Source organism: Drosophila nasuta, chromosome 2L (genome assembly GCF_023558535.2).
Source record: "Drosophila nasuta strain 15112-1781.00 chromosome 2L, ASM2355853v1, whole genome shotgun sequence".
Classification (NCBI taxonomy): domain Eukaryota; kingdom Metazoa; phylum Arthropoda; class Insecta; order Diptera; family Drosophilidae; genus Drosophila; species Drosophila nasuta.
In genome coordinates, this window is record NC_083455.1 from 5,586,007 (window position 1) to 5,658,095 (window position 72,089).

A 72,089-nucleotide genomic window follows, 5' to 3' on the forward strand; every position below is an offset into this window, starting at 1 on the left:
AATGAAGTTATGTACATTCATACATCAGCACATCTAATGAAATTAAAACGTGATTGAATTTTTAATAAAAAAAAACAAAAACAAAATAAATTACCATTTACACATTCATAATAACAAAGGAGAAAATGAATATTCCACTTCGTCATTTCATTATTTACTTCATCGCTTTAACTGCTTTAAGAGGAAATTTTGTATGGTCAAAGAACACAAAAATTGAAAACTATGGGTATGTAGAAAACAATCATACAGATATTTACAATTGGACGCAAGCAATATCGTAACATGCCTGCAATATCATAATTATTGTTTTAACATAATCATATATCATATAATCATATAATCACATTCAAACCCAGCTAGTTACATATAAATACATGTTTCATTACAAAAGTGGGAGCCCCAAATATGTAATGTAAACCAATTAATTAAGACTGGTGGACTGGGAACACGTTGACAGCAGTTGACGCTAGATGGCGCCAGCTTTGACTACGGTCCACTAATGCATTTAATATTAGACTTAAATGATTTGTATTAATTCATTTTAGAATACAACAATCCACTGGAATCTGTCAACTATATAATGGAACGATTTGTCGCGAATATCTGGCAAATTGCTCTGTGTTTATAGCACCAAATGTTACAATGAATGACTTAGAGGAGCGACTTAAAGCGGCCCATGGCGTAATAAAAGAATCAAAGTGAGTATTTCAAAATTGAAAAATATAAAAAAAAAAATGTATTTAATCTATTATTTTCAGAGACATGAATTCCAACTGCCGAAAATATGCGCTGCCGAGTTTATGCTTGAGTTCGCTGCCAATTTGTAGAACTCCTGAGCGAACCAATTTGTTGTATTTCGCCAATTTGGCTGTTTATACAAATCTGTACACGGGAAATGACACAAGAAAAAAGCGATTCGTTTCCAGAGATCACAAGAGTACTAATTTTTTTCTTAAAAAGAAATCAATCTTCTACGATGATGTCTTCAGCAAGGATGTGTCCAGCAAATACCCACCGACAAAAGAATCAGAGAATTTAAAACGCATTTGTCGCGAAGAATGCGAACTATTGGAAAATGAGTTATGCCAAAAGGAATATGCAATAGCAAAACGGCATCCAGTAATTGGCATGGTTGGAGTTGAAGAGTGCCAAAAACTGCCACAACACAAAGATTGCTCCTCCCTGGGCATAACTATTGAAGTGGACGAAACCGATGATTGCTATTGGCAAGATGGCTCAAGGTATAGAGGCATTCAAAATGTCAGCGTCTCAGGAAAAGCATGCTTACGCTGGTCCTGGTTGATGAAGGAAATTTCCGACTTTCCAGAACTTATAGGACATAACTATTGCAGGTATGGAACGTTTGTATATAAGGGATTTACTAGATATGTATGTTATTTAAATATCCATTCATTTCACAGAAATCCAGGAAGTTCTCAAAATTCGCCTTGGTGCTTTGTTGATGACAAATCATTAGATCGCATCATAGAGCCTTGTCAAGTTCAAAAATGTGCCATAAAACTGTGGTTAAGCACAGCATCAATAATATTACTGATTGTTGTACTTATTGTTGCTACCTACTTTATCATAACTTGCAAAAGAAAAAATTCAGATGGAATGAAAAATATACAAAATGTAAGTACTAAACTAACTTGGAAGTACTACGATCTAATAATTACTTTCTTGCGTGATAGATTAACACACCGAATGCCGGAAATAATATATATGGAAATTCGCAGTTAAACTCAAATCAAGATATGGGAAGAATTCCTTTGAATAGTTCCATGGAACACGTGGGAATGCCATCCAAAAGCATGGAGAAGAGTTCACTGCTGAGAATACCACACTTCACATTACAAGATGTTGAATTTTTCGAAGAGTTAGGCGAGGGAGCATTCGGTAAGTATTTTCTAGTATTTACACAGGTGTACATTAGTCGAATACATAATATATACATATATATTTTTTTTAGGAAAAGTATACAAAGGACAACTGAAGCAAGCTAATAAGAAAATCGTAAATGTTGCAATTAAGGCTTTGAAAGAAAATGCATCGGTTAAAACGCAACAGGACTTTAGACGTGAGATTGAATTAATATCGGACCTCAAGCATCAAAATATTGTGTGCATATTAGGCGTCATATTAAATAAGGAACCTTACTGCATGCTTTTTGAGTACATGGCAAACGGGGACTTGCATGAGTTCTTAATCTCAAATTCGCCAATGGAAAAGAAACAATTATTGCAATTGGAGTTCCTACAAATTGCGATGCAGATTAGTGAAGGCATGGAGTATTTATCGGGCCATCATTATGTTCATCGTGATTTGGCAGCTCGAAACTGTTTGGTCAACGAGGGATTAGTTGTGAAAATATCCGATTTTGGATTGTCCCGCGACATTTACAGTTCCGACTACTATAGGTATTTATAGAATGTGATAAAAATAACTAAGTGAGAATCTATATTATAAAATTGTTCATCATTTGTGTAGAGTACAATCAAAATCCTTGCTTCCTGTTCGTTGGATGCCATCCGAGTCGATTTTGTATGGAAAATTTACAACAGAAAGTGACATCTGGTCGTTTGGAGTCGTTCTTTGGGAAATCTATAGTTATGGCATGCAGGTAACATACATATCTATTTTTTATACCCGATACGCATAGCGTAGAAGGGTATTATAACTTTGTGGTTGCAGGAAATGTATGTAACAGGCAGAACTGGTCATTTCCTATCCCATAAAATAATTATATTCTTGATCAGCATCAACAGCCGAGACGATATAGCCATGTTTGTCTGTTCGTCAGTCCGTCTGAGTCCGTCCGTATGAGCACCTATATCTCAGAGACTGTAAGATTATAATAATATATTTATTTTGTTTGCACGCAGATCAAGTGTGTTTAAAATTTTTGCCACGCCCACTTTCACCCCCGGAAACCGATAACGTTTGAATAACAAGCGTAATTTTGATGCTAGATTTTTTGTTCATACAATAATAATTATAGTACTATACTCATGATTCCAACAAATTTGGTTGCGATCACATTTTATATGCTATTTGAGAAATTCTTTTGTATGGGGCCACTTACTACGGGTCTTGGTTGTTTTGGCTAACGATCTGATATGTTTAAAATACCAAATATAGTCTTCGGTATATTTTAAGAATAATATCGCACTGTTTTGCTCTTATGGTAGCGGTTATCTCACAGTCGAGATCACTCGACTTTTTATAAGAACAAGAATATCTGTAACGTAAACTTTTGCATTTTACAGCCTTACAGTGGCTACAGCAATCCAGAAGTCATCCATTTAATACGATCAAGACAATTACTCTCATGTCCGGAGAATTGTCCGACTGCAGTGTATTCACTAATGATTGAATGCTGGCATGAACAGGCCGTGAAACGTCCAACGTTTGCTGACATTTCTCATCGATTGAGAACTTGGTATGAGGGCCACATCAAAATTGACAACAATAAAGCATAAATTTAGAAACTGCCATATGAGGAATTAAGAAAAAACATATATTGAATAACTGGTCTGAGTTTTTACCTTATCGAATAACAAATAGTATCTTAAGTGTACCATAAAGACTTTAACAAAACGAAATAAAATGTGCATTTATAACTGGTTTTATTTTTAACATTATTTGGCAACTGCCACATTTGAAATTTTTTCTTTTCCACTAATTGCATATCTAGATTAAATAACATCAAGAAATATTGTAATTATATCTTCCGTTTTGAATGACGTAGTGTTGTATTGTACTCAAAATAATAATCGATCTTGACCTACACATGCATGTAAATATTTACAGTACGTCACTTGAATATTATACACAAATTCTAATGAATACCTAACTCATAGAACAAAATAAAACAAAACTTTTTTAACACAATTTTCATAAAATATCTCTCATTGGGGCTTAAATTTTTGGGTGAAAGAGAGAAAAATAAAGAACGTATATTTCATATAGTCTTTATGTTTCGCGGGGGCAGCGAATAATTCGCGGCGGCAGCGAATAAATCGCGTCGGCAGCGAATAAATCGCGGGGGCAGCGAATAAATCGGATTAATCGCGGGGCAGCGATCAGATAAATATTGTAGAATCTTTTTAATAAAGACTTTTTTATGGCAATAAACGTTTACTGCAATCGGATCTTAGTTGCTTTGGCAAATGAAAGAAGCCTTTGCCAGAAAATATTTGTTAACATCTTTGTAGTAATATAGTAGATTTATATAATATTATATTATTTTGTATGAATGAGCCGATCTTTCTTGATAAAACCAAATAAAATTCTTTTGTTAACTCGTAAAATTATATCAATTGATCTAATTTTAAAATAATATATTGTCTGTATTAAAGCTGAATCTAAAAATATTTCAATATTTAGATAAAAGCATTCGTATACATTAATGTACATACTGCATGCGTGCTTCGCTTAAGCGTACAATTTTTAATAGCTCAAATGTCCTGCCAAATGTCCTGTTTGGCGACTTTATGGCTCCGCAGCATAATACATAATTGTAAATCAGACCCTTTGCCAGAGCAAAATAAAATGAATATGAAGAGATGCGGCACAAAGTGGGGCAGATACTAACATAAATGTGCCTTTCTATGGCGGAAATGGTCAACAAACCTTAACGGATAATTGGTTGCAATTCAGGAAAAGACTTGAAGCACAAAATGTCATAATCAGAAAAATAGCGAATTATGATGATATAAGGCACAGCAAGTGGAACAACACAGTTGCAGTTCATTAGCCTGCCACGCCCACATGTGAGTGAAGTTGTATTCCACACACTCACACACACATAGACAGATATAGCAGCGTGCTTTGTTGGCCGTCAGATTCTTGGCAAGCGTCGAAAGTCTGCGCTAAAAATAATTCAAATTATGCAGACTACTGGAGACCATAAAGTCATTAGCATCGTAGGCCAACAAGGATAAGCATGAGAAAGACCAAGGATAACTAGGAAACTGTCTTTAGTTCGGCGACTCAAATGTAGAACAAAATGCCAGTCATGATATCATCAAGATTTATCGCTAAACTTCGTTTAAATGAGGCAAGCCAACATTAAATTGTTCTTTATAATTGTGCAAACCAGCAAACAAAATTTTATTGAACGGTTTTCAAAAATTTGGTTGACTGAGAGATTGGATAAGTCAAAGATAATAATCTCCAATATGAAAATATTTTTTATAGTCTTTTTTAAAAATGCATACTTTTTAAAAAACAATTGGTATTCTGGAGTTTAGACCAAGTGCTGTAAGATACAGCAAGCAGTTGTTAATGGTAAGCAGTAAGTGAGGGGAAAGGTGTGGTGTCTGTGTACAGGAGAATTGTGGTGAATATAGCATGCGTAGGGGAAGGTCTGGTAACTATACTGGGAGGAAATTCTATTTAACGCAAGCAGTGCAGATAATGAAAAATTACGAAAACATGGTAACCAAATTAAAAAAAAACTACATAATTTAATTTCAATTAGAAAACTAACTTTGCGGACATTAGTTTCCATTTGCTTATAATCATTTCTTTTCCTCTTAGCAATTTGACGTTATAACTAAGGCACAGGCAACATATTCATAAAGTAAACTTTCCAATAAGTGTCTTCAAGTAACCTTCTTCTAATTATTTTTTCCTCCTATTTCTAATTATTTTTTATTAATGATTGAGTTCATTAAGTCGCTATATTATTATCAGAAAACTAGTTCAATAAAATATGTATAAGAAAAATAAAAATTAAAGCTTTAAAAATAGAAAAATAAACATTAAAGCCTTACGAATAATTCTACTACTTAATGTTAACCAAATAATAGAAGAAAGTTTCTTAGTGATTTCATTTAAAATTTAACGGATCGAATTCAGAAGCGATGTTAATCAGCTGCATTGCATTCACCATACGAATTTCACCACTCTCATGACTCTTTCACTTGTTGCCCCTTTAAGCAGTTGACACAGTTCATAAATCGACACACACACATAAACTCTCTCTCTCTCTCCCCATTTGCCGTGTGTGCTCGTTTGCTGCGTTTGGTTGAATAAAAGCCGACAGCAGCTTCGTGTCGAATTTCGTGCTTAAAGCCGAAGGCAGTGGATCATTCGGTTGGTGTTCGCAATGAAAAATCTGTGCAAGGGATTCGATGCGACACGACGAGACGCGATGCGATGCGACGCGACGCAACTCGTCTGAGTTGTCGCGAGTTCTTGGTTCAGTTTTCATTGCGTTGCCTTTGCGTGAGGACTGCTTTGCTCTTTGACTTCCTTGCAAATTTTGTGTCGTGCGTAAAAAATAGAAAACAAAAACAAGCCAACGAAACTGCAGCAGCAACAATTAAGAGAATTGAACCTTCCGTTGCAGCTGTTTGCAGTGTGCGATGTCTCCTCTCAGTGTGTGAGTGTGTCTGAGTGCTTGTGCATATTCTGCAAGTCGTGTGCAGAATTATGTGTTTTTGACACTGCTCCTTAGAAACAAACTAAAGGAGCACCATCTCTCTAGCACCAACGAGAACGAGCACAATCAGGAGCAGACGTAAAAACAGTTTGTGGAGCAGGACCAAAAGCAAAGCACAGCAAAGCAAAAAACAAACCGGCGATCGACCTAACGGCACATTTTGTTTTTGCTGCCATCATAAATTGCCGTGTCCTCCACTACTGTTGTGACGACGGTGACTGCGTGTGTGTGTGTAACGCTGTTGCTTCATAACTTTGTGCAGTGTGCGTGTTTCGTCTGTGTGTGAGTGTGTGTGCTTCGCTGCATGTGAGTGACGTGCAGTCACGTGTTCTAAGGTGATTTTAACGAGTTCCGTGATACGCGAAATGAGATAAGAAATAACAACAACAAAAAAGGAATACGTAGCAACGTTAACGTTACGGCAAAAGCCACAAGAAAACGAAACAAAGGCAAAACAAAAACCGCAAGCAATACAAAACCAAAAAATAAAAAGCACTCAGTGCTCGTTGGCCGTTTGTCTGCTTTGAGTGCATTTGTTGCACAAAGGATCTGAGCATAAATCATCCATAAATTTGATTTAAATTGTTTGCCAAATTGTGCAAAGCAGCCAAAAGAATACAAAAATCTACATACAGAATGAAAAATAATATCAAATAATGCTCGCATAAATTCATGAGTAAAATGTGTGAAAACTTTTGCAATTCATAATACGTCGAAATATTTGGAATCTATAAAATAAAGCAAGCGTTCAAAAAAAGTGACTTTTACTTGCAATTATCATTAGTAAGTTACGAGTTGAAAATATTTTTTTTAGTTTAAGTACGGTTTACTCATTTAAGATTTTTATATAAAATGTTTTTATTTTCTGCCCACTAAATGAAAGATGAATGAATTATAATAATAATTACATATATTTGAGCTATCGGCGAACTTTAAAATTAGCCTTTGGTTTATTGCTAATTCCCAAGTGAATTTTTTAATTTAAAGATCTAGTTTAAACATAAACAACATGATATAGGTTTTTTATATACATTTTGAGTACATTTTTTATGGTAGCGGGAATATGGGAAAATATTTTAATGGTAAATAATATTTTAAGTAATTTATCTTGGAGTCGAGTCCAAGCGGATTTTAAAACAGTTCATGGATGCATATATTTTCTCTTTTATCCAGAGCAACCGCAAAACAGACGACATTTTGATCAATAGTTTCTTCAGGGTTCAATTATCTCATTGCTTATCGTTAAATACCTTTCAATCAGACATTTAGTCAATTTGCCCACATGTGGGCGGGACAGCAGAAGAATGAATGAGGCAAGGAAAATTCCTCTGGCAAACAAAACTTGTCAACTGCACAACATTTGCTCTCATGAACTGAGAACTGAGAAAGTTGAGGCATGTGGCACTCGCTCTCCATGAGTTGCTACGAGAGTATGCAACAATGTTTTGCTGGGTTTTTGCTTTGCCTTTGTCATGTGTCCCTTCACATTGCATGCAGTATTTTGTTGGTGCTTTTCATTTTTTCGTGTGCTGCTTTTGGCTGCTTGTATCATTGACGAAAAATGTCATATGCATGGTATAGTTTTTCTTTGAGAAAACTGCTGAGTCAGGCATAATTTGTTGTTGTTGTTCTAGTTGGTGTTTTTGCAGTGCACAATCAATATGTAGACAAGTTTCTGGGACACTTTTGATTGACTGATTGATATGTGCCATGATTTATTATTGCCAGGCAAAGGCCAAGAACCTTCAACAGCTTTAAGCAACAGCTTTTGCGGGGCAACTTCAATTTTTCGCATTTCGCATTGGATTAAACCAGACGTAATGCTATTTCATTCGTTTTCTCTCTCATTCTCTATGGCTTCTGCTATCGCTTTCGTTGCATTTTCTGCTGCTGGCCATAAAAATGGTAAAAGTTTTTGTGCGTTTTATGCGAAAATAAAGTAAATAATGAAAGCTATTTAGCACGGTCAAGGGGCGTATTAAGTTGTTCTCGGATTATCCTGGCCCAAAAACGAGTCTAAAAAACAACAACAACAACAACAGCAACAGCAACAATAAAAATGGGCAACTGGTGACAAGCGTTTAATGAGCTGTGAGCAGCAAAGAGGAGCTGCGTCCAACTCCGCAGCTGGCCAAGAATTTCAACAATTTTTTACTGCCACCTGCAAGGACATAGCATTCTTCTTCTTCTTCGTCTTCTTCTGCTCCGGTTCCGTTGGTACAATTTCTCTGGATGCTTTTATCTTTCACTTTTTGTGGGGTTAACGCGCCAAGCTTCGCTCGGCTGTGGTTTATGCCCAAGATTTTTCAAAAATGCGAGCAGTACTCGCAATTCTCGGCGGCAGCTTCGTTAATTAGCTTAAGGTGCGATGTTGTGGGAATTTTCCAGAATTATTGCAAAGCTTTCTTGCAATAATTTTTCTTATATTTTCTCCTGTCCTCTCTCTTTCTGTTTTCGTGTCTGCCTTGATAAAGTTTTGTAATTAATTTGCATTTAATTAAAACGAAATTTAATGCTGATAAAGCGATGCGAATTCGAGCAGAGGCTACTAAAGGTGCATTTTTTTGATGCTCAACTTTCCGAAGCAGCGCAAAAGTAAAAGAAAATCTTTAAAATTACGCACGAACAATTTCTAGTAGTTAGTTTTTTTTTTCAAATATGTTTAAAAGTTGTCGAAAATGTATAATTTTAACTTGGTATATTTTTTAGATTTAATAATAATTTATGTTTTATTATGAATAGTATATTTTCTATACTGAAAGTGCTTTACAGTAAAAGAAAATACCACAGAGTGCTAAATAGATTCAAAGTTTACATGTAAATATTTGCTTTTTCTCTAATAACTCACGTCACAAATATCATTTATCAATTTCACAATGAAAGAAGTTAAATTCTTTCAGTAGAATTTATATCTCATTTTTGCTCTTGCCCTCTGTGCTACATATTCAGTAAGAGTTCCATGTGCATGTGAGACAGAATTTGTTGTCCATTGGTTTTGTGGCATTTCACAAATATCCCAATTAGAAAATATGTAAAGGAAAATACAAGTTCGGCCTTCACAGACACTTTGCAGGCAGTAAAGAACGCTAAATCAAAATGTTGGCCGAGTGTTATTAAACCGCTTTAGCATTGAGAGCAAACAAGGTCTTGCACAGACACAGACACACACAACTACATATTTGAGAAGAAGCAACTTGTGAAAATTGGTAAACAATTTATGTGGTCAAATAAAATTGCTGCAGAGTAGAGAAAAAAGGACGATAAGGAAGTAGCCGCAACAGAAGCAAATTTATGGATGCTCCCAAGTAGCAAAGGGTGCAGCTCCGATTTCTGCCCCTTCAAGTGTGCAATACAATAACTGCATAGATGGAGTGCGAGTCAGAAGAAGCAGAAAGAGAAAGAGAGAGAGTAAGACAGCAAGGAGCGCAGCGTTCAAGGATATAAATTACATGCTTAGCTACTCGTGGTTCTCATATGCAAAAGTTCTTTTTTTTGCCATGCCTTGGTTGTTGCAGTCACTCGTCGTGCTGTTGTTGTTGCTGTAGAGATTATGAAATAAATTTTCACAGAATTTTTCGCAGACGACGGCGCTGCCAACCGCAGCTAACAATCCAGCAACAATTCTATGCTATGCTAGTTTCTAGGTAGACTTCTGTGTGCATTTTGCCACTCAACGATGCCTGGCGCACTTCTTCTTGTTGCTGTTGTTGTTGTTGCACTTGAGATGCGCCAGCGCCTGAAAATAGGCAACTCATATCGATGCACACAAGTGTGTGTGCTAGCTGCTGGTCACATAAACACATGCAGAAGAAAGAAACAACAAGAATTCGTTCGGTAAATTTACATATGAAAATATTTTTCAATCGCCCAAAGGGCTGCCTCTTGTTATATTTGCCCAAAGAACTTTTGATACGTGAACTTTCTGGCATCGAAAAAGTTCCTCCACATTTTGTTCTATTTATTTCATTTCTTTTCACTTTACAAATTCGTTAAGTTTAATTCTGCTCCGACGTAAGCTGCTCAGCAGCTCAGCGCTATTAAAGTTCATGGAATTTTATTCTAAACATTTGTTTAGAAAAAAAAAATATATATATATGCAGAGGAATGCACAAAAAATTAGTTAAATATGAAATTGAAATATTGCAAAATAAATACACTGGGTGGGATTTTAAAAGATTTGCATGAAGAATAATCAAAGCATTATAAAATGTTATATTAAAGTAGTATTATTTTTCAAAATTTATACATGAAAGTGTTGAATTATTAAGAAAACTATTATTTGCGGTATATAAAGTAAATAAATTATCAAGAATATGTTAAACAAGTGAAATGTAGAAGTATTATTATTGAATATTCATATAGATTATTATGATACCTTGAATGTACTTCAAGAAAAATAAGTTATCATTTTGATGATTCTATTATTCTGAAGCATTTAAATTATATTTTCACTATGTATGTAGTATATGAGCGATAACAGAATACAGTTCTATAAATAATTTAAACAAGTCCAACAAATTTGGACTGTAACCTCAACTTATCAGTTCATTCCTTACTACAGCATATTTTAGTTATAAAGAATTGTAAAAATGTTTTGAAAACGATTAAGATACATAGGTTAACATATATTTTATAGAAATTAATTGGAATATGTTGAATTTTCCGATGCCAAATAAGAAACTTTTTATATTTATATATTAATATTTAATTATTTTCATATCATAAATATTAAAAATTAGACATCAATATCAAAAAGGAAAGGGGAAGTCATTCTGTGACTATTTTAACTTATATTAAAGTTTTCGATAGATGAATTTGTATTTTTGATTGTTTGAATAGGAATATTTGAAAAGGGGTAATTACTGTACGCAAGTACATAATTTTTGTATTAAGTATTTCAATTGTTTGTATTATATAATTTGGGATCAAGTTAAAAATTGATTAAATCATTGTTTAGTATAAAATTGTTTGTTGTGCTGGAAAGTCATACGAGAAAAAGTAATGAATTGATTTGTTTTGAGCTTAAAATATGGAATTCTTCTTTAAATGTCAAAACTTAACGAAAATGTGAAGAGTTGCCTAAAAGTGATTTGAAAACCTTCTCAATAATAGTTAGTTAGTACATTTTGGACCAATAAAATGATTACAATCAATTGATAACAAAGCTTATCGCAATTGCTTTAAATTAGTGTAATTTTGCAACTGATTGTATATAGTATTTGTTTAAAGTCTAAAAAGAAGTGCAAAAACAGATTGCAAACATTTCCTAAGACGAACACTTTCGAAAATTGTAAGACAAGCGAAATCTCTTGAAATAGCCCAGTTCCAGTTCCAGTTTCAGTTGATGTTGCTGTTAATGGGAAATCCAACTCAAAGAATCGCTTTAAAAGCTGTTTTCACCATTCTTTTTGGTTTTTGTTGTGTGTTTTTTTGCCTTGTTTGACCGAAAACCAATTAAAAGGATGCTGCGCCTTTGCCCTCTGTGCAATTTTTGTTCCCTTTTCGACTGGGAATTGCTTTCATTGCCCCTTCCCCCCCTTAAACTTGTATGCACCCTTCACGTGGCGTGTCTCACTATGGCGGGGACTTTCTTGTGTCTGGTCTGGTCCGGGGCTGAACTGCAGTTTGCGGCTTATCGCATTTTGGCCAGACGTTGTTTTTGTTGTCTTACCCCATCGACCTCTTGGCTTTGAATGGGCTACCGAGCATAGAAGAAAGAGGGAGATAGAGAGAGAGAGAGAGAGATTGCGGGGTAGTTGCGCGCTGCGCTTAAGTTTGTCAATGCATAAATTAAAAAGTTTCTTTTAATCTTTCTTTTTGGATGCTGTTAATGAAGCTAAAGCAATTAAGAGAAGGCACTACAAACTTAATGGGCCAAATATTCTCAGCTCTGGATAGGCAGTTAGAAATAGACAGAGCAAGAGAGAGAGAGAGAGAGAGAGAGAGAGAGAGCGGTAGAGAGTGCATTCCATTTGTGGACAGCACATGAGGTTTTTAGCTTGTCTTTTCTATAATACGATTTGGGGCCCATAAAAGATTACAGCTTGTCAAGAATCACCCAAAGGATACGGTAGGGAACTTCTCCTACCCGAATGCTTCTCTCGTTTTTTCGACTGGGCTAAGGGGATTATTATAATCCGATTTCCAACTTTAAATGTGCCCAACATTTTGGAATATTTCTCATATGAACATTTGGATTTTTCTCTTTTTTTTGTGTTCTTTTTTTTTGTTTTGCACATTGTTGGCAACAGTTTGTGGTTCGTTCTATCTGTGGCTTTGTAATGGCCAAGTTTACACCCAAAATGGATGCGTAAGTGTATGTGTGTATGTGTGTGTTTGGAGGGGGTTGGAAAATCGCTGCAGTTTTCTTTATAGTTATTACTTTATAAAGCTTTCTTCTTGTTCGTTTTCTTTTTGATTACAAAATTGCTTTCAATATGTATTTTGCGGCTAACGGGTCTTGGCAACAATAACAAACTCGCTTTCGGCTCACCAGCTGTCCAGCTGTTGCCGACTCTACTCCTTGGTATCCAGGTAACTTCAACTGCAGCCTAACTTGAGTTACGTATTGCAGCAAAAGTTTGAACGCATTAAGCAACTCATTTTGTTGCTCTTCTTGTTGCTGTTGTTGTCGGCTCTTTATTGGTCTTTACACAAAGTTGAACTTGTAAAGGCTGTTGGATATTTTTGGTCGACTTGCTGGACTCAAGTTTCTGCTAATAATATCTGGTCATATTATAAATTAGTTATCATACTACGCTCAATAGTTAAACATTTGAAATATTACTCAATATTTATTTAAATTGCACTTAATTTGATTTAGATTTTTATGTATATAATAAGCTTATATTAGCGTAACCACAATGAATGTATGAACAAAGAGGCAGTTAAGATCAAGTATGACCAGATATTTAAACCTAAATACGGCCACGTTTGTTATGCTAATTATAAATATATAATATGGCTACATTTACAACACATTTTATAAAGTTATATAGTATAAAATTTAACCTAAAGTATGCCTTCTTTTCTTTTCACAGCATTCCATAATACAACTACAAACATGAGGTTTCTACACATTTTCTGTCAAACAGCATTCCTTCTTATATTTGTGGGTAAGTGTTATTTCCATCTCTCACTAGAAAAGTAAAAGATTTTCATCGGTTGTGTGTTTATATAGCTATCTCAAAGTTAAGCGAGAGGAAATTAAATCATACATGAAATCATCAATTCAATAAGACATATTAATGAAATGTTATGTCACACATAAATTGAAAATTAATCCAGTCAATAAACAGCAAAAATAGTCTGTAAAAAAATGGTTGCAAGCGAGAATTATGATCAAGCATAAAAACAATATTTATGCGCATTAATTGTAATCAATTTTATTCAGAACCAAAATGCTAATTAGCGATAATTAAACTTTATGTCATAGAATTGCCGTGCGATTAATATTTATTCGATTTGGCAAATGCAAATTTAAGGAAATACAAAAAAATTGAACTTTTAAAAACTTGATAAATAATGCAAAAATGATTTAAAATGATTGCTGTAAAAAGTCATAATGCGTAATAATTAAATTTAATCATATTTTGAATTACGCCTATTGAGGATTTGCAATTGTTGCTGCCATAAAAATCAATTCAACAATTTGTTGATTGTGTTTAATTGGTTGGCAGTGCGAAATAAATTATGGCCGCAAGTGGGAATCGAAATGTAAAGTTAGGAATTTAAGTGGAAACACGAGGACGAGTGTTGATTTAAGCCTGCTGACAAGTGTGTGCAAAACTTTTATTTTTTTCTGGCGTTTACAATTTTATCTTGAATGTTTTACACACGTTTTCAAGTTTTTTATTGCTTCTCGCTCGTCTTGCGGCTTTCAGCAGCCGTCGGAGGCTCATTTTATTTACCAGCGCACATAAATTTCAAAACCACACGCACAAACTCAAGCGAGGAGAGAGAGAGAGAGAGAGAGAGAGACGGTCGGGCGAACACACTGATAAATATTTGAGCAACACCCCCCACTGATTTATTCAATAAATCACAAGTTGCTGCCACACTCGCAGGTAACAGAGATTCACCTCTGAGCATGCGACGCAGATTTAAATTTTATCTGCATCTTACTCACACATCTATAATCGACTTCCATTGAGTTCCGACAGCCTCGTCTGTGCTCGCCAGGACACATGTCAATAAAGCAACTTACTCGCAGCCTGCGACAAGCTGCCTTGGCACTTAAATGCATTTAACTTGCAGGTTCTTCAGCTATATTAATATACATACAGATATACATATATGTACGTAGAAAGATATTTGGAACTGAAAGCGTTTCGTTGTTGTAGTTTTATTGGCAGATCGATTGAATTCAATATAAGCCCGAATGGCTGTATGTCTGTATATGGGAGCATTCGCTTACATATCTATCAGTCACTCTATCAGCAGAAACTTAAATGACAGTGAATACATCAAATGACTTTCAATCCTTTCGCGTGACTGAAATTTTCGACTCTTTGTCACTTGCGACAGCCTCATCTATGCCAGTCTTTGCATGTCTTTGTGTGTGTGGATGTGTGTGTGGCTGTAGTTGGTGTGAAGGTGTGACACATGCTGTTGTTCTTGTTAGCACATGACATCTGTGTGTGCATACCCGAGTGTGTGCGAGTGTCTCTGGTCTTGATAAATGCTAGCAACGTGCCTGGTCTAAGGTTTTTCTTTATTTTTTGCTATTTTTATTGTATGTGCCGGATTTATTTAGTGCTGCATACTTTTAGGGGCTTTTCTTGTAGGCCTTGACAAGTGGTTTCAACATACATAAGCCAAAGAAAACTTTAGAATGTCACTAGACTTAAGTCATGTTGAAGACAACAGATTAAAGACATGTTCCCAAAAAGCTGAGAATCATCTTGAAATTCCATCAACACTTATCGTCAACGTATAGAGGCCACTTTCAGTTCAATTTAAATCTGATTTGAATATTCATTTTTTTATACATATTTGCTGAGTCAACACACTTGATAAATATTATTCTATTGTTGTTTATTTAATATCCACAGAGAGTGTTTATTCGTAATGCGAGCTTTAATCAATTGTCTGCTAGATTTTATTCTCACCTTTTACCACTACGACCTGTGGGTACGCCTTTAAAGAGAGTCCCATAGTATGTCATTAATGGAAAGCAACTGCTGGGATAATTCACTGTCAAAGATAACTAAACAAAAGTGATGGATTTTTTTGGGGCGAAAAATCGATGAATTATCTACGACTCTCTTGCAATTTAATACACATTTAGAGAAACACTCGAAATCAAAGCACTTATCGCTTAATATAATGGACTACTCGTATGATATTATTTATGCATGGGTTAGGCACTAATTTCATTCGACTTGAAGCACAGGCAAATTGTAATTAAATGTCAATTTACAGGTCAAACAAAAAATATGAACACATTAAGACATTAACAATAGGGCGTAATACAATCCAGTCAAATGAAACAAAACCAGAAGTAAGGCATAAAAACCATTTTGCTTAATAATAAAAGAGAATGGGATATAAGAGAGAAATAAATGTGGGGGAATCTTAAGTTCCCAACGCAAAATTGGCAAGAGCGTCAAGGTTGCTTATTAAAATAAAATCAAGTATACGACCGATTTTCGACACTTGGCAGACTGTGAAAATCCAGAGGCCAGAGCACACTGCGACAGCGAGTCAAGCCCCAGACTAATTAGGGATTTTGTTTAGTTGTTTGTGGAAATCGGCGCAATGTTTACCATACCAAACAGGTGTTCACGTCGGTTCGTTTGGGGGCTCGATGGGGCCTTACGTGTGTGCGGTTGGGTTGGGGGCAAAGGGGACAATGCAAATACAAATTACGTTTTGTTGTGGTGCGTGCTGAAGATTTTTATCGGGCGTGTAAATTGTGCAGCTACCAGACGCTTTGCCTGACATCGCAGGCATGGCAAGGACAACCCAGCGCACAACACCAAAAACAACAACAACGACAACGGTTACTGTGAGTGCATTGGGTCTGCTCGATAATGGCAGGTTAATAAACGTTATGAAGCGACATTTGCACGCACACCCACACACATACGTTAACACAATGAGAGCCAGGACATTGCCCGGCTGCCATTTAGCTCAGCTAAATATTTGGTAGCATACTTTCAGGCGGCAATTCGAGAAACACGTGTCATACTTCATGCTCTCCCGCACTGCATAATTTTTAATGGCACGTCTTCTAATTGACTTAATTTACACAAATCCGTAGCAGACCCCAAATTTTCAAATTAACTTGCTTGGTATAATACATACTAGATGAATTTCTTATCATATTTTAGGAAAAACTACACGAAACTTTTCAAAAAATTCAATATTTGTACAATGCTAAAGTATTTAAATTATAAATATCAATTGAGTCTGATTTTCAATATACTATTCTAAAGAAAATTGGGTTAGTCGTTGATATATTCTTGATATTTTAGAAAAAAGAGTCCATAAAACATTTTCGATTTAAACGGACAAAAGATTCAAGATAAAAATACTTAAAACCTACCACAATATTTATTGACTTAATATTGTTAATTAGTTTTATTATTAAATATGCTTTTAGTCATAAAACAAATATTTGAGATAGCGATTTGCGTAATATAGCTTTCTTTGTAATATAGCTTTTTGGATAAAACTCAGGTAAGCGAAGCAATTTTCTGAGCGTTCCTTGGTACATTTGTATTCAGTTGACCGATCAGTAATTGCGTTTTTCAATTTATGCGGCATTTTGTCAAACAAACACATGATTTTCCGGTGCATGCCCGTAGACGATGGGCCCAGGCATGTGCAATGGCAAAGCTTTGGTGACTTTGATGCTTTCATCACGCACTATGAAACACAAAATGTGCATAGAAATTGTTTCCTGTTATTATGTAAATTTCGCTGTTAGTTCAACAACAGCTGTTGCGTTGATTTCACTTCAAAGTGGAGACTGCAAATATGCAATGAAAATGAAAACCGATTTTTGGTTTTTTTTTTTTGTTTTTTGCTGTACAGTTTACCCCTACTGACCTCAGCAGCAATTAAGCCGCTTAACCTCCATGGCCTAAAACCGAGTGTTTCCTTCATGCCCGTTCTGTTCTGCTGTTCTGTTCTGTTCTGCTTTCGCCCTTAACCCGCAGAAAAATTGATAAGCTTCTCCATCCACTTGACAAATGGAAAAATGGCTTCAAAACTTCCGGCTGTTATAGCTGCAGTTTGTCAGCGCTAAAGCTTCAATTTGTTTTTTGTTTTCATTTTTTAGCTTTTAGTTCTGTGCGAGATTTTCATGAATTTTATGTAACGATCTTAGTGCGCAAACCCAGCTCCCAACAGTCACACACAACTGTATTTACCCGGTGTTTTTTAGGGTGTCACACTTTACAAACAAAAAACGAAAAAACGAAAAAACTGCATCGAATTGCAAATTCAATAATAGTTGCTCACTGGTTGGATGTTATGATTTTACTCAACAGTCGAATTGCAATCCAAATCTTCTGCTTTTTCCATCCGGCTTCACACACACGCTTATTCTCACTCACACACACATACATAGAAAAGTGTTTTATTCATATTTCTCTGTTTACCATTGATTCGCCCGTTAGTTTTAAGTATGCCAAACGAATGCCAAGTCAAGTCAAGCGCCCCACCGTAGCTGTGACTTGCAACAAGAGGGTAGGCAACATGGTTGGAATATGTCTCGAGTGTGTTGCGGGGCAGGGGGGCGAAGAGTGCTGGCGCACTCAGTAATTGGTTCAATAATAAATACAACGATTGATTTTTTTTTCACTCACAGCTCTGACGATTGAGATTTAATTAAAGGCAAAGGTGTGTTGCAATCCCAAGAGGGTTGAGTTGGCATAAGAAATCACGGGGAAAGTGATAAGGAAAATGGCATTTAAGTGACGATTGAAGATTGGTGGTGACCCCTTTTACTGAGGTCGTTGCCTTTCTGTCGTTGATGATTGAGGTTGTTTGAGTTTGAAAGGGAATCAACTTAATGAAAAGTAAAATAGTAAACGTGTTTGTATTACTTAATTAATGTAAAATACAGGGAAAACAAGCCAAAGCAAGATATTTTGAAATTTACTTTCATAAATATATTTCTAAATTCATTTGTACTTTAATAATAACATTCATTGGTAGTAACTTTTTGTCTGCAGGAAATGTATGTTTTAAAGTATATATTCTCTTATGATTCCTGAAAATTTGCGGTGTGATAAAAGTTATCGAAGTTATTTGAGAAATGCTTTCAAATGGTAAAAAAACGCATACTGCAAAAGGGTCTTAAAAGAATTGGCTGAAAATTTAGTATATTTTGTACTCTAGTATTTTATATGTTAATTTGTTATTTAATAATAATATGGCACTGTTTTGCTCTTATTCCAAATTGGTAGCGTGTATCTTACATCTCCCTTTTTTTAATAAATCAGTTTAATCCAATTTAGACATAATTTCTGCTCACAATTATAAAATTATTTAACAAATTAATTATATTAATATATTTCAGTTTAAATAACTCTGTAATTGAATATAAACTTAATTGTTTAAGCGAATTAATTTGAATTAAACTAGTTTTGAAAATGCTGAATGAAAAAGTGCACCCCTCAGCTTGTATATTCAAAGGATATGCTATTGTGTAGAGCACTTCCTACAGTGTTACTAGTTGTGACTATTAATCATTATTAACAATTTACGTGCCAAACAAAACGTTGCATACACCTCATGCTGTAGAACATACAGACAGGATACTCACTAATAACAATATATATTAGCTTATACATGGACAGACAATAATGATTCCGGTTTCATGCTTCACATGCAATGTTTTTGCCAGGCATTTTGAAAGTTCTACGCATAAATGTGTGTGAGGAATTTAATAAAATGATTATGATAATGCAAACAATTTGTTAAAATAGTAATTAAAGTATAATTTATCTAAATAACACATTTATCTTCGGTATTGAAAGCATAATAACTTGAAATCGAGCATAAAATTAAAATTATTGTTATTTGAAAATTCTGTTTGCAATTAATGGCTATTAATGCAGTGTTGCAATAAGCTATTAAAGTGTATTACAAACTAATAAATAAAAAAATGAAACGACCTGAAAAGCATATTAACTCAAAGCCATATCACATCAAGCATTCATACACACTTGCTATAAATAAAAGCACTTAAAATTAAATGAAAATTGTGACGTGCACGAAAATGATTTCGTATTTTAAATGAAAATGTGAAATGAGGCTCTTATCATGTTACCAGCGTATCCACGCTGGCAACTTGCACTTCTATTGCATTTCATTTTCATTTTTATTATTCAATACAATTTTTGCTGTATGTTTACTTTGAGCGCATGTTTAATAAGTGTCAAAAGTTGAAATTTTAATTAAAGTGAATTAATCGAGACACTTTGTAGATACAATTTATAGTATTTAATTCTTTTATTAAATGACAATAAAAGTTAAATACGATTTAACATTGATTTTAATAATTTTTTATTTAAATGGTTTATATTTTAAAAGCATCTTTATGTGTGATTTATTTTGAAACAATTAAATGCAAATAATATAAGACATATTTTGATTAATATACTAAATATAGACTTAGGTATATTTTTAGTATTTTCCGGTATATTAATTTAGTATATTGTCAGAATACCGCACTGGTTTGATTTTATTCAAGAACGGTAGCGGGTATTTCACAGTCAATCATATTCAATTTTAGCTTTCTTTTTTGGTAAGCATTTTGTTTGATTAATCAGTCCGTTGATTCGACTTGATTGTTAATTAAAGATTTATAAATGATATTTTGAATGTTTCAGTTTTTATCGCAGTACTTTTTACGCCTTGTTATTTCTGGTATTAAATGTGTTGCAATTAAAAAAATCTGTTCTGTGATATCATCAGAATTATCACATATGGCTTGCTGATATTTGCAGATTTCGCAGCAAGCGAACTTAATTGAAGTATTTATATTTTTTTTTATATATATATGAAAGATTGCAGATGGAAACGAATAAACATTTATCCCGGAAAAATAAATGCAAAAGGAGCGCAATATTTAGCATTTGTACAGATGGGAAATGGTTAAAGTTGTTGGTAATTTTCACTTAAACTTTGTTTCGAAATCTTCAATTTAAAAAATTCTCTATATTAATCAAGTAATAAATTCTTTTCTTGCTCGTGCAACTAAATAAAACTTTGACGTCCCCTTCTGCAAAATAAAGTTTTTGTGCCAGGAAGAAATACTGCAGACACATTTCACATTTCTCTTTCGTTGTGTGACCTCAAAATGGAGAATGGAGAGAATGAGTCGAAGTTGCCAATAAACACGTTCGTATCGAAAGACAGTAATGGGTCAGACAGAGACTTTTGGGGTTTGGCATTGGCTTCGCCATTGATTGGCTGTGCAGGTAAAAGCAACGGCCAATGTGTGTTGGGACTCCTGCATAGATCAAATACGAGCAAAGTCTAGGTTCTCTCATCAAAATTAATTGTTTGAGGTATTGAAGGAAGTAAAACACTAATATTAATGTGAACTAATATAATATTAATATAATCTTTTCATCCATCAGTAATTATTCACTTAATCGACATGAGATTAATCGATTAAAAGTCCATTGGCTTTTGACATCGATTAGTAAACACTTATTGCTATCTGTTGTTTATTTATACTACTGTTGTGTATTTGTTGACTTGTTAGGCTTTAGTAATTGACAGATTGAGATCTTTAAGAACGACCATCACAATGCCCATTGAAGGCCAGTTGTTGAAAGCACAAGGAAAGTCAAACGCACAATTCATTGTGTAGACAGAAGTGCACACAAAACTCAATTTTCGACAACTTTTCCGCATTCTAAACACATTTTTCTAGCAACGTGGAAAACGTGGTCAACAACGTCGACAGCAACAACAACAGCAACACCAATTCGAATGGTGTTTAAGGCGACAATGTGGCAAGTGCTTGAGAACGAAATTAAGGCCAAGACGTCATGATAAAAACTTTTCGCGCCCCTCGTGCTCAACTTGGGTGTTGTTGTTTCTTTTTCTGTTTCTGTTGTTGCTGCCGCTGTTGAACTTGAGGCATGTTTGTTGGCAAACAAACGTAAGCCCCGCCCTTATCCACGCCCCCGCCTGAGTCGCTGCTCCAGAGCATTTGGCTCATTAAAATGCGAGGCGTTAAGTCCCGTTGGTTTGGCATCAGCAAAAGTTGGAGCCTGACCTGTTCACCCACACAGTCGCATCTTGAATGGCAGCCAAACAAATCTTATTTAATTTGGCTTTGGCGCTTTTCACGCGGCTGCTGCCAACAAGTTAACACACACACACACACACACACCCTAACACAGCCATACACATACAGATGCGCTGACACATACACATACATTAGAGGCAACTCGTTTAGCAGGTCGCAGCTGTTGCTTCAAGAATTTCAAGTGCATTTGAATGGCCTCATGGAATGGCGTCACTGCCTGTTTGCCAAAGTGTTAAATGTCAGGCCAGGACGTGAAAGGGCTATCCAGGATGCCAGGCTGCCAGGCTGCCAGGCTGGGGGGCAATTCACACAGCTGGGCCTTTGAATTTATGGAAGTTTCAGTGCGCATTTACATTTACTACATGCCATATTTATTATTTATGCGTAAGCACTAGCTTTCTATGGCCGACTGTCAACTGTCGCTGGTTTGCCAATAAAACTGAAATAACTGCCAACAAGACGCATTTCCGCCTCAACCTCGACCTGCTTGTCTGCCAGCTCTTCGCCGGAAGTGAGCGCGATACGATTTCCGGTTAATATTAGCCCTTTTCAATGGGCACGAGAATGGAAATGGGAATGGGATTGGGAATGGCAATAGCAATAGCTGTGCTTCCCTTTTTCAATATTTCATGCTCACTGCACTTTTCCCCACTTCAATTTTATTTATCCATCAACCAAACATAAAAAGGGCGCGGGGTATGGAAACGGGAGACACAGAAATTAATATGCGCACACGCGTTTGCAACTCGACGACATTTTATTTTATCACTTGTTGAAAAAGTCTAAATTGAATTTACGCCAAAAATTATGCAGCACATTTTTTTGCGGCCAACTTTTTTCTGCAAAGGGTCGAAACACGAGAGCACAACTCTGGCATATTAATTCCATTTAAACTGATTTCGCTGAGTGCTTCACGTGGATTTGCAGCCGTTGAGTTGAGTTGAGTTGAGTTGAGTCGAGTTGAGTTGAGTTGTCGGATCTGGGATCTGAGTTGTGGCCTATTGAGGTCTGAAGTGGATTGTTACATCAGTTTGTATGCCTTCAATTAATGCTCATGTTGTGCGTTGATTGATGGCGAAGTTTGGTTGGACGCGATGTTCACAGACAGCTGTCATTGGTTCAGTATAATATTTTACTAAAGCAGAGTAATTGTTGTTAATGCTGGCTTAAAGCCTATTATGAACACAGCTGAACACATGTTTCAAATTAATCGACTTGCTTTTGGTAAATATTAATTAATCACTGCTGGCGGTTTTTAGTCAAACTTTTTCACTTCAAGCAATAATTATTCGATTATTCAAATTTACTGATTTAATTGTGCTTTCATCTATTCTTGATAAAAATCACAATTCAAATTTATTGTGTCGTAACGAATATAATAATTGTTAAACTGTTAAGTACTTGTGTTGCCAAAGACGCCTTGTCTGCTTATTCGCCTGTCGTCTCAAGTTCTAGCTTAGTCCTTTCGCTTTGCCTTTTCCTTTTCTCCTTGCTTAGCTGGCTCCCATTTCGGTTAGCTGCGTGCCGCTAATGGTGCAAATTTCAAGCGCAATTGAAGCCAGTTTAAATGTCCAAAGCGCGCCTGTCTGGCATCCTTGTCAGGAGCCAAGCGAAAGACAAGCCGCAAAAAAGCGGACACCTTCACCATTCCGACCAACTTGAGGTTTCTCTCCGCTGTGCTGTGCTGTGCTGTGCTTTGCTTTGCCGTGGACTAGACGACAGGCAAGGACATTTTTCACGCCCATCTTGAGGCCAAGCAAAATAGAATGTGATGGGCAGAGCAGAGCAGAACAGAACAGAACAGAACAACGCGGAAGAGCAGGCCAAATTAAGTTGAAATTAGCAGCGTTTAAAGTATAATGAGCGTATAAATGATTAATTTGGTTTTTGGAAATTGATATAGGTAGCCGAGGTTGACAGTCAGGTAGGAGTCACTTAATTAACTGGGCTTTATTGGCTGATAGAATTAAGCTAATTGGTCGCTTGACGCGTCCCGAGTGACACCTGAACGCGACGTTATTTTTTTCCTCTGACCATTCTCTGTCCTTTATTCGCAGTTTGTATAATAAATGATGTCTTTGATCCGCTCGCATGTCTCTCAATGCGAACTCTATAATAATATTAACTGAAATTCCCCAATGTGAATTTGTTGACAATGCAAGCGACTCAAGATGGAGATGAATGAAAGTAATGTTTGCAGATTTATGCTTAGGTTCATACTTATAATAATGTGAGTCACAAGAGGCAAAGAGCCAGACGACAATCGAGCAGACAAAACTCATTTTCCTATCCTCTATTTACTCGATTGTCAAGACTGCCAGAGTCTGGAAAAGGATTTCCCCAAAGAACCAACACAAAGTTTCAATTACTTTAACTAATTTATTAATCTGGCTTAAAGACTTGGGGGCTTTTACAAATACTTGAAGCTCAAGCATTTTGTGTTTTGCAATTAAGAAATTGGGGCTTAATAGCCAAATTACAGCTTATGAATTCAAGTTTGAAATAGTTTTGCATTTTAGGAATTAACCAATTCTTAGCATACTTGGCGAAATGTTACGTTAAGCTTTTTTTGATGTAGGATCTTTAATTAATCCACACAACAAAACTGAGGAATTCATTGTGAAATGAGGTTTTCACATTCTAAAGGACAAATAAAAAAATATTTTTCCCTACTCCAATTTTAGTGATGACAACACTATCTCTCGGCACTGTCTGGACTTTATTAAGTTGCCTTTTAACAATTGCATTTTGCTTAGTTCTCGTTTATCTAACCAAGCAGACAATCACAATCCGAGCTCAGCTTTTGTTCTCTCACACAATTACCGCCATTAACATTTATGGTGTCGACCTCAAAAGTAGAAACCAACCAAATTGGGCAGCCGAGCTAAACAAGCTGGGAGGAAATTAAGTAGAAAATTGCAAAAATTAACAGCAGCCAGCAAAACAAAACAAGCAAAAGGAAAACCGCCAAAAAAAGCAGCAGAGAAAAAAAAAAAGAAAATGCACAAATTCCAGATGTGTTTGTTGTTGTTTTTTGTTGTCGTAGTAGCCCGAAAGGTCTTTTTCTGACTGTCTTGGCTGCGGGGCTTAGACTGCTTAAGGAAAATTAATTAAAAATAAACATGGCACACGCTTGTACTTTAGGAATGCCAACCAAAATAGACCTGTGGCAAAAAAAAGGAAAGAGAGATGGTGAGAAAAAACACAAGAGAGCGAATAAGCGGGGGAAAAGGAGAACAAAGGCAAAAAAAGTGAAACCGAAGCGAGGCAGACAAATAAGGAAAATAAAACCTAGTCGAGCCAAATTCCAACAAAAGCACACGAACATTTGCGGCCACAAATCCGAGACGATAAGAAAATAAGTAACAGCACAAAGAGAGCGAGAGAGGAGAGAGAAAGAGAAACGAGAAACGAGAGAGAATGAAACTCACGTAAAGACAAAAGAAATAGCTGAGCTGGAATCATTCGAGGAGCGAGTCTGGACAGCGTAAGCGCCAAAAGTATTTAGTAATTACGTCAAGCACAGAACTGTTTGGAAACTGAAGGGTCTGCTGGCCAGTTGAGGGGAGTGGAAGGAAGTGTAGGGAGCTTGTGGTCAGGTGAAAATTGCATTAGGAACATTTGGGCTTCCCGTGACGATGTTGCTCTAAGTTGTAATATCGTGAGCATGCGAGGCTATAACACAAAATTCCGTGCCCTACATATAATACACGTTGGTCTTAGCGCATTACGCGAACGTTGGAACGGAGGAGGCGAGGTCATGAGTTGGTTAAAGACACACAAATATTACATTGAATAGCGATAGAGAAGAGGAAAGAAATTATTGGCGTGTGCAGGAAGTAACATTACTTGGATATAAATATGATATACAAGAGATGCAGTATCTTAGCTTTGATTAATGGTGATACTATTGGTTAATTGTTTAATATGTTGTCATTATCATAACTCATTTAAAATACTTAATGTGTAGTTCATTTAATTTAGAAAATAATTAAAAGACAAAACATGCCGTTTCTTAATCTTTATTATTAAAAGAAAAAATGTTCATTAACACATATGAAATACTTAAATCCTCTTGTGAACATTCAATACTTTCACAGGGTATTAAAGCCAAAAAGCATGCTTATTCATGTATTATTCTTGAATTTGTAAAAGCTAAATTCTATTTCGACTAGAACGTTTGTATTATGCAACTTATTTGCCAAGAATTATGTAAGCCCTTGGAGCATCAGCCATAAAAGTTATCCCTGTGTGCAGCACCACTCCACTCCACTCCGCTCCAATCCACATAGCTTCCCTATCCCATGATTCATGATCCCCATGTCCCGCTCTCCGCTTTATATGAGAAAAGTAATTTTATTAAAACAATAAAGCAAGCACAGTAAACTGATAAGCAGCTCATATGGTTGTTTTTAGCTCGCTCACATGCACAAGCATACACACTCACACCAACACTCACATACACACACACACACACACGGATACTGGGTGGAAGTCCTTTGTGTACTTGTGTAATATTTTGTGCGGAACATCGGAGAGCATGCTTATCCCTATGAATCTCTGAACATTTTCTTTTTTTTTGCCTGAAAATTCGTTTTGTTTTTGGTTTTGTTTTTTGAGGTTTCCTTTTTCTGTACTATTTTAATATTTCATGATACTTTTCGTTTGACGTAAAATGCATTTAGTATCTCATATTTGCTGTTGTTTTTGTTTATTTTCATTTTTCAGTAATAATGGGAAATCTTTGATGTGCTTATTATTAGGCCAAAAAATGCCATGGAAAAAATATGTTTTTCCTCAATAGGATTGCAATTTGTCCTAAATAAATACAAATGGTTTAAATGTTCAATTTATTCATATTCTGTTCACTTGAATAGTTCTGGAATAGTTTAAGTTGTTTTACAGAGTTGATAATACCAAATGAGCTGTTAATAAAATCAATGTGCTGTTTACTATAATAATGAAATTCGCATAAAGAACAGATGCAAAATTAAAAATATTTTAACGCAGGAAAAACATAAATATTATCAATTATTTCGTTATTTGTAAAATTATTAAATGATGTAGTAGATATGTTTAGAGATTGTTAGAATTAAGCACCGATTTGGTTTGAATCAATTGATTATTGATGCGTTTTGATTGCCAGCAAATTACATAAAGAACGCTGATAGAAATGTGGTTCTTACACGCGATGACAGAGGTTAAAGGTAAAATAACATTTCCTAAATTATTCCTCAATAGATGAAATTGAATTTGGAAGTGAACTGGTTTTATTTAATATATTAATGCTCGACATGCACTCGGCTATATTTTATTATTGAGTAATCAGCGGTATTGTAGCAAATTAACAACAGGATTTTCCAGATATTAACCAACTGTTTTCTATAGTTATTCAGAATTTCTTTCGAAATTCTTTCTTTCTTATTATAATAATTGTGTTGATTAACGAGATTATAATTATTAAATCATAAAAACGAAAAAAGAATTGCCAAAACTGTATTTAAAATTAAATACTTAACATCTAATGTGAGTTTTAAAAATAAAAGTTGAAGTAATTTCAAGGTAAATTTACGAGAAACGTTCCATATTTCATAACAAACATGAATTTATGGAGATAATAACTATTAGAAAGACAAAGATTGGCAGTACTTGCCTCCCCCATTGTGTTTCCATTACCCAATATCGTGCATTATTTTGCCCCGACTCTGAGCAACAACCAAGACGAGACAAGAGTAACCCCTGGCATACCATTAAGGGAGAAGGCAGGACGCGTAATTTTTAATTTACCATGACATAAATCGTATAAAACTGTCACAGTCACTAAAAGCAAGAAGCAACAGACTGTCCCAGGGCAGGTCCCGAGCACAAATTATGTCGGAAAACACAGAAGGGTGTCGAAAGTCAATGGGGAACCCAGAAGAAGACAGCCAAGAGACCCTAAATCCGCCCCAGCAAACCAAAGAAACTTCAAAACAAAACAAACTCTCACAGCGGGTGGTAATTGTGTATGTGTGCATGTGTGGGTGTGGGTGTGTGTATGCGTGTGCCTGTCTCTCTGTCTGACTGCCTCTCAGACTCAATGTCTGTTTGTCCTTTTGGCAGGATGCCATTCAGGCTTGGCATTAATAAGTAAATCTTCAGCATGTGACGGCTATCAGTGGCACTTCCGCACCATTCTCTCCCTTCTTCGCCACCCCTCTTCACCAACAATTTAAGCTATTTATATTTTATCTTGTCGTCGTCGGTTTGCTCGAGAACTTCTCTAAAGTTCCGCTGCGTTCTCAAATGAAGTTGCCGGAGAATGTAACTGTAACTTTGCCATGTCTGCAAATGCCTTCAGCAGTATCTTTGTGTGCGTGTCTCTCTATCAGTTTCACTGTAGGAGTGTGTGTGAGTGTGTGTTTGTTTGTCTGAGTGTATTGGGCATGTGTTGTCACTGTCGGAAGTTGCAATTCCTGGCTCAATGCCTATAAATTTAACTTAGACTTCTGTAGGAGACTTCTTGTTGTTATTGTTGCCATTTGCGGCTTGTCTTTACAGGACATACACCAAATTCTTTGGCCAAGTACTTGACATGTAGTCGTAAGAATTGGCTTCAAGTATTACATTAGTTTAATTAGGCTCAACTTGCTCTAATAAAAGTAACAATAGAAACCATACTTACCCACATGAAAAGTATTTTTAAAACTGTTTACTAAATGTAATTAATACAGAAAAACTTCATAGTTCATATGAATATAATATATAAGTTAAACAAAAACAAGTTCGCGTTGAATCCATATTAGATGTTAAAAATAACAAATCTGCGATAAATCCACCGAATATAATCCGAAGCGGTGTCGGATTTTAACCCACATACTGAATTGATAAGTAGATTAAAATTTTGGACGATTCGACTTTGTTTAATATTGGTTTGAATAAGGGTGATATTCTTATTTATTTCTTCTTATTATATTTGATTTCTCGTTCCTATTTCTCATTGTTACTTCTAGCATCGATCATACACAAGTGGCGCATTATAATCGATTCTCTAATTTTATTTTTATTTTATCGAGGCTTTCTTATTCTAAGTGTTGTGTAATAATGGAATAATAACTTATGTATGTATGTTATGATAATTTAGTGTTGTGTAGTGTATAAATCTTAACAGATAATAAGCGAAGCAACTCTAAAATTGTGTAGAGGATCTTTTATTCTGATATATTTTGACTTACTGGAAATTAATTTAAATACTAAAATTTCAACAGTAGAACTACAAAAATGTCTCTCCTAGGCAAAACATCAAGTTGAAATTCTAAGCGAGCGCTTAGCTCGGAAAGCTGCCGTGCAGCGTTGTGGCAAATTGTGTAATATTATAACTAAAAAAAAAGAGAAAGGAACTGCACAAATTTAACAAATCCGCAAATAATTTGAACGTAGGACATCTCGCAAGTGGTCGTGGAGGAAGGGTAAACGGGGGGCCAGTAAAGTTGGGCGTGTGCTAACAGTCCAACAATGCATTGGAGGTGAAGGGTATAAATTTTCACCTGTGCACACGGATTGCCAGCCGAAAACACGTTGCTGCCAGTGCAATTTTCGCCGAAAGGAATGCAAAAGAGTGTAAAATCCAAAAAGCATTGCATACACAAAGGCGTCTATGCTGGTGCCGTGTGTGCAAGTGAACCTGTGTGTGTGTGTGTGTGTGTAGGTGTGAGAGCATGTGGGTTGAAAATGGATAATAAAAAGCTCATTGCAACAAATTCTTGCGCAATTTTCAGTGTTAGATTAGAAATGGTTCACACGGTGGAGAAGGTGGGGTAAGGTAAATCGGTAGGTGGGGTGGGAAATGCAACACGAAACGATGTTCACTTTTTACAGCTTTCCCTTGCTCGAACTCCTTTTACCTTCCATTCTTTCTTTTTGGTTTTTTGGTCATGCTGAGTGTCTCTTGCTTTCAGTTGTTTGATCCCTTGCACTTTTTCATAGCATTTCACCCTGACACTATTTGAGTTGGTTCTTTTTTTTCGTGCATTTTTAGTTTTCCCTTAGCTTTTTTACTTTTTCACTTTGCCTTAACATTCCTAACGTTGCTTTACACTTGCTGGCACTTGTTCGTGGGGTTTTATGAGCTTAGTTGGCGATTTAGCGATGCTTGTCTTATTTAGTTTTAAATAAATGGCCAAGGTTGCCCCCTGAGCATTTTGCAGATATATAGTACTACTCTATATGTATATATTCCGTGTAAATGAGCGTGGAAACGAGACTCACCGCAGAGCCATCGACAAGCAATGGGGGAGAATGTGCTAATGAATTGTTAAATGTGCAAAGTATCTTCCACACAAAATATCAAATAGTCAAAAGAGACATTCGGCAAGCGACTCCACAGAATATCCCTTAAAGATCTATTCTCCTAGAATAGAGCGCAGCAGATGTCTGAAATCTGTCCGCAATTAAAAGAAAATGCATTAAATTTAATGAAAAACCAACAAGCATCTGACAATGCGACTCTATGACTGCCGTTGAGGGAAACCGGAAAATGTGCCATTAAATGGCAAACACCAGGGAACAAAGCAGAGACATAGTCACAGTCAGTCACTGCTGTAGCTACAGACAAAAGCAGTGGGAGCACAATTAGACGAGCTGCACTCTCTTTAAGAGTCAGACAAAAGGCATGAGGAGGTTTTTGTGCTTAAATTTCATAATCCATACAAAGCAATGAGTCAGGACATCAATGTCCTGCCGCTGTTGCAACTCCGACTCCGACTCCGACTCCATCTTCAACTTCAGTTGAAGCTAAAGCTGAAGCAGTGGCAGCATCTAGTGTTACGGAGGCTGCCGCTTTGAATAGCTCCAACGAGGCGGCAAAGGCAACCCCTAAAGGGGAGAAAGACTCATCAACTTGGTCGCCATATCCAGTTGGCAGTGCTAAAAATGCATGAAATGAATGAAAAGTGCGCATACATATGACACTCGCTGTGCGAATATACTTCGGATGTGAATGTGCGGCGTTGCATGTGTTTGTGAGGCACAAACAAACTGCCGGAGAAGCGAATGAATCGAGCACTGCACTCGTGGTCGTAGTCGCAGTCGCTTTAGGAGTCACCGAAAAAACTGACATCCAAATGCATTAAGCAAAAATTGTCAACAATTTTTCAGTCACATTCACTCTTTCTCTTTCTCTTCGTTCTCGCCCACACCCACGCCCTCGCTCTTCCACAGCAGCATCCCCGACGAGACGGCGTCAAGTCTGCCAGAATAACAAGTCACCAGGGAAGGGTGAAAGCGCAGTCAGTGAGTCAGCGCCAGCTCTGTTTTTGGGGTGAATAGAGATGATACATGAAACTGTTTATAGTTTCATGATATGACTCATATTTCAACATTTTAATCAAATAATTAGAACAAAAATACTGAAAAGTTAATAGTTTCACATTGTAGTTTTTTAAATAATCATTTATATGAATTAGATTCAAATTGCAAACTTTCATTTAATCTTTATAAAATTTTGCAAAAAATAATGTTGTTGATAAACAACTAGTGAATTGTGTGTATCTATGAATTCTATATTGAATAAATAAGTTTTTTCAATATATAATATTTTACGAGTACATCTTTATGAAAAAATCTTTATAGTTTTCTAAGGAAATTTCAAGTTTTCTTATATTTAATCTATTTTCAACTCTATTTTTAAATATTTAAGCAATTTAATCGCATTTCATGAAACTCTAAAGTTTGCTTTTGCAATTACAAATAAATAAAATAGATCTAACTATGACTTCACTACTCAGGACACTCGCTCAACTCTACTGATGGCAGGGATGGTTGATCGGATTGAAAAATGACTGCAGAAAGTGTGCGGTTGCCTGCCAGTTGACACTAATGGTGTACGAAATCCCGCAGTTATCTCCTGCACCCGCATCGAGTTACACTTTGATTTTCCATTTTACATTTTTAATGGCGGCAATGTCACGACAAATTATGATGTATTTGGCGCCAGTTGGGCTTGGACCCACCCTTGGTGTTGAGAAGCTGTGAAATGGCAGCCACCGATAAGCAAAAATATCATCCCAGACAACATCCAAAAACCCAATATTCACAGCGTCACACTTTCCCTGTGGCATGCTACAGCAACAGTTTTTTGAATCGCACCTGCTCTGGTGCAGCTCTAGTTGAGAAGCTGCCAGCTAATAGAAAATTTAAATGCCATGTTCTGGCAGCAACTGTTGCCCAAGTGAAACTTGATGTTGCGCAACATTCTAAGCCAAGTTCATAAACTTGTCCAACGAAAACTTTTGGAAAAGAGCTCCGCCTCGAAAACTTATAGTTTCCCCCCTGTATTTTTTTTTATTTTAGCTTTTTTATATTTTCTATTTCTTTTTTTATGCGCTTCGTGTAAACTGTGTGGTCAGTGAGGCAAATGTTGCTTCTAAGGAGTTCATGTGAAACGAAATTTGGGTGGCTGCCTGGGGCAGGCCCAAAACAAGGACAGAGTTGGGGTCAGAGGATGAGAAATGGAGCGTCTTGGGGCTGACTGTAGCAAGTTTTCTTTGAGGTTGTGTTGTTTGTTTATTTCTGGTATTTAAACTTTCAATTAACTGACTCTAGAAATCATTAGGAAATGTGTCATGTTTACAAAATCCAATAGTTGAAAAGCTCTTGCCGCAGTTTGCGGATCAAATTGGCGAGCATTGGAATTGCATAAAAGTTTATTCAGCTTATGTAATGTTTGCAAGACAGACAACTAGATTGTACTCAAACTAATAATAATTACTGTTGGAGTTGCACTTGAAATCATTTCCATTTTTGATTGCAAAGTTAATTCTTAGTTTAAATTTGTTACTGTTGTAAATTTCTTGCACATCGATGTTACAAATGTGACTAAGGCACTTGAGATCCTAATTATGTACCCAGTTCAGTGCAAAGACTCGATCATAAATACCTGGTCAATCTTTTAGCCCATACAGCCAATCGATAAGCACAGATTCAGAATGTTAATCAGAGTCTTAGCGCTGGACTTTTGTGTAACGCATGGGAGGCAGCTTGTCGCTTTGGCTGTTGCTTAAAATATGTCATGCATGTTGCATAAACAAGGATTAAACAAAAGAAGTCACAGGGACCCAGAGCTATGCTCAGCCCCTCAATCGCTATACAAGCAAGGTAAATATTTGCAGCCGTGTGTCGTGTGCGCCAAGGACGTCAACTAAGGGACGCACTGTTAGCTTCGACTGGAAGCTGCCATTTTGCAGCCTGCCCTAGGCACAGATTCATTTACAGGTGTGTGCGAGTGTGGGTGTGCGTTTGTATGTAGGCCCCACTGTACTTTGTGTGCCACTCACGTTGCGCTCGTTATTCATATTTATTGCACACGTTGCCAGCGCCACAACTACGAGAATCATGCCTCCAAGAGCCGCCTTCATGGCAGCCAGGTCCTGGCAATAGGGAGTTGTACTCGTAGACAAATGAACGGGTTGCATGTACATTGTCCTAGCTGTTGCTGCTGCTCCTTCTGCTTTGCTATGTTTTTTTTTTTTTTGCCTTGCTGTTGCAGTTGCAGTTGTTGTAGGCGTGAGTTTGTGTCTAGCAGCAAAAACTTTGCAATTACAGTTATTTGATGGGATTTACAAGGGTTACACCCACCAGTCCTTTTGACTGGCGTCTATGATGCGGGCGTTGCCTGTTTGGACATTCATTTGCTGCCGCATTTTTACAGCCTTGACGATGCAGTGTGGCACGATAGCAATGGGAAGCAACAAGAAAGCGATAAGTGTTGTTTAATGGAACGAGTTATGACAAGGATAAACTTGTAAACTTGTTATTAAACTCCTTCTCTCAAGATTGCTGGCAGAAACAAAGCAAATTAATTAATATGGATTCGAGTAGTTAATGTAGCTCATTTATTAGCGAGTATAAAAGAGAACCATATCTTAATTTTAAATAAATAAATTAAATATTGGATAAACATTAAACTGTTGTGGAACTCGTGCTATAATTTTATTGTTGTTTCGAATTAAATTATGTGCGTTATGCGAATGCAGCGCTGACAATCATTTATATGTACATATATGAACACTTTTTATGACACTCACCAGAGGCATGTATTATTTTTAATCCCATCACACTTTATCAGACGCAAATCAGAAATTATTATTTGTTGTATATTTTATTACGCTCAGGCAATAAAAATGGCAGGTATTGCTGAGGCGAAAGGGGAAGAAGGATTCCTTGTTGTATGCTGATTTATAATGCACAACGACAGGCTGTTAAATTGATCTCCTAAAAGTGCGCTGACAATAAACAAATGCCGACAAGCGTATAAATGTCCGTGATGGACAATCGGCTTATATAAACATATTATAAATAAACAATACGATGATTATTTATTCTATAAATATACTTAGAAGTTTGTTGTCAATGCTCAATTCAATAAGTTAAAAATATTTTTTATGTGAATGAATTATTTTTATTCCACATGATAAAGAAGGCTAATAAATTAGTAAATCCTTCTTATATATAATTATGTATATGTCGGCACTTTTTTACTGACCTCTTTTCTGTGTTTTCGGCCAATTCCCTAACCTCATCAACACACAATTTAAAAAAAGGGCATAAAGTTGGCAGCAGCAAAAGCTAAACGTGCTTTGGGAATTGTCGAGTCAATAAAGTCCTGTTGGGATTTATTTAATATCGCATAAAAATATAACATAAAATGCCTATCATAAATAATTCGCAAGGCCGTAAAAAAATCAAAATTGATAATAAAGTGAAAATCGTAAATTAAAATCAGAAAAAATATAAAAATGAAATGAAAGCGTATCTCTCGCATTTGTTTTTGTCAGAAAGGTGCGCTTATTGGTGAAATGCCCAAAGGATTTGTTTGCTTAGGTCAATTTTGTTTGCTGACAGCAAATAGATTTAAATAATTAATAATTCATATGAATATTAATAAATCTCTTTTTTTTATTATGTATTTCAGAGCTCTCGAGCGCCCTGCGGGATGTGCGAGTGCGAGTGCCTCATGCAGTGAAAAGAGGTGAAAAAGCGATATTGAAATGCTTCTACGACATCGAGGATGACAGTTTGTACTCGGTTAAATGGTACAAGGGTAGGCGAGAATTCTACAGATATACACCAAAGGAAACGCCACCAATGAAAGTCTTTCATTTTCCGGGCGTGAAAGTTCGGGTAAGTTTAAAAACAAGACAGAAAGCTACTTAAAAATACCCGCTATCCTTTTTTTAATAAAAGCAAAATTGTGCTGTATTATTGTTAAAGTATACCGAATTAATATACCGAAAAAATACTGAAATATACTGTACAGTATATGAATTAGGAATTTAGCTAGATACTGGGAGATATGCCATAACTGTTTTCAATAAAAACAATAGAGTGTTGTACTATTATTAAAATACAATAGCAAATTAATATACCGAAGAAAAACTGAAATACTGAAAGTATATGGATTAAGAATTAAGAAATCTACTGCGAGACACCCGATCCTTATTTTTAATAAAAGCAAACCTGTGTTGTATTATTGTAAAAATATACCGAACATATACCAAACAAATACTGAAGTATACTAAAAAGTACATTTGGTATGTAATCAGCATACTCATTCCACTGTCGTCAAATTTTATAGATAAGGTCAATGCTATTCCAAATAGTTAGCATGCATAGTTTAAATAACTCTAACCCTAATGAGAATTAAATAAATAAACAATTGCTCAAATAGTACATGAATATATCAAATATGTCATGTCAAATGTCTGTTTATTATTCCAATTCGAGACGCAATATTCACATTTGAAAAATTGTTAAAAAAAGTAGAAATGGGAAATTAAATTTATTTGTATGCAGATTTTTCGCTTCTTGTGGAATTTGGCATAGATCATAGAAAATCGAAATAAGTTTAAATAAATGCAGTACGAACTCAGCAATGTGCAACATTTGCATTGCGTGCACTCTGCAACCAACGAAATGCTTCAGTTAACTGTGTAGAGTAGGAGAAGGAGGTGGAAATAGGAGCATAGTTCAGCAAACACAAAATATTTCAATGCACAATCAAATCAAAACACGGTTTTTAACTTCCGCTTGATGGCAGTTACGAGCCGGAAAAAACACACATCGTTTTCTTTTATTCTTTTTTTTCGTGGCTATTGAATTTAGTTTTTTGTTGTGCGCTTCGGCTTGCTGCATTGGCGGCTGGGTAATATTTTTTTTCAATAAATATTGGCATTTTTAACTTGTTTCACAATTTTCAAAATTATTCAGGCATGTAGAGAAATATATTGGCGTTTTATTTATTTTTTACTTTTATTTACATTTCTATTTCATGCGACAGTGCCAAAAACAACAAAGAATTGGAAAATATCTTGCAGTCCATAGAAAAACTGAAAATAGAAAATATTTGTTTTCAAATTGCAAATGAAATAGAATGCCAATATTTACAAAAATATTATGAATCACGCTCGAATTGCCATACCATTTATACTATGTGCTGTAAACTGGGAATATTTTATCGAATCCACATAAGCATTTTTTTATATGATTTTTAAGTGCTTAATAAAGATTTGATTTACTTTAGTTTATGCTGTGGTGAGTTCTATGTAATTTAAAAATATATTGACAGCATCATCAGCTGGGTTAAAATATTTATTAATGTTCAATTCTTTGTAGATTCACATGCCAAAGGATAGTCAATAAAATCCACCACCGGGATTGCAATATTGTCATAAAAGACTTAACTTTTTTATGGCCGAATATTTTAAATAAAAGAAATTAATATTGTTCGACACCTCTCGGCATATTCCTCATACGCCATGTTTTTTATTGTTGCCAAAAGCAAAAAATGTATTAAAAAACCATTTGACAAACAGGACACACGGACTATTTTATTATTTAACTCAATGATGATTTTGAACTCACACACACACTCACACGTTGAGAAATAAATATGAAATTCAAACAGCAGTCAGATCCATAAACTTATGGCTTATGAAATACGTTGAAAATAAAAACAAACAGGAAAAAATAGAGGGACAAAATTCATTGAGATTCGCATAACGTTGACCAGCTTCAACGATTTTGCAGTCAAACTCAGGGAGAATTTTGTGTTATTTTATTTATTTTTTTGTACGCTCAATTATTGAGGAAGCTCTACACGAACCCGTCGGCAATTCACGAGATATATGTATGTATATTTGCTGTTCAGTTTTTGCCATAACAAGCAGACAAACACACAGACACCATACAATGTGTATATTTATTTTTAAACAAATTTATTTCGCTTTTATGTCGGCCACTTCCCCATACTCATGCTGCATTTTTCTCTGTCTGTGTCTTTCTCCTTTCGCAGCGCCAAGCCTCGAACGAAAGCCAAGTGGTGCTCGATGCGGTAACAATGCCAACATCCGGTAAATACAGTTGCGAAGTATCTGCGGATGCGCCCTCATTTCATACATTAATAGCAGCTGCCGAATTGGAGGTTATTGGTAAGTAAAAATGTCAGGCAAAAAGACAACCGCGTATGGAAATTGGGCCACAGGAAAATATTTAACATGGTGCACCCAATTGTGGATCGTGAAAGGAAAAACAATTCACTATTAAGTTTCATAAATAAACTACGAGTTGAAAATAGATGCAATCGTACTTTTATATTGAATTGAATGAATTCGTTGTCAACTTGAAGTTTCAGAGAATCGAAATCGTCGATTTTAAATGTTGGGTTGAAGGTTTCTATAATTTAATTGGGAAACTACAGATATAGTTTTATGGCTATTTAAATTGCTTGTATTTCATTCGTTTAAGAATGCATTCAAACATACAAATGGACTCGACGTAACTTTATTCCCAAAGGAATATAAGAAGTTAGCCACATACAAGAAAACAATTACACAGTCTTACACATGGATAAAAGTTTATTGACTGTCTCAAGCATTTCACACAAGTTTTTTTCTCCGGTCTCCTTCTCTTTTGGCTGCTTAAATATCTTCATCTTTATCCGGGGCCAGCAAATTTGTTTGTATTTTATCCAATTGACTGACGTACATACGAATTTACAGTTTATTTTCAAGTTACGTTCACCCACACATACATCCAGATTACCCACGTCTGGCGTCAGCTTTTTGCTGTCTGCCAGTTTGCTTGGCCACTTGGTCTCTAACCTCTGAGTCATGGCTCTTTGGCCTGCTCAATTGAACTTGGTGAAGCGTGTCTCCTTCGCCATTTGACAGCCATGGATGGAATTAGACAGTTGGTCGTCTCTCTCGAATTTCTATTTGACTTACTGCAACTTTATGGATGCTGAGAGTCTAAATAGTGGTGCATGTTTTTGTTTGTCTCTATTATAACTTGCAATATGAAAGTTTCAGTTTCGGTTAATTTACAAGAAGAGACATCAAACACAATGTGTAATCCTCATTATGAGCAAATGAAATTGCGGGTTTACAAATGCATTTCAATTATAGACTGTGTAAACCACAAACATCAGAAGTTTGCCTGTCATTATGCAAAATGTCAAAATGTCGACAGAAAAACAACAGCGAAATGGAACCCTTCATTTTGCCAGACATGTCAGCCTTGGGGGCGCTGGTATGCGATGTGAGGCCGCGGGCAGGAGTGTATATCATAACTATAGTGACAATCGATGGCCAGATACACCAGGCTGATGATGTTGCAACATACACAAAAAAAAAAAAAGAATACAAATGAAGTCAACGAGTCTACAGTCCCCAGTTGTAACCAGCCCCCACTAACACCCACACACATTCCCAATTCTGTTGCATTTACAGAGACGCCACACAATGCACCATTCATAACCGGAATCCGGCCACGATATCGGGTAGGCGACATATTGCGGGGCAATTGCACATCGCGACACTCACGGCCGGCGGCGAATCTCACATGGAATGTGAATAATGAAGAGGTGAGTCCAACGCAAATTATGCAAACACAATTTTCTTGTTTTTAAGCGGCATCTGTGCGTAATTTATGCGTGAGTGTGCGGCTGTGTATCTCTCTATGTATTTGTGTGTGTGTGTGTGTGTGTGTGTGTTCGAGAGAGTTGTGGCATGAGCCATGTAATTACCACAGAAGCCAAAACACACGCATACACTGCGCTTAGATAGGCGTCTGTTTTGCCACGCCCAATGCATTAGGCCCTTGCCTGTAATAATTTAGAGCAGTTTTATGCACGCACTGGGCATGAAAATGCTGGGAATACGCTATTGGAGAAAATGCTATTGGAAAACTCCTCTTCTCAGTGGCGCAAACATTTTCGCAGTTTTCATTCAACATTTTTGGGGGCAACTCCCCCGTCAGTCTCTTGGGCAGGGTTATAGGCAAAATCATGACTCTGCAAATCCACGGCAAAGTGTCTAACACTCTCCGTGTTTTTGTTTTTGGTTTGCTTAACTAATTTGCCATTTGTGCTCTGCGCCGAAATGTATGCAACGCTTTATTTGCATGCGAGTTTGCATTTCTGTTTTGCCGCGATCTTTTGCTGGGATATGTTGATAAGTCCACAGTCTGTGCATAATGAAGTGTCTGTTTGTTGCATATCGCGTATACTTAACTTGACTAGTCGAACATCACTTTGCACCAATGAAGAACGTACTTTAATTTATTTCTTGATTTTTTTAAAGAGAGTCATCACTAAATTTGACTATATAAAGGGTTTTAATATTAAACTTTCAATTAGTTAATTTCATGTTTTTAACTTAATGTAACATTTTTCTTTTCGAAAGAGGATTTCCTTAATATATCTGTGCGCACATCGCGTATACTTAATATCAGCTTTACTTTTTAAACACAATTTTGAATGTGTTGCAAACGTAGTATTTTATATTAAAATAGTGGCAATAACTAAGTTAAAGTTATTGCATTTTCAATTTAATGAGAATTTAATTTATTTAATATGCGAATTTATTTCACACCAGATTATCTTTTCAATTTGATTTCTTGTACTTCATTTAATGTATAATTGTTCACTTCCATAGAAAAAATTGTTAAATAAAAATAAACGACAAATACTTAACACTTAGATAACAAAATTGAACTAATTAACATGTAAATTTGTTTTTCTGGATTTAATATTAAATTGTTAATAAATTTGATTTTATTTAGCGTAAAATTGTACTCATCGAAAACTGTTAACTTAACTTTATTTAATGTGAGATTCTTGAAATATGTTTTAATTTTGTTTTAATTGTTCCTTGTTTAAAAGTTTGCTGTTTTTTTTTGTTTAAGCACATCTTGAAGTGTTGCAAGCTCTGAACTGAGCGAAACAAACTCAGTCAGTTGTTGTGATTGAAGTGCAGAAGAAGTGTGCGCATATTTTCGACATTTTCAATCAATCGACAAGGTAACGGCATCGACATCGACATCGCCAGATGCAGCTCAATTGCAATTCCAGCCAACTCAATCCAAACCGAAGCAATTGCAACTTGAGCGCCTTTTCAGCTACTAGCGCAGAATTGCGGTTTACCTCTGCATCTGTGTGAATATGTGTCTGTGTCTGTGTCTACATTTGTGTGTGTAAATGCACATATGTGTATTCCCTTTGTTTTGCTGCTGCTTTTTCCATGCTTTCTTGTTGTTTCCGCTATTATGCGCCATCAATGAACAATGTTTGCCATACAGAGAGTGAGTGTGCGGGAGAGAGAGAAATTGCAACAACACGCAGCAGTGTTTATGTCTGTGAATGTGTTCGTCTATGTGTGTGATAGCTAATTATTTAGCTGACTGCGTTTATTATGTGATTTAGCATCCACAACGGAACCACTATGGAGCTTCATGTCAAATTGAACAAAGCGTGAACAGCTGATCTTTTAATTGTTTTTCAGTTCTTGAAGGAACTTTAGTAATTAAAATTAATACAATAAAATTGAGATGAATTCAGTCGCTTTAAAGTGAAGTATTAAATATGTTATTAATAGTAATAATACTAATCTATAGAATTATAATTATATTTTATTTAGTCGATGCTTGGTGGCCTAATAAGTTCATCAAGTTGGTTTTAGCTATTCAAATTTGCATATATTTTGAAAGTTAAATTAATGAATAAATCAACGTGAATGCACAATTTTGAAAGTAAATAAGTATTCGAATATTTAAGCATTACAAATAATACGAGTTAAACTTGATGAAAGATGAACTAAGATAATAATTTAAAACATATTTACGATTCTATTACAATTATCCTAAAATACAATTTGAATTACTTTCATCGCAGGTAAATCCTTCGCATGTCCGACATCACAAGATACTACGAGATACTCGAAATGAAATGGAAACTGCGATTGTGGGCATACATTTTGTGGTCACCGATCAGCACTTTGAGAATGGCAAATTAAAGGTGACATTAAATGCTTTTTGTGCTAATGATTGGGAATTGTGTTTTATGAGTATTCTTTCATATGCAGTTACGTTGCAATGCACAGCTGCATGATGTGTACTGGAAGACCACGGAAAAGACCATCTTGGAGGCGGATCTGTCGGGCAAATACGGTGGGGGTGCCAATGGCAATCGTGTGAGTGCCGATGAAGTATACGACCAGTATACGCTGCATGAGGATGAGCAATTCCATAGCAAGAAGAACAGTTACCTGACGCAGCTGCAGGGTAAGTTGGGCAGCCCAATTAGCTTTCACACACTACACAAAGTTCTCGCTGTAGAAGCAGAGACAAAAGACAACAACAGCAACAGCAACAAACGAGTACATGGCCTGCATTTTTCTATTTCTCGCTAGACTTTCTCTTTCATTTTGTACCCTCAGGCGAAGAAGACGATGGCGTCGATGGTTTAGAGGATGGCGGAGCTGCCTGGCGAGGTGTTGGCTCGGGCAGCAGAAGCATCAGCGTGAGCAGCATCCAATCTGTGGCATTCAGTGGGGCAACAGCAACGGCAACACTGCTGGCCCTACTCAGTTGGTCGCTGGCCAGGCAATTAGTGTCGCATCTGGTGGCGATTACAAAGCCCGGCCAGCTACCGATGCGGGATGAAGCCCTACAAAAGGAGCAACAGCATTGTCAGAGACAAAGCCTGCGGGTGACCAGCTGCAGCAGCGACAGCGACAGCGGCAGCTTCAGTAACTGCAACAGCGATAGTAGCAAAGGATGTAGCAGATGTATCAGGCAATTAACATGATTCAATTGTCACGCAACTCTTGTGCCACACTTCAGGGAGGGTAAGGCGGAGCGAGAAGCAGCCGAAGAAAAATAGGCAACATGTTGAAGATGTGAAAGTTCAGCCCTAGGCGACTAGCAACTGCAACAACTGCAAATGCAAGTGCAGCAGCAATTGCAAACTGCAAAATGTATCTAAAATATTTACACCAACATTCACACACACACTAACAAATACAAACACAAGTTTCAGCTAGCTCAAAGTAACTTCGAATGCATTTAACAGACACAAAAACATGTGCATAACAACAACTACCCAAGCAAAGAATGCAGCAAAATTTCATTTATTTTTCTTGTCAAACATGAAGAGAGGCTGCGAAAATGGGTTCTAAACGAAAACTGCAGTATATCGAAAGGTTTCGATTACCAATACAACAAAAACCAAATACAAAATACAAAAATCCAGAACAGAACAGAACAAATTTCGTTGCATTGCCGAGCCAAAAGAAAACAAAAAAAAAAAAAAAATATTCCTGCACGTCAAGCTTAACTAACTACGAAGTGAACCATTTCAGCTCGGTTCGCAAATGCAGTTTTGATCATTCATTCGAAATACAAAAGAAATGTGCTAAGCTTTTCACTTTGGTTCTCTAAAATATATATACACACATACATACAATATATATTTATACATAAATAAATATATATCGCAGTCTAAATTATATATTATATGATTGACATTTATATGTACCATATAAAGTTATATATGTATGAGCATACATGCATATACTCGTATATGTATTATATCTAATTGTAATTCCAGCATCCCCCAGAAAGCAAATCGAAGTGAAGCAATTAATTGATAAGTCTAAATACGCCTATATATGTGAAAGTATATATGTATTTGTATATAATATAAAAGGGAAATCGAAAATTGTATAATATAAGTATTTACGGTAGATAATCAAAAATAAAACGAGCGAAGTAAAAACTTACAAGTTGTTTCATTTATTTATACTTGAAAAGGTTAAGGAGTAGGTTAAAGAAAATAAATTTGTGATTTATATGTTACTACGTTCAATTACTATTCCATCATTTTAGATTTCCATAGTAAACTTTTAGATTTGACAAGCAATACTAAGTACTGGCAATTTGAATGTTCGAATTAAAATGTACCAGGAAAATTGTGCTTGTGCTGCCCTCAAAGAATTATTTAATTAATTATTCCAAGAGCTCACAACTCACGCCCCAATGGCGTCTTCTTAATGATCATGAGTTGCCTGCTGCCTGCCTGCCTGCTTCACACTAAAAATGCTCATAAGAAATGACAACCATAAACTTGAGTTTTTCCGGACATTCGGGGAAAGTGAATAACAAACAAAAACAATTTGAGTTTGCTTGATGGACAGACAGGTCGAGGGATGAGCCTCCTACAATTAGCATAACTAAAACGCTCAATTAGGCGCCTAAAATGCTTTTGCAGTAGGACCTCGACCTCAGCAAGGACACCCGCAGAGGGTGCAATGCAATTTTCACCTTTTATTACATTTCTCTGTCTCTGTTTTATATTTATACGTTTCTTTTTTTTCGTCGTTTTCTTTTTGTCTGTCGCTGCGTAATGTTTATTTTTAATTATATTTTTTTCTTTGCACATTGTTTTGCTTTTCTTATTTTTTTTTTTTTGGTTTTGCGAGTGTTGCTCTTTGCTTTTTGTTGTGCGTCCTCATTGTTGGCGATTTGTGGGTGTAATAAACGTTAATGGCGGTTGACCACAAAGAGAAATTGCGGCACTTCGTTTTTCGGACACTTCTTTTGTCGCATTTTCCTCGGCGCATTTTCCTGATTAGCGCACTTTTCTTCTTCCATATTATTTGAAGCTTTCGCATTGCTTAGAGGCGGCATCATTTCGTTTAATTGGTTCTATTTAATTGATGATTTGTTATCAGCTGTTTAGTACTTAATTATTTGCATTACTTATGCCATTATATCAGTAAAGAAAATAAAGGAAAAGTAGCGAAAAAAGAATCTCGGAGCGCTTCAAGCGTATCAGCCAAGTTTCTGACAAAGCGGCTAAAAGCATTTAAAAGAAAAAGAAAGCAGAAAGAGAATTTTCGTCTTTCAATGCGACTTTTCGTCTACTTTTTTCGCTGTGATTCTTCTTTTTTTTTTTTTGTTGGTTTCTCATCCAGCACACTGTCGGCGAAAAGTTTTCGTCCAAACGAAAGTTGAGTATTTACAAAAGTAAAGCGGCTTTTAAAAATGTTCAGGCAACTTGGCTTGGCTTTTCACTTAGCGACAAACTGACGCCCCGCAGCAACAGCAACAACAACAACAACAACAGGAGCAACTACTATGATAATAACAGCAGCAGCAGCAAACAGAGAGCGAGGCACACATCAAGTTAAGTTGATGTAGCTACATATTCATAATGCTGATTGTCGTTGTTGTCAACGCTGTCATCCAACAGATTGAAAATTTATTCAAAAGTCTGGCAAGTCTGCAAGTGGCTGCTGCTTGTCGACCACCGTAGACTGAGCTGCCTTCCCCTTCCCCTCTTCCATTCCCCTCCCGTGTCCCTGCAGGATAATAACTTTAACTTGAAAAGTAGCTCACAAGCAGCTTTGCTCTGTAGTTTCTCACTTGTTTTTTTCGCGAGACATTTCTGGAATTACAAAATGAAAGTAAGAAACTGGTCCTAAATAATTGATAAAATCCCATGAAAAAAGCGAAAATTAACCTCATGAATATTGCAAAGATAATGAGTGTGTGAATTCATGAGTTACTGTATCTCATCAATAGGCCACGTGCAACGCATTTTAATTAAATTATTATTAAATTAAGTAAGCACTCAAGTGTAGATAATACGTGCGCGGCTGTTCAAACACTTTTTATAAAGTGCGAAATATGAATACATAATTTTTATTTTAACACAGCACCGACAGGCTAAATGTGGCACCTCCGATTTCTGGAAGTATATATACATAAATTCTTAGTCCGTGTAAAAATCTAATATACTCATTTTTATTTAACTGGCCATTAAGGATAGAAGCATATGATTTAAGAACTTGAGAAACCGAACATAAAATATAACTCTATTACGACCCTGATCAAAAATATATATATGTATTTTATAGAGTCGGAGATGCCTTCTTCCTGCCTCGAATACCAAGAATTTTTTGAATCTATAACAATAATAACTATAGTACTATAGTATTTGGTTCCAATCAGATGAAAATTATAGAAATATTATACGAAAATACTTTTGTTTGGCAGGAAACGTGTATGCAATTGTTTTAATTGCTTTAGCTTAAAATATGGTCGATTTTTACATACTGTAGGTATATTTTAAATGTAGAACAATATCGATATATCAAATAGCTCTGTACATTTTATTATTTTTGCTGAATATTTTCGATATATTTGCAGATTATGGTTTTATGAAAAATGCGGATATCTCACAGTCGAGCACACTCGACTGTAACTTTCTAACTTGTTTAGTTTGTAAGGATTTTTGATTGTTTTCAGACAGAATATTTTCAATTCGATGGTTCTTTGATGGACAGTTCAAAAGCATGCTCGATCAAAGTGTTCTGGGAAATGCTGAAAACCCAGTTTTGTTGAGGTTTGTGTATCGATTTTGAAAGCGTTGTTTTGCTGATTTTGCATCTTTATTTATGTATAAAGAGTGCATTGGTGAATTATATTGCTCCCACATCACTTAGTATGTATTCAGAGATATCTACGTATCTGAAAATCTAAAAATCACGCACGAGTTTCATCTGTCGCATTTTCAAACCGTTGGCCACTTTTAAAAATTGTCCCATCTGTCTGAAATGGCAACTTTGGCTAACCACAAACAAAAAAAAAAGAACAAAATACAAAAAATACAAACAAACAAGCACAAGAAATAATAACAACAACATCAGCAGCAGCAGCAGCAAAGAGAAGAGAAAGCACAACAGTAACAAACAAGTGCAAATAAAGTGGTATTTTTACAAACGTACCAAAGCCAAACCAACTGACTTGTGGGTCTACCACATATACAAACACACATACACACAACCGCAAAAAACTCAAACATACACCCACCACACACATACACGTGCAGAATCACACACACATACACACAAATGTGTCCATACAAATGTGTGCAGCAAGCACATACACAACCACACGCATGTGTTCGCATTTAAAGTCATAAATTTTTATTTGTATGATGATGACTTAAGTTCTACGTGCGTTACAGCAACTCAACTTACACCTGCACACCCCCAAAACTTATATAGCCCCCATCCCATGCTCTCCCACACACACACACACACATAACTTTCCAGATAGCTTTAGTTAAGTGCATGATTATGCTTTTAGTGGCATGTTGAGGTTTTGTCAGTCAGTTGTTGCTGCCTTCTCACCTAACTGAGACTCACTTCTTCCCATTCTGTTTTTATTGCAATACTTGAAACTGACTATGTGTGGAACATCTGGTTACCTATCATTGCCCTCCCGCCCTCCCACCAACCCAACCCTTCGTGACAGCCACGCTCTGTGCATACGTGCGTTATTAGCAAATTCTCTTTGAGGTTCTGTCTTTTGGAATCGTGAAATTTTCATATGTCTATTTGAAACATTGTTTTGAAAAAAAATTCGTAAGTGCATCTTAATTTTTGAAATATGTTTTCCTTTTTTCGAAAATATTTCTCAAATAAGATTAACTGTTGTGTGATCAAATAATTAGTCACATAGCCACTTAAAAGAAAGTCTTCAAAACATGTTTCTATCAGCACATTAATTATATTGATTTTATTAATAAAATCATATATTATATATAATATATGTAAATATATCTTAATGCTTTTTACACAATCTTAAAACAACCTACAGACAACTAGCTATGATAAATGTAGTCATGGAAATCAACTTATTTCACTATTATTGACTCTTTAAAAGTTACATCGAAATCTGGCAGGAAATGTATGTAACAAACAGAAGGAGGCATCTCCGACCCCCATTCTTGATCGGCGTCAATAGCCAATGAGATATAGCGCTTCCGTCTGTCTGTATAAACACCTATAAGCACATGTCTGTATAAATATACCTAAGATAGCCTTTGGTATTTGAGTCTTGTCAATTTATGGGGGTGCTAGTGGACGTGGCAAAAATTTGAAACAAACTTGATCTGCCTATGAACATATCAAGCGATGACGAAAAAATTGTGTAGCTCTATCTCTTATAGTCTCTGAGATCTAGGTATTCATACGGACAGACGGACATGGGTAGATCGTCTTGGCTGTTGACCCTCATCAAGAATATATATACTTTATAGGGTCGGAGATGCCTCCTCATGCCTGTTACTTACCCTATGGGTAGCGGGTATAAATATTAAGCGCACATTTAGATGATAATTCAATTTTACTTAAAAAAATCTTTTATAATTCTTTTTACTATATAAATATACCTAAAATTGGCTTTGTTATTTTTCGTTATTTTAGTTAAATATTGTTAGGTAGGTTAGACTTTAATTCAAAATGGGTAGCGGGTATCTCACAGTCGAGCATACTGAACAGTAGCTTTTGTACTTGTTTTTTTCTTGGTTCTTTAAGTTAACATAATTAAAAGAGTATTATTTATAAAAGATATTCGCATATCGAGTCTTGTATCTAAAATTTTCAATGCTGAAAAAGTTGACATTAAAGCTCTAATAAATAATTATATTTTTTCATTGTCATTATTAAGTATACACAAACAAATACTATGCTGACCCTATTTTAGTGGTTTGGTTGAAGTTTCATTATTGATATTATTCAATGACCATGCCTTTAAAAAAAATATAAAACAAACCTAAGATGCTAAAAATAACATAATATTCTATTGACACATTGGCCGAATCATAAAAGAAGAGAAATATAATTATGAGTGGAATACAAAACTGCAGTCAAGATTTAAGTACAAAGTTTGCGGGTGCGTTGAACGCATAAAAATTCGAAGACCGAAAAAAATGCCATCAATTTTGATAGGCATATGCTAAAACTACAGAATGAAAGCACCAAGCTAACTAGATACATTGTTACTAAAGCGAAGTCTCTATAGAGCTATAAAAAATACAAGTAATAATGAATCGCAAACATAAAAAGTGCTCGTCAATGCATATAAATTTTAACAAGCTATATAAAAGAAAAGATGCCAACTACTTATATAAAATGTATGTAGCATATAAACATAATTATGTGGCTGGAAGGCAAGTTAAACATGGATTTTATGGCTGAGCAAGCCGCAGGGAAGATGCCTGTGAATTATTGTGCCTGGCAAGTGAATTAGTAGTGTAAAATTTACGTATGTATATGTATGCGTGTGTGTGTTTTCTGTATTTGGCAAGGAATTAAAACATTTTTAAATGGCGAGACAAACTGGCAGACCGGCTGAGTTGAGTCTGTCTCTGTCTGTCGCTGCTCATGACTCATGCGACGAAGTCTGCGAGGCGTTGCCAAAAAACACACAGCGAGAAAGATGGAGAAGAAAAAAGGATCCGAAAATGCAGCCGACAAAAGCAAAAGCAAAAGAAACATCAACATAAATTTTAGTCAAACAAAGCGTAACGCTCATGTTTTTTTATACGCCAAGTGTGAGTTACGTGGCAGCATCCACAACGCGTCGCGACGCGTCGCCTCGCAACACGACTGTGGGGCAGGGGTAATAGCAAGTTTGTGGCATTGCCAAATGCCAGCCTGGCAGCGATTCTAATGTCGTTGTCGCTGCATGGCTGAAAATGTTGCGTTTTATAAGGCGTAAACACTCACAATATGAATGTGAATGTGTAAACTCGCTCGCACTCATACTCACACTCAAACTCACACTCTAACTCACATTCCAACTTGCAACACGGCTTGGTTTTCGAGTGCCACCACAATTATGTGAGAAAGAGCAAGAAGGAAGTGCTCACAGCTTTTTGGCTTGCCGCTTGAAAGTATGCAGCAAAAAAATCACAGCCCCATGAAAGGAGCTGCAGAAGCAACAGCAACGAGAAGGACTTCACAGCATGCTTTGGAATGCGTTGCCTGGTCCGGGTTCTGGGGTTAGAAGGTTAGCGGCGGCTTCGAGTCGTCGAGGTTGAAGTTGAGTTTGGAGTTGGGTCTCGCTCTTGTCGCTGTGTTTGTCTGTCTGTGTGTGTTGTGGTGAAATGATGCGACAAAGTATCAAATGAGGTTGCCCCTAAGCAACTGCTACTGCTGCTGCTGTTGCTGCTGCTGCTGCTGCTGCTGTTTACTGCAACATAAATCAAAATCAAGACAAACAGAAAATCTACACATTCTAGCTCGTTTCGGGGATTCTTTCGGTTAGCCCAGTGCCAAGAGCGGAACGGAAATGCAGCCATATAAGTAAGATAGTTTAGATATGTTGAAATAAACAAATTTGGGCTGCTCTACAAAGGAGGTGGACAGCTTGAGACATGCGATAAAGATAGATACAAGTAAGTAAGTGTGCCAACGCGGCTGTCAAAAGTCTGAGATAGAAGAGAGAAGCAAAACTAGAGCAACTCACTTGAATAAAAAGAGAAGTAAGGGAAAGACTAGTCGATTATGTAGAGCAGCACATCCAAAATTATAAAATGCAAATACTTATTAACAGATAAGAGCCGCACGTGGCACACACACTGTGCCAGCTTATTAATGAAGCAGCTCTGAGGCGTGTCACGGTTTTTAGCTTGAAAATCATTGCACACTTATGTGCTCAATTTAGGCAAAATGAAAAGTATACAGAGAATGCCACAAAAAACTCCCGAGGCTGGCAGTGTGAAAAAATTTGAAATAAACGAATGAACGAAAAAACACTGCGAGCATTGCCAGAAATGTGGCAAATAAAAATAAATAAATAAATGAGATGCCTTTGGATGTGTGTCTGTGTGTGTGTGTGTACACTTTGCTCATTTGAAATTTCGCACCTGCTTTTGTTTTACATAAATAAATAAATATTTTATTAAACATACCCCACAATGAGCCATGCTGCAAAATGAGTTTCATTTCGCCCGATGTTGTCAACGCATTTTCAACAAACACATTTCCAACCAAATGTAATCCAATATACAGCCGACTATTGGCATTGCCGCCCTCCGTGATAAGTGCTGCTCCTGGCTACCTGGCAATTGCACTGGTTGCCTTTCGCCTAAGCCGCAAAAGTGCTCGGCGTGTGTGTGCATAGACTGACATTGGCAACTCCCGATAACGGGGCGTATGTGAAATGCGATGCTTGAGTGAATGCCGCCTAATGAATGGACGCAGCGACAAAACGTGAGTGCACAACTGCTGCTGCTGCTGCTGTGTGTGGGTTTTCATTTTCATTTCAGCATACAAAGCAGCATCACACAAAAGTAACAAAAAAGTACACAATGGGGTTCGAGTATTGGACACCTTTTTTAGGCAAAAGTTTTGTGTATACCACTTACTCGCGATACTTTTCTAAACGGGTGTATGAATGTTGTAGAAGTTGTGCAGAAGTTGTGATTCTGAGCGAGGTTACCTAACGTGATGAAAACCTTTTAGGCACAATACTCACAGAATTTTCGAAAATTAAAAATCCATTTAAATCAACAACATTTTAAATATATTTTTTATTTAACATGATTAAAACATTTTAAACACAATAGTCACAGAATTTTCAAAAAATTAAATGCATTTAAATCAAGGGAATTTGAAATATAATTTTAATATAACATGATGAAAACCTTTTAAGCACAATAGTCACTGAATTTACAAAAATTAAATCCATTTAAATCAAGAAAATTTTGAAAAATTGTAACGTAATTTTTAAATTGTCAATATCCTTTTCCAAATAAAAACCGCAACATCCAATACATATAATGAACTTATATTTTCCCTACATTCTGCACATCCAACCACACCGAATGTGCCGTCAAAGAGACATTTAAGGTCAAGTGTGACCATACAACAAAGTGAACGGTATTTCCAACTAAATACGGTCACGACAGTTATGCTAATTATGATATGCATAATGTGGGCACATTTTCAAAAATCATTTATTTAGATTTTTATTTAAAATAAAGTTAATATTTCAATTAAGTAAATTATAAAGTTAACTAATTAACTTTTGATTTCATGAAAACTAGTAAGATAATTTTGAGGGAATCTCGTAGTGTGATATTCTTTAAAAAAAACCTTTGGCTACTTGTTTATTCTCTGTTTGGAAACGTTTGCGTTTGGCCATTCGTCTATTATCAGTCTGTCTAAACGTAGACACAGATTGCTATTCAATTTCAATGTTTGTTTTCGACTTGCATTCTGCATTTTTGTGGGCAGAATGGCTGAGAATTTGTTTACAAATTGGGATTAGAAATCAGCTGTACCATATAGAAAAAAGTGAATTCAAATGAAAACATTCCTTAGCAGAATGGAACCATTGATTTTCGTTGGCAATAGGGAATAGTAAAACACAAAAATAAACAAATTTAAAACATTTTTGAATTTAGATAATTAAACATTTTCTGTAAATATAGTAAAAGGGAGACAGCTAAGATGAATGCAATTATTATTTATAAATTTTAGCTTCGAGTGGAAAATTATTAATAGTCAGACTATGCTGATAATACTTGATATCTTTGCTTTGTATTTTTAAAAAGTCGATATTTATAATTCCCCCAAATTTGACATAACTTTTTATTATTCTCGAGCATATTTTGAACAGAAAAATTCAATAAGTTTGTGTATTGCCCAGTGGTCAAATTCATGGAAAATATTTACTATGCAAATCGAATGACAAGAGCCAGGGGGCAACTGAGGCAACATCATTTCATTTTTTTCTTTTCATTTTTGGGTTTTTGTTTTAAACGCACAGAGGGCGAAAGAGAATCCGAAAGCATTAATTAATATTCAAGTGCGCTTCTGTGTTTTTGCTCTCATTTCTTTTTTCTCGGTTCTCCCTATTGTTATTTAATTTCATGCAGGCGACATAGCAGAAACCAGACGGAGAGCGGGAGTTTCAGCTTGAGAGTAAAGTCTGAAACGACATCCCGAGGGGAACTTATCAGTGTCAACGTTGTGCCAATAAAAACTATACTAGTATGCAAATATTTCCACAATCAAACAAATAGCTGCTAACAGCAGCAGTAGCAGTAGCAGAAGTAGCAGCAGTTTGTGTTGCTGTAGTTGTAGAAGAGGCAACAGCAAACACAATACAAACAAGCGAAAGCACGAGATGTGGGCCAACAAAAGCTAAAGGAATCCCGCAGGACGCAGGGCACAGTACAATAACAACAGCAGCAGCAGCAGCAGCGGCAGCGGCAGCAACATCAAGAGCAACAACTAGAGCGGCATGCATAAGGCATGCAGAAATAATGGTAAAAAGCAAAGGCAACCAAAAAGAAAAGACACTGCATGAAAGTGAAGTGCTCGAAGTGAAGCAGCTGCCTCACGTTTTCCTGTTACGCCACAGGACAACAAGACAACAGGAGAGCCAGGACATGCTCTGCTTCTAGTTTTCTATATCTGTTCTGTTCTGTTTTTGCTTTTGCTTTCGCTTCACCGCTATTCACAATTTTGCAATTTGCCATTCGCCATTCGCCACTCTCCATTCGCAATTCGGCATTGCGTTGTTGCCAGTTCCGATTCGTTCACTTTCTGCTTTCACTGCAGCGGCAACTTGAACATTGGCTTTGATTTTAGCCTTAGCTTCAGACATGGCTAAAAAGCACAACAACAGATTTGCATAGCGCAGAGCCATTTTACATTCTTTGTTTATTTCAATAGAATAACAACAACACGCAGAGCAACTTCAAGAAAGAACAACAATAACAATAACAACAAGAATAATAATAATAACAATTCCCTTGTCTAGCGTGTGCATGGCTTTATTTCACTTTTTTTTAAGCGGGACTCGCGCACAACTTGCACAACTTTCATACGCCATGTGGGACGCACTTTGCTCTAACTGAATTCGGGAGAGAGACGGGGGATCAGACAAGAAGGCAAGTTCCTTTTTAAGCTGATAACATTATGGCATTCTCTTACTTGCTTTTATTCCCTTGATGCAACTCAAAAGTTGCAGCTACCAACTTTCTAATATTTGCGTCTTTTGTCGAATAAATAGCTCAAGGCCATTTTGCATTAATTTCTAATTAGTTATATTGACAGCATTGATAAATAAAAATAGGTTCTTAACTATTTAAATGTAATAACATGAACCTTTAGAATGCATAATACTATATAACTGAAGTGATCTTTTGCATAAACATATTTATTTCTGCATATTTTTTGATTAGAAATTCTATTTGCTCGCAATATTTCAAATGCATTCACTTGCATCCACTTTTAATTAAAATTGTTTGCCTGCATTTGAATTTCATTTAGATTTTAATGTCTTTGTCAGCTTTGGTTTGCCATTGGCGAGTTTCAATATCAAAATAATAATATTGCCAGAGAAGCAAATAATTTTTCGCAATAGAATATTTCAATGCATAAATCAATAAACAATACGTAATTCTTGAAAGTTTTTTTTTTTGGTTTTTTAATCTAATAATTTATCTGTGTTCTTTGAAATTTCATTATCAAGTGATTTAAGGAGCTTCAAAATCAGTTTGTGGTAATCCTTTAATAAGCAAAACTAAATAGATTAAATTCAAGCAGCTGTTTGGTAATTGAATTTATTAAAATAATTCTCGCACAGAGGCAGATGTAAATGGATATTTCATACTTAAAAATGTTTGGAAATTAAATTAAATAGTTAATCAAATAATTTATCGAGCTACTTATTAAGAGAAATAGTTTTTATTTGTTGAAAGTAAATTAACATGGTTAGTAATTTGAGTTGTGCATTCAAGCCAATAAATCTATTTGCAAAACAACCTTTTTGGGCCAAGTTTAGCCATTCCCTATTTTTGTAGCTATTGGGAGAGAGTCGTAAAACAACTTAATTTCACTTAACCTAGACAAAAATGCCGCTTGACGCGCTTCGCAACTTAAAAGCCATAAAAGCCGCAACAAAGGCAACAATGCCCTCTCCCCGCCCTCTCTCCACACGCCTTTTACCTACGCAGTTTATGCAAACTTACGCATTGGAGTTGAGTAACTGGAGAAGCGAGTTGGGCTTGATAAACTATAAGCCACAAATTTGCATGAGGCTGCCGCCCACGACTACAAATTGCCATTAAATGCAGCAGGCGGTTAGGGGGGTGTGGCAAAGTATAGTAAACGTGGTAGAGGTGGGGGAATTGAACGTAAACGCATCTACGTACTGTCTGCAGTTCATACCTGAGCTATTCCAACAATAACTGACACCAGTTGCTGGCTAAAGCGACGCTTCTACTTTCCACTTTCTACTTTCCACTTTGTTGCAACAATTTGCGCGCGCCCGAGGCGCCAGCCAGGACGATGATGTGTGCAGGAGCAGAGAAGGAGCAGGAGCGACAAGTAGGACGAAGCGTAGCTGCTTCATTGCATTTAATTCATTTTTATTGCAAAAGCTTACATACAGATAGAGCTACCGGATAGCAAAGGACAGGAAGCCACTTGCCATGGCCTGCTCTTTAAAATTATATTGGCGAAATTTTATGCAGTTGCAGCCAATGCTGCTGCTAAGCCAAGACCAACACTAGGGCCAAAACCAGCTGACGTCCTGCCACCGCCATCGCTTGCTCGCTCCATGGCATACAAAAGTTTTTACAAAGTAGCTGTGGCAGCAGATGCTGCAAGTTTAAACAGAAAGGACTCCGAATAGTGGCAGCAATTCTGTACAAAAGCCAACACTAGCACCAGCATCAGCAACAGCAACAGCGAGTCTCGGCGCCGGAACTAAGGACAGCTGAAGCATTTTGATGAAGCTGCTCCATATTGGTCGGGTAGTCGGGTCCTGGCTGCCAACATAATTTAAATAGCATGTAAATTAGACGGAAGTCTAAAATGACTGCATAATGTCTGCTAAAACTGCTCTAAGTGATTGTAATTTAGGAAAAGTTCTCAGCTCTCAGCTCTCGCTCAGCAGCTATGTCCATTTTGAACTTGGGCACAAACTTAAGCCCAATTGCTTAACTGAGCTCCTGCTAAGACGGGCAAATTATTACCAAGATTAATGACCCAACACTTTGTGATATACTGAATAACTCAAGTATTTTGCGATAAAGTTTAAAGAATGCTAATCAGTTAGTGATCATCTAAAAAGCATCACAGGCTGCGAAAGTAATAGAAATCTGAGCTATTGCAAATAGTTGATTCAAATCGTAAATTAATAAAGATTTTTATATTTTACTAAATTTCCTCAATTTTCAATAAATAGATTAATAAATTTGTAATAATATTTGCAATAGAAGATAAAATCATTTAATTTCTGCGAAAAAATAACTGCACCTTATCAACTGCCTGCAAATATGGTGAGTTCCATGCTGAAATAAATTCTAAATTTAAGTAATTAAAAATGATTAACTATATTTTGGAATTAAGCAATTTATATTTCTTAATCTTGTTTATATTTTTGAATTAATCCAATTGGATTTTATTATAAATGCAATAGGAATCAGTTTTATGAAGATTTATACAGACCAGTAATACTCGCTTAAGTAGAATATATAATGGAAGCAACTAAGGTGTGATCGCCCTGATGCACTAAAAAATTTAACCAAAAAAAAAATAGAATTATAAAACATTTAAAATATTATCTTTTCTTGAATTCCGAATTAGGTTTATATATATCTTAAAATATATAATATAGCAGTGATTATTAAGCTCCTAGGAATTTACGTTAAAATTAAACATATTGTAGCAATAAAAATAAGATTTTAATGTATTCAAATAATGGGTAACAATATATTATGGATTTTTATATGTAAATACTATTTTGAAAGCAAACTTGAGATCATTTATTATTCGTATGTAATATATCATAGCTAAAGCGTTTAGTTTTTCCACCAAAATTGTTTCTTGAAGGTCTTTCCACCTTATAATGCAATGATTCAGCTGTTAGCACACAATTAAAATATCTTAAACCCGATTAGCTACGCGTGTATCAGGTATCAAATTCATTCTCTGATTTGTAGCAAAAAGTGAGCAATTGCTATTTAAAGAACACACAAAAAATGTGAAAAAAAGGGAAAAGGAAAGACATTTTAATTCATGGCTTTAATGCCATGTATGCCTCACATCCTCAGCTTGTGGTGTGTTCGCATCAAGCCAAAAATAAGAGAAGAAAGAAACAAAACGCAAAAGGCAAACGGAAGTGAAAGGTGCTAATGCCTTAGCAAATCCACAGCGGAGCACCAATGCCATAGACTTTGAGCCGAGTCTTAGTTAAGGCAACGCCTGGCTGTCTGTTGGCAATTTGGAGTTCGTTTATTTTTTCCGATTGCTGTGCAAGACAATCGGACCAGACAGCTCGAGAGTGTGATCTGCGAAAGGGTTGACAAAAGGAATTGCAAAAGAAAATGTACTTGAGGCTTTTTTTTATAGTCGACTAACTAGAAATTGGTTTGCCGAAATGGTGAAATGAAGTTTTCAAGCCTAATCTTGAGCATTTCTTTTTTTTTGCCTCTGCACTACACTTTTTGCTTCCGTCCATTAGCAGTTTATGTATAAGCACTTGCATATTCTATAGGCAACGCCACTAGTAGGACATGGCATAAGAGTCATAACTGCACTTGGCCTGCTGAGAGAACCCCCAAGACGCACTCTAATCTATCAATAATATTATTACTTGTAGCTGCAGCCAAGTGCTTGACAGTAACTTAACTAGCTAGTTGCCTCTACCGAACTCTGGCCTCCTGCTGGAAAGTTTATGCTGCCACCTGCACTGCACTGCTCCTGCACAACTCCTTCAACTGCACTCGACGAGCTTGCGTAATTCCTTAGGTAAATTTATAATTACTGTAAGCAACTTGAACTAGTTACGCTTGGCAATTGAAGTTCTCCTTTTTGTTGCCCCAACGGGCAGTAGTTGATGAAAAAAAAGATGACTCAAATAAAAATAAAAGAGAAAACTTGTATCAAGTTTTGTCTGGTAAACTGGCGCTGGGGCAATCTAATTTCCATTTGCACTAGTCAAGCAACCAACCAGCCTCCGTCGAAGTCTTGCAGCTTCCACGTGCCCCTTCCACATTGCCACTTGCACCTTGCTGCTTGCATTTTCATTAGTTTCCATTTTGAAGCACCTGGTTGGCTGGCTGTAAAAGTTCTTTGGCGCAATGAAGTGCCATTTTTGGGGGCGTCAGTTGTATGAAGTGCACTTTGCTGCTGCTCGCCATTTTTTTTTGTATTTTTGTATTTTTAGTGCTTTTCTGGTGTTCACATTTTATTGATTTTAATGAAAATGCAATTAAAAATTTAGCATTTGCAGTGGTGTACATGGTGCTTCATAGCACGCTACGGTGAGTGCATTAACCAATATGATTTATACCATGTTTGACATTTTAATTATGCTTATCGAGTGCGTAACACAAACATGCAAATAACAATGAAAATCCCATTATTATTTTTAACCAACTTTCGCCAGACAAAAATTCATTTGTTTTTAATGAATTATAAAGATATTTGTTTTCATTCGTTTCACTCGTGCATTTTGCAATTAAATTTTTAATGTCAAATTAATTGCATTAAATTAAGTGTAAATCACAAAATGAAAACACTTGCACTTGCACAAATTTTTTGTGTCTCATATTAGTTCTTTATGTAGTGAAATGTATGAAAATTGTTGACACTTTAATTTACTATACATCAATCTGTAGAACTTTCCTTTAAGTGGGCGAAATCCAATTAATTTTTATATCAGCCTCGTGTCACTTTTTGCCAATATCCTGGTCAAGTTCAATTCCGGACACACGCAATTAGTCAACGTATTTAGCACAGTTCATTGAGCAAATTTCAACATGGCAACCTAATGGCATAATTTGCTATTGACTGAGCTGGATTGAGCTTTCCATCGTCTTTATGCGTGTGTGTTCATGTTGTGTTTATGGTCAATACATTTGATTGTAATTGTAATTGTTATGGACTGGACAATCTGCTCCTCATGGTAGAAGATTAATGATAAGAAAATCGCTAATGAAGCAGTGAAATGGATCAACATGTAGGGATTATGATAGCAGAGTACTATACGCGTGTGTATTCTTCCCACTTGGGGTGCTCTCTTATTTATGAGATGTTTAAATTTCTGTCCTTTTGCATCTTTACCTTGTTATTTTATTGTGTGGCGGAAATGAACACAACGGAATAAAATATACTTATACATGTACAATACAATAAAAAAAAAAAAAAAAACACAAAATGAAAGTGAATCTCCCACATAAACAGCGTGAAAACATTGTCACAGCATGAAGTCAAAATGTTTTTTATATGCAAAAATATTTCATTTCCTACAGCGACAAAATAAAACGAAATGTTAAATAATAAAAAATGCTCCATGCCAAGCGACGGCATCAAAATGAGCGAAAAAGTAAATTTCTTATATAAAAAGAAAACCAAAAAAGAAAAAAAGAAACAGAATATGACTGAACAAGAAAGGTATCGGGAGCGAGAGCAAGAGCAAGAAATGCAAATAAAAAACTGCAATAAAAATCTGTTTAACATGAAGTTGGGGCGACGCACAAAAGTATGCTGCGAAATCTACAGCCGCAGTCAGTTGATGCCGTGTGCTCTTGGGTCTTCGCCGTTGTCTCCATGCCATCATACACTTTACAACTTATGAGTGCTAATAAAATTCACTCGCCATATCCCTGACAATTCACAAAAAGTGCGTCAAGGTGCGAGCCATGGATAAAGCCAAACAGCGCACTATGAGAGCCACTCGCCTTATGGACAGCATAAAATGCGATTTCATTTCAAATTTCACAATTTCTACTCAGAGCGCATAGAATGAGAACAAAGTGAAGCAGTTTCTTCTATATGCTTTGTTCGCTCTTTGTGATAATTTTGCAAAAAAGACGATAGCTATTCGCAATAAGCTGATGAGCACTTACAACTGCAATTTAATACGAGTATCTCAGAAGAAAAGGATTGCAAATGTACATTGAATTGATATGGACTGCACCTAAAGCTTAGCTTCCAAGGAATTTATTTTAATTTAATAGAAATGTATCCGTATGTATGTATCTAACTGTTGAGTTTTATATTTCCTATACACACAGTATTTGGAGATGTGTTCAATCGTTCTTAGTTGCCGCGGTTGGCAATCTCGTATATTTTCTACTCTATGGTATATTTAGAATATATTACTATATCAATATACCATATATTTACATATATTTGTTGCATTATTTTTTGGTATATTAATTTGGTGTATTTTAAAAATAATGTCGCACCGTTTTTCTTTTTCGGGTATGTTACAGTCGAGCACACTAAACTTTCTTTCTTAATTGCTAGCTTTTTAAAAATGGATAAAAGTAATTCAAAAAACATTTATTATAGTTTGTATTCAAATAAAACCTATAGGTTTTAAAATAATCGACTGAAATGATCGAAAGTGAATAATAAACAATGTTGGAAGCAAAGTGGAACCGATCGATCTAGTTCAGTGAACACAAAAGATTGAATTATTTCATAACTCTATTTTGCAGTCAGTCTACTTTTAACTTAAAATAAATATAGAGTAATTTGAATTTAAATAATCTAAAATCGGAAACATAGTGCACGTGGCGACAAGTGCTCTATGAAAATTCTTCACTCAGTAATACTCTGTAAAGCCTTGGCCATGTCTATCAGTTGGACAGTCACTTCATTTCTGCTGCTGCTGATACTCGTTCAGCTGGAGACATCGCGGGCCATCTGGTTTCCATGGTATTTTCATCGTTATGGTTTTGAGCCGCATAGCAGTCGACATAGTGGAGCAATAAATGCAGCTCCAGCTGCTGGGCCGGGCAAAGGACAAAGTTCAAAATCGAATAAAGGCAGCTCGGCAACATGTCCGCCTGGTTACGAGCTCAAGGGCTCAAAGTCACATTCTCCAAGCGTTCGTCTATGCGATGATAATCCCGTGGTCATGCAGTTGGCGCGTCTATATGTGGTTAGTCCGGAGCGTATTGTTTTGCTACTGGCACAGCCGCTGCTCGCCGAGTCCTGTGATGAGATTGCCGATGTGCTGGAGCACATACGCGGGGCCACCAGCAACTGCATACTGGCTGACGACAACATTTATGGCAAGTTGACCAATGGTCTCAGATACTACAAGTCCGAAGTCTGTGACGGTGGCAGTGAGAGCAGCGGCAATCGAAAACGTTGTGCCAGCCTCAATGATGCCCACAACTGCCTCAAGGAGCTCCGCACGGATATGATCGAGTGCGAGGCGCCAGCGGATTGGTATGAGAAACGTAATGAATCCAAAGTGTGTCAAACCTTCAACAATGTCCTCGACTGTTACTACACAAGAGGTGCGATGTTGTGTGGCTTGGAGGCGGCCAAGCAACTGAGATCCTTTGCTGGCGATAGCATGAAGCGTGCCATGATCCAATCATGTGAAGTCAACAAGCGCTTGCCGAAAGTTAATGATCCCATGCTCATATCGGCCACCTCATCTAAGCAAAGTTTTGGGTTGATTTGGGGTTTTCTATGTGCATATTATTTGCTTCGAGTTTTGTAATATTTTTGCTGCATATATATCTTGATACATTTCTGTTATGCTGACACTTTGGCCCCATTTGGGGCGTGCAAATCATTTATCAACTGCTCGACAACATGTTTTGGGCCTAATGCTATCTTAAGTGTTTTGCCATTTCGAGTAAATTTCAATAAATACCCATGAGACTTAAACTGTCGACAAAATAAGCCAATTTACCGACCGAAGTCTAACACCCATACATTACGGTGTGTTCACGAGTGTGTGTTTGTGCATGCGTCGCAACCGCAGGACACAAATAGGACACTCTGGTTTTGCTTTGAAGGTTCCCTACAAGTAAAACTCATCAATTATGTTGACGCGACTTCGAATCTATGGCTTGCGGGTCCACCACACTGTGAGTGTCTGAAAGTGCGCGTGTGTGTATATATGTGTGCATGTATTGTATACGTATCAGTAGTTCTTGTTAATGACCCTTTCAACAATCAGGGGGAGTGAACTGAATGACAGGTGTAACTAGTGGTGGCATCTGAAGCATTTGCATGCGAAACTACGGAAACTAATTTATGCCCTTACATTAAAAAATATTAAAATATAAAGTATAATAAATATATATATATTTATATACATAATTACAATTATTTTTTAGAGTTGTCTAAATTATACCTACGATTCGTATTCAAACATTATACGAACATATGTAATAATTATGTTTGGTTTGATACCCGAAGAATCGAGTGCGCTCGATTGTGAGATATCCAATACTAAAAGCAAGACAGCTCAGTATTATTATTAAAAATATACCAATAATATACTAAACAATTACTAAAAATACAAAACGTTTTATTTCGTACACTTTTGTAGTACTATATTCAATATATAAACCAAAATGGCCAAAATTTATGTATAATTTCAATTTATGTATACACCGAAATGTATCGAAAAATACAAAAATATACAGAAAGCAATGTATGTATATAGAAAAGCAATTCAGAACTAAAACAATAGATGTTTTTGTCATATAATATTATTTTACATAAAACATAACTTGTAAAATGTTTATCTGATCGCAGTTTTTCAGGAATCATAAAGAAGGTATATTCGAGTTTCGTTTTAGTGCAAAGCGTTTTCTTTATCAAGACAAATAATTGCAAATTATTGTAATACTTTTGTACATGTAAATTTCGGTAATATGTTAATTATAAGCGTATTATTTTAAATTATTTTCACAATTGCGGCAATAAAATGAAGGTGGCGGAAGCAGCTAGCAAAAGTTATGAGCGCAATTCTGAAATTTAATGGCATAATTAACTACACACTCAAATAGACACAGACGCACACACACACTGACGTACACTTGAACATAGTTTACAGAGTTAGAGACAATGGAGAGAGCACACACCCACAGCAGGAGCTCGTAAAACGAACGCATAGAAGAAGATAGGAGACGCTGACAGGACTCCAGAATGAAAAGGGACGAGATCAAGCTGGCGCCCCTTTGTGTCGCCAATGGTGTTGTCCTCATCCTGGTCGTAGTCCTTGTTCTTGTTGTTGTTGTTGCAGTTGTTGTTGCCAACTCCATTAAAATGGGAGCTGTGGGGTTGTGTGGCGCCAACGAGACGCTCAAAATAAAAAGCAGATTGTTCGCAAACAAAACACGGGCGCATTTCAATGCTTTTTACCTGTTACCTGTAAATACGTGGCAACAACAAAACAGACAACTGGGCAACCAGACGCCTGCTGTCGCCTCACGCAGATAAAATATCTTTTTGTTTTTCGCTTTATTTGCTCTTTTTTCGCAACATAAAAATAAGTGCTTGCAGAACATTCGCAGCATTTTTTCTCCTTTTTATTGTGTTCCAGCTACAATTGATAATGAACACACGTTGACCGAAAGGATGACCCCAAAATGATTGCCATTTGGTCAGGTAAATGTCATTTGCCATGGCAATAAGTGTTGCATGCAGCTTGTGGGAGTTTATGTTAAGTGTACCAGTGCGTATGCGTAATGTTTGCGTGCACAGCGCAGAACGCAGAGCACTCAGTTCGTGCAATTGCATATTATTATTGAGCATTCATTGCTAATTTGGCATAAATGCATCAATAGTAAATAAATTACAGTCAAATTAATGCCAATTAAAATTATTAACTGCCTGCATTGAAATTCGGAAATAATCACAGCTGAATGCCTCTTCCATATTTAACAGCCAACAGTGCGTATACGCAATGCATTTAATCATTTGCACGTTGCTAAAGATTACGCATATTCATGATATTCAATACTCAAAATTCTTTAATAAATTCTATGAAGATATACAAGTTTGAACCTTGCACTTAAATTTACGAAGACATTCTAAGGCAACCGCAGCTCATAATTTAACCATCTATTCAAGCGATGTTCAAAGCGTCAATTCGTTGTATTTCATTCAAATGCCACAGCACGTACTCAGCCAATAGCTTTGGAAGTCAACAAAAAGAGGGGCGAAAAAGATGAAGAACAAGAAAATTGAGCATATTTAATAAGTTGACAAAACATATTTCACACGCACCAATGTGTCGGCTGCCTTCTTATGCCTTGGGTCTACATATGTCAAGCATCATTATTAACAGATTTTGGGTGCGACACGCACACGAAACCCAACCAAGTAAATCCTCAGCATATACCCGAAAGCTCCCAACAACACCTCACAGCATATGGCTGTGGCAGCATGGGAAAAGGCTGAAGCGGCGAAGACACAAAGCAAAAAAAAAGCAGAGTGTGTGAAATGTTATTGACGTCTATTTCAATATTTATAAACACAAAAGGTATTATGCATGTAAAATAAAATAAATGTGCGAGAACGCAGAGGGAGAATTTCAGTTATTATGCTGGGCGTCAGTTGGACAGGACGTGCAGAGCTTTAAAACTTAGGCAGCTGGATAAAACCAGAGGACAACTGTAGTGTGTACCTTGTATTCAATTTATCAGCATCTAAAGGGTGTGCGTGTGTTGATGCTTTGACTGATTTTGCTCATTGCAATTTTTGCCACTAAAGCGTGTAAGTCTCATGAAATATGCATCATTTAACATTTACGATGGCAGACAGCAGACAGCAGCAAGGGAGTCGCACTGCAACTGACAGTGCGGCAGAGGATAGTTATGGTTACGGCTGACTGTTATGGCCACAACATAAATGCCACAGCATTGGACCTGACACTAATACGCAAAGCCTGGTTGGGCAACTAATAAGCGTGTGCCGAGGTGTGTGCCCAAGTGACCAATGCAAGGACAAGCAGCTTTGCCTCAACAACAGCTGAGCATCCAGTTGTTGTACTCCTCTTGCAGCAAGCTCTCCAACTTGGCAAGCATCTTAAGTAGACGAAAGCCAACTTTGTCTCTGTCCCTATCTCGGTCTGCTTCTGCTCCTGTGTCTCTGTCTTTGTTTCCCGCATTTCTCTGGCAATCTGGCAAGCGGCAAGCAAATTAAACCCATATCAAACTAAAAGCATTGAACAGTTATAAGCCAGACTAGACAGCGTCAATGTTGTTATTCCATATACAAGATGGCAAAACAAAAACTAAATGTAAAAATAAATGTGCAACCAATGTGACAGAACAGTGGGCTTCCACGCCTATATTAAATCAATATCGAAATGTATAAAACTATCATTTTTAAAAGTTCTTTATCACAGGAAATTAAACGAAAAGCCATTATTTAATATTTGTAATGGAAAAAAAAATAAATTATTTTTACCTATGATAACAAATAGTGTACAAATGTATTATATTCTACTGTGCAGACGATGGCAAAAACCTTTCAGAAATTTAAATCAAGGCACCTACCTAAAAGCCACGTCTCAGACATGCAAAAAAATATGTATGTAAGCTCAAATACCGCCGTTGGACAAAAGGCTAGCGAAATACGTAGCAACCATATCAATGGCATATTTATGCAACGCATGAAAAGCTAGCTAGCTAGAGTTCAATGCATTGATATACAGATTACGCATACGCAGCGTGTGCGCGCGCTCTACGAAGTTTGAGTAAAATTTTCGGCATAAAATTAAATTAAAGTTTGCTACGCTGGTCAGGGCCAAGTTCAATAAATTATTGATTGGACCCAGCAGGGTTGTGAGGGAGCGAGTAAACTAAGGGAACAAACTGGCAAAACTTTAAGAAAATGAAAGGCGAACAAGGAGAGCAGACAGCCATCGGGGCGGGGGAGTGCGACGGTTTGTGGTTCACTTGTTGGCGCTGCCATGGTACTTATTTAATTTATAATCAAATCAAAAAGCGGCCAAGGCAAGTCAATAAAAGTCAGGCCAAAGTGCGAGGCACAAAACTTGAGGCATTTCTGATTATTGGACATTCAAATTGCCTCAAGCATGAATTATGTGCGGCCAGCTAGAGAGAAATTTGTTCTTGTTATTGTTTGCTATAGAAATTCGAAGGAAATGAAAGTAAATAAGCGTAAAGATTTGCTTAGTGACTTTCCCTTCGACGTTGACGCTGACTCTGACGCTGACTCTGCCACTGACTTGGAAGCTGTCGCTCTGCAGCTGAGTTCGACCTCATTTTAATTCTGTATCTGATTCTGTCTAAGATGCCAAATGCGAAAATTGTTAAATGATAAGTAAATTCAACTTTTGTTTAGTTATTTTCAAGTTTACAATTTTCTGTTTGCCCTGGCAGCAATTCAGTTTTCGTCTACAAAATATTCAATAAAAGAATGTTGCGGTTGCGGAATTTGGAGGAAAACTATTTGCGTTTTTCTCTGCGGGATTTCTCTTCCATAAATTACAATTGCGGTTGTTTTGGAAATTAAATAATAATTTTAATGTTAATTTTCAAAATTCAGTACATTTAAATTGCTTATTCGAGCTTAAATTACAGCAACTTTACTTTCAATTTCTGTTCAATATGAATAGTCTGTGTAATTTAATAGAATTTAAAGTTTAATTTCAACGCATGTTATATAATTTTCTATATATTACAATAATTGATTGAGTTGGTTTCGGTTGTCGCACACATACACTTCTGGACCCCTGACTTAAATGTTAAACCTTTTTTAATGTTTTCGTTCATTTTAGCCATCTCCATGTTCGCGATAACAAGTAAGAAAGCTAAAGCTACTACTCGTAGCTTGACTGTGAGATACCCGCCACTCATTTTGAATAAATTCAAAACTGTGGGATATTATTGTTAAAATATACTAAATGAATATACCGCAAATCTAATTAATAATAGCGAAGGCTATCTTCAATATAAATATACCATAGATACCGGATTGTCAAAACCAACAATGAATCTCTTGCTGTAGGTATTTTGTGCCATACATAAGTATTGCTTAAGTACCTTCTAAAATTTTGATCTGTTTGGAACCAAATTTTCAGTAATCGTAAATACTGTAGTTATAATTATCTGTACCAAAAAAGTCTGCCATCAAATTTACGCCTGTTATTTAATTTTTTTTCGATATGCGGGGGCTGAAAATTTAAAACAAATTTGATATGAGTGATATTAAATCCTTCTGTGTGTTACATACATTTCCTGCCGGCACAAAGATATAATACTCTTCTACCTTATGGGTAACAGGTACGAAAATACTGTATTATAAAATTTTCATTATCGTACTGGATGAACTGTGCCCATAAATAATGGTTATTAATTATGCATTTCTCATACAGATAACTGCCACTGAAGTAGGTAGAATGTAATTACACAAAGTTAGTATTAAATGTGCTTTAGTAAATTATTAATTTGAATTAGTATCTGCAATCGATTTGACGTTAGAGGCATAACATTATTGCGCTTTTTATGGGACTCGTTGATTGCAGGTGTATATAAAAGATAATATAAATGGCTCAAGTAGCAGAATAAACCTCTTTGAAAATTTAAAGATTACATTGATTGATTTAAGACTAATATCGTAATATTGCAAACTTGAGAAATTTAACCATTTTGTTTGGCAGTATTGTTACAATGTAAAAATACTAAATATAAATATGAAAATTATTTAGTCTACAATTTGTTATGCTCATCAGTCGCGCTACTGTTTTTAATGAATACAAATTAACCAAAGTTATGCACACGGGTGTGAAATCAATAATGAACACCTTAAAAAAAGGCAGCTGAAAAATGTACAACAAGCTCTTTGGTCGTCTCATTAAAACTCAGTCGCCCCATAAAACCTCAAAGGCCACATGTAAAGTGAGACCAAGCAGTCACTTGTTGCAGGTCTTCAGATGTGAACTCAGACTAAGAGATAGAGAAATACGAAGGAGGTGGAGGAAGAAGCTGACGAACACTTGTCGACGCGTCTTTTTTTGTCCTAATGATGTGCAATTCCAAGATATTTAAGCTGTGTTTATGTTCTATGCATGTGTCTGTGAATGTGAATGTGTATGTGAGTTGTCGCCTAAAAGTATGCCACATTTTGCAGACGGACTGCACATGCGGTAATATGTCAATGTCATGCATTATGCAAGAAAAGTCGCCGACTTGTGGCGTGGCCTCGACAGCAGTGGCTGTTGCAGTTGCCATTGCCGTTGCCGTTGCTCTTCCAGCTGTTGTTGCTATTACATTTGCTCATTTCTCTGTGCCGCACAATGCAAACAATACAAACAGCTATAAATGCATAAAGAACTAAATGTTTTATGTATGTCTGCGCTTCGTTGCATTTGCATGCATATGTGTAGGTGAAATATTTGTGTGTGCACGTGCGTGTGTGTGTGTGAATGTGAGAATTTGTAAAACACTTTTTATGCTCCAATTTTCAATCAAGACACGCACCAGAAATTCATTGCCATCTGAAGCATACGGAGTTGCACACGGCATTCACATTGAAGCCTACCGCTTTTGTTTCACAATTCTTGCGGCTTTCAACACAAATTGTTTTGTGTATAGGATAAGCATTTAAATATGTTTCAATTTTAGCATTTACATTTGCGATTCATCAATAAAATATTCCAAGAAGTTTAATTAAGTGGAACCGATTTTAAAACTCCATGTTTTTTTATAATTTCATTTTCATTAGATTTTTGTAAAAAGCGACTATACATATAAAACATATTTTCTTTGTTAAAGACCAAAAGGAAATATAAATATTTGCGTATTAAAACGAAATAAAAGTTGCTGACACAGTTTACGGGTGACATTTTTCACTTTTCCATTTCTCTTTGGCCGCGTATGTTATCTGACTTGACTCGCGTTTTTCATGCAAATTTAATTAAAGAATTTCCCAATGTTTTTGCAAGCCAAATACAAAAAAAAAGAGATACTGAAAAAAAAGAAAATCCTCATCCAGAAGCAGATGTAAAAGCAACAGTGAAATCAAAAAGATTTATTTACCAAGTGTAAATTTATTTTCATTTCCCCTACTTAATGACTTTATACAGCGAGCCCGTGGGAGGTGCACAGCAAACTCCGTTGGAGACAAAACATAACATGAGTCGTGCCCCATTCTGCTAACCTTCACCTGCCACCAGCCAACTGCATCCCATGAGCTTCTCTTAAAAGCGCATGCAACAGCTTAAGCTCGAAGTTGTCGCGTTGAAATAAAGGTGCTGTCTTCACTTTCATTCGCAACTAAAGCAGAGTAAGCAGAAGATAATATTTGTTACATACTGACAACTTTTGACTTAAATGAGTTTTAAGGGATATACTTAACAGAGGGTTAATCATCGAACCAAAGATTCGATATTAGAATTAATTAGGTTAGCTAAAAGCGATTCAACTTTTTACACGTCGCTGATGGTTGATAGTTTTGATCATAATAATATGCAAGCAAAATATTTCTAATTTAATTAAGTTACATAGAAAACGTATGAAACATATAATAAATAAAATAAATAAACAAAATTGATTGTGGAACAGTAAGATAAACTCCATAGAAATGGTATATAATATTATATTTAAATATAATATTTACTCTTAATTCAAGTTTGTCTTTTTCTGCGACTTGCTTAGTTTCAACCTAACAACAATACGAACAAGATGCATAATTTCCTTTTCTTTGCATTACGAACAGCAAGTTTTCAAGTTTTCGCTAAATGCCTTTTCACTTCCCCGGCAACTTCGCCATGCTGGCAGATAACTTGGTATCTTAAACAACAAGTTCGTATAAATATCTTAAGCTCGAATACAGTACACGTATCAGCTAGAGATACTTAAGCAGCATGTAATACGTGTAGCTTCCAAGCTCACAGGCAAGCCTTCTGCTTCCCTTTGCTTTAGTAAAATGCAATTTTCACCTCGCATTGTCTTACGTGCTGTGTAATTATTTCCCTTTTTGTTAAATTTTTTTCGTTTCGAGAACTTTTTTTGTTGCTCATTTTCCGTTCGCAATTCGATTTTTGCGCAGCATTTCTCTCTATCTTTCTCTCTCCATCTCGTATTTTATTTTTAATTAATTTGCTACGAGTCGGAAATAAAATAAAAGATCTACACGTGACATGGAATGCAGTATGAGCTGCTCTCGCTTTTAGTTAACTAAAGGCTAAAGGCACGCTTTGCTTGCACAATTTATTGCGAAGAGCTTAGAAGTGAAATGCTGAATAAATAATTAAATATGGATTGCTTAAAAGGTATTTCAATATTTGAAAGCTATCAAGTCATGTTTATTGAAATATTATTAAAGCTCAACTCATATGTGTTTTATGGCCAACTTTTGATGATTTACACTTGCCTCCGCAATCGACCTTGTTCAAGTCTTGTAAGCAGAGTCGGCGCATAACAAAAGCACATATGTTATGTTAAGTAAACTTTCATCACCGGCAAACAGAAAATGCGTAAACATTTCACGTAATCGCTCCACACCTAATCAACATTCAGGCAAACTCTTCAAAACAGCTCGCACACACATAATGCAACAAAGTTTGAGCAGAACTAATAGCGGGTTAGTGCCACGCCCACATCAGCCACAAAACTTGATGCAATGGAGGATGCAAAAGGAAACGAGCTGAACGTTTATCGCACTGGAACTCAGTCTGAGTTTGGTAAGCATATGAGCATATGAGCATAAAGGATATACGCTGTAAATTTTCATTTTTATGAAGTTCCACATAGTACGAGTACGAGAATGTGGTTACATTTTGGATTAAAGTCGCATTGTTGTTGTTGTTGCTTTTGTTGTTGCTGGCCAAAAGTAGTTTATTTTGTAGCAACAAACGAGCCGAGTGAATGTCAAGCGAAGAAAAGCGAAAAGTGTTTTTGCATATTCTTAGAAGAAGTTGTATAAAAAATGCGAAACACACAGATAGCTGACGACAGGTGCATCACATTTTCCAAGGCTAATGGCAACAGCAATTCAAATGTAATATATACAAAATACTGTGAATAAGCAGTATTATGTATTTAAGTGGGCATTATTTATGAGATTTTTTCAAGTACTTTTGCCACATTAAATTACATATTTTCTTATAGTATTTTTGATCGTCAAGTTAATCTGTACACTTTTTTGCAGCTCTTCAATCACGTGCACTTTTAACTATTCCTAAGTATTATTTGCTTATTCACAATAGTTAGTTATACATGAAATTAAGACTAATTTAGCACTGCCTGCAGAGCATTTCGGATTTATATTCCTTCACATATTCTAACAAAGTGCTAGCTGATTATTTTTTATATCCGCTACCTATAGCTATGGGTACCCTATGCATAGGGTAAAAAGGTATTATAACTTTGCGCTTGCAGAAAAAGTATGTACAAGGTAGAAGTAGTCATCTCCAAACCCCATAAAGAACATATACTTTGACCAGGGTCAACAAACGAGACAATGCCATATCTGTCTGTTCGTCTGTCTGTCTGTCTGTATGAACATATAGATATAGAAACTATAAGAGATAGATATATAATTTTTTTCGAGAGAACTTGTTAATTTTTCAGGCAGATCAAGTTTGTAGTAAACTTATATCACGCACATTATGTAGGGCTATATTAATATACCAAGTATAGTCTTTACTAAATTTGTAGTATTTTTTTGGTATATTTATTTTGTATATTTTAGGAATAATACCGCTTCTTGGCTTTTATTCAAAACTCGCCTGTACTTGTTTGTTGTAATTCTGAAATTTCTTGTGTGCAGCTAGGAATCTCGTAGAATACCACAAAACCATAATTTCATCTTTAACAATTCTAGCTAAATTCACCAACAATTCAAACAACCATCTGAGCCATCAACCATTCCAATTTGGTTGTCAATCAGTGCCTCAAGAGCGAAAGAGAGAGAGGCAGAAGAACTGCCAACTGGTGCTCTTGTCATGCATGCGCTTGTGTGTGTTTCTCTGTGTTCCTGAGTCCCCCCCTCTTTCACCCTTCGTTTATCCTCTATGCATGAAAACCTCAACTAGTCTGCGTTTTCTTTTCACACAGCTGAGGCAAAGCACTCCGCGTGTGTGTGTGTGTGTGTTTGTGTGGAGATGGAGAACGTTCCATGGTTGATTTATTTTACATGTCACGACATAAGAGCACTTCCATGGGCCACACCCAATGCCATAGTCGCCTTTCTGCTGTTGTTGTGGCCCCCGTCACCTACATATCTGCTGCAGATGACTGCAAATGCGACACGTTTGTGTGTTTTCGTGCGTGTAATAAATTTTTTATATTCATTGCGTACGAGCAAAAATAATGCTAAATTCTTAATCGACACCTGTCAATAAAGCATTTTTTTTTCCTTTTCATTCCTCTTCGGTTTTGCTTCTCGATTGATGGACTGACTATTGCGTCTCGGTCTGGCTGGCACTCTTTTTAATATGCCTCCCATGTGCGTTAGGCACAGCGCTTGTTTAATTCACAATGCTTTGCATACTTTCGAAGCCAAGGGCCAAGGGCTATGGGCGGTACAGCTCGGTTGTGACATGCCACAATGGATTCAGCCAGGCACTTCTGATTAATATCTGGTTGTATTGACAGCTGAGATTTGGCCGAACCCCCCGTTGAGTTAATAAAACGTCGAGTGACATGTTTTAGTCTTGGAACGTGCGTGAAATTCTAAAATGGGGAAATGAGCAAAGCCTTCTTTTATCCCTCCGCGCATGTGTGTGTGTGTTTGTCGAGCTTGTGCCTTTGAATTATTGTCAGGTTTTTATTAAACGCGCTGCGCTGTGCTGTGCTGTGCTGTGCTGTGCTGTGCTGTGCTGCGTTGTGTGTTTTCCTCGCACCAACAACACAGGCAATATAACTCATATGCCATGAACGTCGCAGTAACCGCAGAGACTTGCACTCGACCCCAGCTTGACCTACCTAACGCCGCATTCAGGCAGAGGTGACCAAGGGTGGACGATGTAGGAGGCGGTGGAGGTGGCTGAGGCAACGACTGGCCAACAAACAAAGTCTAATGACAGAGATTTATGCTGTAATTGCATTTACTCGTGCCAGCCACTCTGACAGCAAGACACCGTATAAACTGTATGCAAAACAACGACGACTCTATGCGCTTACCAAAGGATTAGACAGGATAAGCGAACAGGTATTGCACATAAAAGGGTGCAATGTGTAAGCGATGGTGTTAAATATACTTGGTCTCAGAGAATTGGATAGTGTCTCTGATGCAATCACCTCCGAAATGATTTAGAAATTACAAACTTAATTTAATTAAAATTTTTATTGCGTAATTTTCTTGAATATTTATATACAATTACAATTAATTTGTAATTATTGTAATCTTTACTGCCATTCTAATATTACCGGGTATGCAGCCAATTAATCCCAAGTCTCTCTAGGATTGCAGCAAACTCTTTAGCTGGTTA

The 72,089-nt window shown here is 36.3% G+C and overlaps 3 protein-coding genes across 7 annotated transcripts in view; all 3 read left to right on the top strand.

The window, feature by feature from the left end:
- Positions 1–3,883, top strand: part of LOC132789575 (tyrosine-protein kinase transmembrane receptor Ror) — a 3,894-nt gene extending 11 nt beyond the window's left edge. Inside the window, exons 1-8 of the mRNA XM_060797669.1 lie at positions 1–226; positions 546–698; positions 759–1,352; positions 1,422–1,635; positions 1,695–1,899; positions 1,973–2,420; positions 2,491–2,623; positions 3,270–3,883. The exon at positions 1–226 is cut by the window's left edge and continues 11 nt beyond it. Of these exons, the coding sequence (XP_060653652.1) occupies positions 126–226; positions 546–698; positions 759–1,352; positions 1,422–1,635; positions 1,695–1,899; positions 1,973–2,420; positions 2,491–2,623; positions 3,270–3,482 (2,061 nt within the window). The 5' untranslated portion in view covers positions 1–125 and the 3' untranslated portion in view covers positions 3,483–3,883. The remainder of the gene's footprint in view (positions 227–545; positions 699–758; positions 1,353–1,421; positions 1,636–1,694; positions 1,900–1,972; positions 2,421–2,490; positions 2,624–3,269) is intronic.
- A 2,372-nt stretch (positions 3,884–6,255) lies between these two features.
- On the top strand, positions 6,256–42,807 carry LOC132798550 (uncharacterized). Of its 5 annotated transcripts, none has more exons than XM_060810444.1 (8): positions 6,256–7,234; positions 13,492–13,566; positions 34,681–34,889; positions 37,060–37,195; positions 38,495–38,628; positions 40,936–41,058; positions 41,126–41,324; positions 41,453–42,807. In XM_060810444.1, the coding sequence occupies exons 2-8, from the start codon at positions 13,515–13,517 to the stop codon at positions 41,848–41,850; spliced, it is 1,251 nt and encodes a 416-aa protein (XP_060666427.1). In that variant the 5' UTR covers positions 6,256–7,234; positions 13,492–13,514; the 3' UTR covers positions 41,851–42,807. The 5 variants fall into 5 exon arrangements, with proteins under 5 accessions (XP_060666427.1, XP_060666432.1, XP_060666430.1 ...); XM_060810449.1 differs by having other exon boundaries at positions 41,480–42,807; XM_060810447.1 differs by lacking the exon at positions 6,256–7,234 and adding an exon at positions 11,421–11,449.
- Positions 42,808–59,406: 16,599 nt separating this feature from the next.
- Positions 59,407–60,556, top strand: LOC132793460 (uncharacterized). The gene has a single exon (XM_060803394.1). It carries the CDS (start codon positions 59,460–59,462, stop codon positions 60,384–60,386), a length of 927 nt encoding a protein of 308 aa, XP_060659377.1. The 5' UTR covers positions 59,407–59,459; the 3' UTR covers positions 60,387–60,556.
- The last annotated feature ends 11,533 nt before the right edge of the window (positions 60,557–72,089 follow it).

What these genes read in the sequence shown, in the direction of transcription:
- LOC132798550 (XM_060810444.1), top strand. Translation starts at nt 13,515, where the DNA reads ATGAGGTTTCTACACATTTTCTGTCAAACAGCATTCCTTCTTATATTT. An exon ending in GGAATGTGAATAATGAAGAG is followed by an intron (nt 38,629 to 40,935) that starts GTGAGTCCAACG and finishes CTTTCATCGCAG; the next exon opens with GTAAATCCTTCGCATGTCCG. An exon ending in TTGAGAATGGCAAATTAAAG is followed by an intron (nt 41,059 to 41,125) that starts GTGACATTAAAT and finishes TTTCATATGCAG; the next exon opens with TTACGTTGCAATGCACAGCT.
- LOC132793460 (XM_060803394.1), top strand. Translation starts at nt 59,460, where the DNA reads ATGAAAATTCTTCACTCAGTAATACTCTGTAAAGCCTTGGCCATGTCT.